Source organism: Plodia interpunctella, chromosome 4, assembly GCF_027563975.2.
Source record: "Plodia interpunctella isolate USDA-ARS_2022_Savannah chromosome 4, ilPloInte3.2, whole genome shotgun sequence".
Taxonomy (NCBI): Eukaryota; Metazoa; Arthropoda; class Insecta; order Lepidoptera; family Pyralidae; genus Plodia; species Plodia interpunctella.
The window spans coordinates 7,318,588-7,390,676 of record NC_071297.1 but is presented as its reverse complement, the minus strand read 5'-3'; the positions used below and the strand labels follow the sequence as shown (position 1 = coordinate 7,390,676).

Genomic DNA, 72,089 nt, shown 5'->3' with positions numbered 1-72,089 from the left:
TTTACTTGAACATTTATTTTTAATGGATTTTTCAACAGAGAATATAGCGACTTTACTATATATGTCTTCATTGAGCGTGGATATCAATGAGAATGCGATGCGATGAGACGCGACGCAAACATTTAAATATGACTGTGTCTTGTATAGAACATATAGAACACTGTAATAATATACACCCATAAATTTGATACTTTCACATCGCATCGCAACGCGCTGAACTATCTCAAGGAGGACGAGCCGTAACGATGACTAATAATAATAATACTGTAGCGATATTTTTATTCAATGCGTTTCAAATTGAAAATTAAAAACCATTAAAAAGTCGGCAAAGTAATAATAAAATACATTATAATAATATAAATAAAAACTTAATACATTGTAGCAGCATTTTATGAAATCTTATGCTGCAGTCAACGATAAAACATGGGAACTTCTATAGTTTTTCCATACGTCCATGAATAGTGAAATTCTAAGTACTTATATTATAAGGTTAGTTAAACGTTAAGTGTAATTGACAACTAAATAAATTATGAAAAACTTGGGCCAAGTTTTAAGATATAACAATGTGCTAATATAACTTTGTATTTCTCTCTACCTTCTAATTCTATTGGAATATTGCAATCTTCAGATAAAAATAATTTGGAGCTATAATGGAAAATAAATTTCAGATATCATATTAAAATATTGCAATCTTCAGTTAAAAATAATTTGGAGCTATAATGGAAAATCCATGAAAAGCTCCGTCAGAACATTTTTTTTCTAAAGGACCTTTTCATGTAACCAAGTATTCCCATGCTTAGCTGCAGTGTTGAGGCAATAGTTAGTTTTCCATAAAGTTAACCTTTGGCTTTGACAGTAACATGTATAAAAATAAGAATCTGCAATCGTCGTCCCGTTATACTGATTAATGTGCTGTAGATAACATGTGAAGGCGTAAATTAAAACGTAAAATTAGCGATCGACGATAGTAGCTCCTGTTTCATTAAAAAGTAATGAAATCTTTCACGGATTATTAATTGATCATGTTATGGGTTATTCTCAACCGGCTGAAATAAATTCTTCATTATCATTGTGGATATTCCATATCTCTTTTCAGTTTCGTATAGGTTGCATTGTGTATAATTTGGCTTAGCAAAGTACATCCTACTAATAGAGATGTGAGAATGTGTGTATGTAATATTTGTAACTTTTTCACCTAAAATCTAGTGGTCGGATTGTTATGATTGATACACGTGTAGAATATAACCTGAAATTATAAGTAAGGTACTTTTTATAACGAAATTCCTACAGGAGCGAAGCCCCGGTGCGCGGCTATACGAATTAAATAAAATTAAAAGCAAGTAGGTACGTATATGCATTGCTGTTGGGACATTGTAAACAAAGAAATAAATGCACATAAAGACAAGACAAATTCGTTCGGTGTTCCCAAGACAGTTTCTGTTCCGCAACCAGCAATCAGTCTCTTTATAATTCTACATAACTAGATCCGCGAACAACCAAGTCACATTTGCTCACGCCAAATAGACACGTTTAAATTTTTAATGCTGCCTCTTTCTTCAATGTAAACATAGTAGGTATGTCAATTTTATAATTAAGTTTAAACGCACTCGTAATAACATAATGGCCGGCTCAACATTATTTTTATAATTCGTATGCGGAGGCATGAGGCAGCACGGGAGAATTTTAAATGTACTTACGACATGAATATTGCCATTTTACCCTTCCTATTACTTTATACCGGTTTTGTAATATGGGTGTCAGTTCGGTTTATTTGAAATCTTTTCAGGGTTCCCAATAGCAAATAAAAAAACCAAACACTCATATAATATTTACATTCTGCTATCTATAATATAAATCTACTGGACCGATTGTTATGAAATTTGGTACACGGGTAGTATATAACCTAGAATTATACATAGGGTACTTTTTATAACGAAATTCCCACAGGGGCGAAACCCCGGTGCGCAGCTATAGTAATTAAATAAAATTAAAAGCAAGTAGGTACGTATATGCATTGATTTTTATCCCAAAATTCCCATGGGAGCGAAGCCTCGAGGCGCAGCTTGTTATGCATATATTTATAGGTGCATGATTTTATGGTAATTGGCACACCATTTCGACGATGAAATTAATCATATTATTATTAATATTCCAATAACAAAAATATACAGGTCCATGAGAGCGTAAGCAACACTCTACTCTGCCATTTTTTTGGTAATTTGTTCAACACTGAATTAACTTATTAACGTCGACGTGGCGGCGTGTGTCTAATCATATTATTATTTATGTAAATTCATGATATTGATGCCAATTTATGACTGAATTTTCTTGTGTTATTTTAATATGATAGAATGCAATTTTATTATAAAATAACATTGCATGCGATGCAACTTTAATTAATAAAAAATATTGACTCAATAACACGACGATCATTTCCAATACCGCACCAGCATAGGATCCTATTTTTTTACTTTAAAAATGATTTATTGGGACTCCCGCTATTCTTGTTTACGAAGTGTTCGCCAGCACAAAGCGAGATCCGTATCAACTCACAATGCGTTCGGCATGATGCGATACTTTTGACACCAAACACAAACGATAACATCTTAAAACATCTAATGTTTTAAACAAACTCTTTTATGTGGGCTAACTTAATTTTTAGAGAATAAAAGAGATATTTCCCGTCGTTTTGTTTGATATATCGATACTTTTTTACATCCAGCAGCATGGGCGATAAAAAATGTTGTTTTACATAATTAAAAATATCAGCCTGTCTACTTGTGTATTCACAACCACTTAAACTTAAAAAGGCTCGATCAGGAGTTAGAATTCGTCATGCATATTTTGCTATGATCTAGCGGTGTTATCTGACATGCATATGCAAATAATTTCTAAATGCAGCCAAGCCGACGTCGCTACAGGTGTATTTACCTCAGGTGGAGTGGAATGAAGTGGATTGCCAATAACATTGACTATCAACGAAAACAATAAAAAAATATTGAGTGTTGTTGAAAAAATATTGAATGTGTTATATCATTATCTAAGTACAATATAAAACGAAGTACCTATATATATTTTAAGCAACGAATATTCCAAATTTGATTAGACATTTGTTTTGGCATTGACGACGATAGACGTTTAGATAAAATGGCGCAGGTGCTGTCACCTTCTCATTGGATTTTTTTTTAATTTAAATTATTTTTCTATTTATATTGCGGATCACACAGTAGCCTAGGCAGTACGTCAGAATGTGTCCAGTAACTACAAGTGTCATTATTCATGTAATCACACCTACGCAGGATGGCCACGGATGACATAGCCTTAGGTTATGATCGCATGAATATAAAATTGTTATTACTTTTACTAGCGGTTTTCATTTTTATCTGCCTACACTTACGTAGGTATCGGGAATAATGCTATAAATATGCTGCTATATGCACTACTAGGTTTCTCCAAGGCTACGCTGAGGATTTTTTTTTGGTAAAATTTATTTCCAGAGAGTATTATAGTCTGTCAGATTTCACATTATTGACTCTCCCTGTCTATGGTTTTGTATTGTGTTTAGCACCAAAATTGTATGTGCATATTTAATTATATATTATTGTTTTCTTTTATGATACGAAACCCTAACAAGAAATTAAAAACAACAAGTAAAGAATCGTAAAATTGTATTGCTCTATCAATAAAAAGTAACATTTCAAGCAATATTTTGAAGCAAGATTGCATGATATTAAAATGCGGGCTTTCTGGCTACCTGCATGCATTAGGATTCCAAGTGGCACTTAGTTGCGCTCACCTACAGACCCGTTGCCCGTATTCCGATTTGAAGTATAAAAAATAGACGATCTATAATGTTAGGATCTATCCATGAGACTTTGGAAATGCGTAGAAACGACTCGATTATTTTCATGATTGCAAAAATGATGCAAGTACACATTTTTTTTTGCTTTAATTACATTGTCTGTTAAGAACATTAGTATTTTTTCGATAATGTACTTAACAGACACTTATTTAGATCAAATTTTAATTTTATAATATCATATAAAATTTAATATCATATAAAAGTGCCCCATATAAAATTACCTTTGAGGACAGTCATTCCACAAAGGGCCACTTTCTTTTTTGATAAATTATCAGAGTAATACCATCCGTACTAGTCCTGGTGGATTACTAATAAAATAATAACTGATAAGGAATATTTGCCGAGATAACAGCCTTAACAATGATTAAATTATATTTGTTAATACCTAAACTGAAGTACCTATTACTCATTATCATCATCTCAATAAGAAGTCAATAACGTAAATTATATTTTATAATTGTTACACTTTTTATTCCTACGAGCCAAAATTTGATACAACGTATTCATTCTGAAACCAATATGGAGAATTCTGTGCAAGAATATTGAATATCAATATTGTTGATTGTAAAAAATAATTTTATTCAGTTTATCGCAGACTATACCGTCCATTTTATGGGTTCTACGGGGCGAGCAAATGCGATTTTTATGAGCATTAAATTAATTTCGTATCCGAATTTCCAATAAAATATAATGTGATTACGATTAGCGATAGTATATTGACGATTAAGGTTGTAGTAATAAGATATTTATAGACTTACAAGAAAGCCACACGGTTACCATCTTGCTAGCTACATTCTAACATGTATGGGCAGTCAATATTAGACTTGTTAATATTATGTAGCAAGCCAATTAACATCTATTTTTAATTGAAATCAGAAAAAGTTTATAATCAGGATAGTATAGTGTTATTTGTTTGTATAATAAAATAGGCTATTATATGTACATTACATGTCCATTTGCATTGTTTCGATACTTCTATTCCTTTCCAATATTTATTTGTGCTGTATATGCTTACAACAATATATTTTTATTTTTATATAAACAACACGTCTCTACCCCCCATCATAGACTTCTATGTCAGATATTAGTGGTTATTGCGGTCTGTATGTGCGTAAACCTGATGCGTAGGCGCAGCTGACGCTTAGCCACTATTAGTCGATACACAATCTACATATAAATTGTTTCTGCTCCTGTATTAAGGTATTAGGTTTTAAAAGACAGACCGTAAGACAGGAGACTTAATTATAGTCTGTATGAAGATATCATCTAGGCCATACCAAGTTTCATTAAAGTCTAATTTACTAGTAGAACTCAAGAAACAATAAAATTGACTTTAGATCATCGTTTAACACTTATTTTATTTATTTTTGTACCACACATTATGTGTCATTAACATCTACCATAGCATAATAATAAATCATAGCAATTTTGGCTGCTTTCTTATTATACTTTCCTCTTTAACTTCTTGTCCGTAGTTAGATACAGATGTAACATTTGAAACGAAACATTGGAAATTAAAAAAATATAACAAATGATATATTAACCGATTATAAGAAGTTACATGTTCGGTCTCAATTATACGAATGCGTTCATTGTTTAGTTACAAGGCAATAACTTGAGTTTATGTTCATTATACTTGCAACACTGTTACTACATACAATACCTAGGGATGCAGGATGCTAGTAGCTACCTAATAGTAAGTAATTAGTACATCCGTCTGAGTATTCAAAGTTTTTTTCACGTCCTATCAATTTGTATCATTAAATGCTGATAACATGGTTACCATGATTTTCTTGTCCCTCCAATAATAACATGCTTAGGGACTATGAGATGTCTTTACCTAGAGAGACAATTAACTCCTCTAAGGAGATACACCTGCTAAAACTATTTAGTATCTATGGTAATTGTTAAGACTTCGCAGGAATTGATCGTATGGATAAATTCAGACTAGCAAAAACTATGCACAGAAATCGAGTTCTTGATACATATGTATGGACAGAACAAAAAATATATCTAGACTTTATCCTGTTTTGTCGCTTTGAAAGTGTTGAGGTTTAAAACAATCAGAAAAATTAAAGTTTTTAATTGGCTAATAACTTGTTGTATATTTTAAACAGCGCCTATTTGAATAGCGCTTATATGTGTATAACCAAGTGTCAGACTGCGCCAGACAGTGTGCAAACAGAGAGAGATGGCGGGAGATCGTAAAGAAAGCTGTGTCCGTCTCTAACACCAACATGGACGCCTCAATGTGACCACGACCGCTCTGCCAAGAGCGAAACGACAGAGAAGAGAAGAAGTATATTTATGAAGCTGTTAGATAAATAAGCCAAAATACCCACTTTTGTTCATGTTAAAAAGATTGAAACTATAATCGCAACAAAATAAACAACAAACTTAAGAAAGGAAAACGAGCTAGACTATTATAAGAGTGAAATAGTCACCAAGGCTTCGCCCACGAAAGGGCAATAAACAAATTAATGCATGGGTATTAGAAGCAAAAGAGATAAACAGACGTCCTTCAGAAAGGCCTGCGGCTCGCGTGTGAGTGACCGCTGAGCTGTCACCGGCGCATGCGAAGCCGCGCGCGCCGCTCGCGCCGCCTGGCCCATGTTAATTACTACCAGTAAGGCGCCCGGACAACTTCAACATACTTTTTTTTATCCAGTCGCAAACCCACTTCATTAATAACAGATCTATACGCTTTTTTCAGCCGTGACCTTGAATAAATACCAAGATTATCAACCATTTTATATCACAAGCACGAGTCCATATCCCTTTTTCGGTAAGATGTCGCGAGTTGTAAAAAGGCTCTAGGGTGGACATTAAATTCCATGACCGTATATTGCATTGGCTACATAAAATATGCACTTGCAAAAAAAGCATATTTAAAGACGGATACTGCAACGCACTTGTCGATGGTTTTGTTTGTAACAGTATTGTCCGATTAAATTGTTAACATTCTTCAACATCGATTACCATTTATTTATTTAACTAAGAGCTTCATTGTAAACTGTGATATATACTGAAAGAAAGAGCCCCTTTTTAATTATTTTCAGGCCCACCCACTATCAGGTAAATTCCCGCCTCATCAGAGTTTTTCCATTTGACCTGCTCTCTTGCCGATTGCATTCAAGTCTTGTCCATTACTTTACAAATATCATCGGCCCAGAGCATCAACGGTTTCCCTACTTTCCCCCGGCTGGTCCTGGTTTTGTACTCCACAATCTGGAGCGCACATTGAAGGTAAACATCCCATCTCCACGTCAGCCTGAAAAGAAAAGGTTTATCCCTACTTTATTGAATATTATTTGTCAAACTTAAAATATTAGATTAAGAGAAACAAAAAAGTTATCAAGATACTCATTTCCTATGCAGTAGGTGTGCTATTACTACAGTAATAATTGCCTTTATAAGGGATAACACATTCAGAACATTGCACTTGCCAGTTGATTGGTCGCAGAGCACGTCAACTGAGATCAAACGAACCGCTGCCCAGCTGATATCGGCCGACCAATCTCTGTCATTCTCGCTTGACGTGAGGCGACATCGCAACGACACAAGCGCCGCTGTTGGCAATTAATGTAAGCAAAGATCATCAATAAACATCTTTATCACCTCATCGATGCTGACATCTTGGTACTTAAACAACTAGGACTCAGTATATTACAAGTTTTCAATACAGTCACGCACATCTTTCAACGTGCTCTCAACCTTGCATTTTGTTATTTATATTCGACTACTGGACGCGCACTAAAATATAGCGTGACATTACTTATGCGTTATCAATTTATTGAAATCACAATTTGAATGTATGAATGTAAAATTTTACGCTTCTCGTAGTTAATCTCGTATCTATTTTCTGTATCATTTTTTTAAAGACATTTCATTATCATTTAAATAAAAATCATAGAGAATATTGTGTTATTCAATCAGTCTCTATCAGAAACTGATTGAATATTTAAATTAAAAAAATAATAATTAAATCAATATAAAAATCATGTAATAAGTATTTTGTTCAAAAAGCAACATAAACGTTTGATATATTCCACAGACTTATTCTATTGAAAGAATTTTCGTTTTTGTACAAATAAGAAATAATGTCTTTTACTTTATTATAGGCTCAATGGACGCGATACTTTTAATGATCAAGTAATGTATTTTAAAGCCTTTTGGACCAATTATGACCATTTAAACGAATAGTATCGACGCATATGATGAACTGCGCCTGATACAGGCTGAGCTAGCCGTCATGCCTTCTACGGCAATCCGATGTTCGATCAATGTCGGCCTTTTCATATTGTTTTTCTTGGAAATTTAGACGCAATTTGAAAATACTTGAACAGTAGCCGCCGATAACGAACGTTATCGCAATATCAAGTTTGTTTGTCTCGTGCGAAATATTTATGGGCACTGTTAACGAAGACCTAGATTGTAGATGACAATCAAAAGAATTGTTATGGCACCCTGTAGGCTAATAATGTAAAAAGAGTAGAGTAGATAGATTTGCGTGCTTCCTTCGTTTAGAAACTGGAGATTAATCATAGTTTATCGTCGGCAAACAAGATTGGAAGGGCAATGCATCGATCGCGTGGTGAGATTCGGAGGCGAGTCACAAAATAACTAGAACACAGAATAACCTTAAAAATAACGAACCTGTTACGTAATAGACATAAGAAATAGTACTGAAAATATACATTATTACAAGCAACAGTGTCATTAGGATTCCCTGTGTTGTGGTGAGCAGTGTCTACCCTTTCAATTAGGTACTCCAGTTTTTTAATTACTCATGTGTTGTACGAGTAATAATTATTATAAATCAATAATGACTTGCATCCTCATTATCTGTTCTAGAATTTTCCCTCTTTTAATTTTCCGTCATATTTCATTCTACATTACAAAGGAGTACATCAGTTATGACTATAACGTTTTTTTTTTCGATTACGATGTTTTTGATATTTCTTACTTTATTGATGCAATTTTAAGGTATAACCTGATTGGAACAAAAATCTTAGTACCTAGATAACTTAGAATTTGTTACAGAAATGTCCATGAAAAGAAAAGATAACGCTCGTACAATTACTTAAGCACCTAACTAATTTTTTTAACAACACACTCGCCCCGTCAAAAAGTACATGAACAAATTATATATAGAAAAAATACTAGTAAATTCTGTTGTTTTATTTAATTTGTAGTCAAGTTGCGCACGGGATTTGCGTGTGCGCTGATACAAAGGGATACGCGATTTAGATCATGCGCATTGATAAATTGATCACATACGTATCAGTTTCTTGGTCTGCCTGCATATCGTGGAAGTACCTACATAGAAATGACAATATATGCTCATGCTAAATAATAAATCTGTACATATCAAATTCGATGCTGACAAACTGACATATATATCAACACTAGTTGTATCATCACAAAGAGCTTCTTTATTTAGCAACTTCAGTTTGGGTAAAATTTGTGATATAAGTTTATATGAAAATCGCACGAAAATCATTTTGGCACTATGATAGATCTCTATCTATATACACGTCGTTTATGATCACAACAGCATAAAGGAATGAATTCAATTCTAATATTGTTTGACATGAACTCCAAAATATTATGAAAATTCACTAATCACTGGTGCAATTAACGAACTCGATTATTTAATATCCAGCAAGGAGTCCATATGTTATATACCACTTGGTTAAATCTGTACGATATATATGACATTTATTTCGTCTTCAAATACAAGATAGTTTAATTATGAGTCTCAGTTGTTAAACACATGGCAGTCGTTAAACTAAGGCGAAAATAGTAGTGAATTGACGAGGAAAAAGTGCCTGTGAAGGTCTAATTTCTGAATAAATGATTTGAATTTGAATTTGAATTTGTGACTCTTGTACATTCTTGTACAGGACTCTTCTTGACTTAGGCTACATTCAAGCACATGCATCAATGCCTTTACATAATTAAACATTTTCTAATTGTACAGTATTTTGGTAAGTGTTAAGCCAAAGAGAATAAAGAACAAATTAACTCGAATCGGAACCGTACAAATATCTAGCCGTGCCGCATCCGCCTGGTCCTAGCTAGCACAAAGGCAAACCCAAGAAGTCTTAGCTTAACATTATCATAAAAGATATATGTTGATTGACAACTAAGGATGCCAAAAACCGTGCGATCCAAAAACAGTAGTAGGCCCTCGGCTCCTTCACTTTGTGACTAGGGAAATAAGAAGGATATCGTCACATGAAAGAGAGTACTTGGAACGTTATCAACAGAATTGCCACGAGGCTGGTCGACCCAGATTCCTCCTTCCATTGTGTCAGACAATATGCTGTAACTTCTCGCTAACGAGACCAAATGCTTTTAAATCAGAAGCTTAAGCGATTTTGTTATTGTACTCGTACGAATAGAATTAATCAAACAAGTGACTTCATGCTTTGAGCAATATCAAACTATATATTTTCTATAACTTACAATTGGTTAAACATTTGTAATACAAGCGTTACGTAGTTTAGTGCATGCAAATATATAAAGTTGTTTTATTCGCTCCTATAGAGTTCAATTTTTATTCCAATTAAGTCCATCTTGAATATTGCATGCTTGATTAAAACAAAACCAGCAAACTCAAGACTACAATTATTTTCCGTACGCTTCATGATATGATTATTGTATTAAAATTTGTACTTTGCGTTGTATTTACCACGAGAACAGTACTATTTTTTCAAGTCGAAAGGTCTATGTCTATGACTAAGGCCTATGTCTTTTCTCGTACTTCTATGCAAATTTCAAAAAGATCGATTGAGTAGACGAAGCGATTTCTCACTTGATCTAACCATCATCTTGAAAATAAATAAATTACGGTACTTTCGACTTTTTAATATTAGTTGAGTATGTTGGGATTTGAAAATCGAACCGCTGTCACTCGTACCAACCGCCATCGCCCGCAGCGTACCCACATTTGTAAAAACCATAATAAGCGCTCGCTTTTGGCATATTGCATTGACACACGATAAATATTTGCAAGATTACTGCACGGAGTTTGCGCCGATACTGGATCGACACTGCGCGAGATTGCAGCTCCGATCGATATAGCTCCAGGTCATCTCATTGGTGCTACGGTAGGCTATGGTATATGAAAGAAGTATAATGATAATGAATAAATCAAAATGACGCAATGGCTATAGCGAAATAGTTCAACTTCATTCTTACTTGATAAGTAATTCAAATTAGAAAAATTATATTAAATACAAGTTATTAGTAGAATTTATATATTTAATTTGAATCATTTTAATGATTTGTTCAATTAAATGTAAGACAATGATAAGGAATAAGTAGGTGTAATTTATTATTTATCAAACTTTATCGTTCCAAGGAAAAACATACTTATAAATAAATGGTGAACTAATTATGGCACAAATTATTTAAATTTTATTTATGGCACATTACTGAGCATAAACAACCACAGAGTACTTACTACAACCATGATTCAAAAAAAGGATATAAATTAAATCAGAGCTCCACCTACGAATATCAACTTAAATAATAATAAAAAGAGCAATCATAAAAACTATTAATACGTGTGCGCCTTAGTAATCGATGAGTTCGTAAATTAATACTTTTCTGTTCCTTTTTTAACTTTACTTTTTAATTCGACTTGCAGCATAGGAATGCACGGGCGCCACCCTTAAAAAGCCTAATTTAATTTAACAGGTAGGCAGCTACTTTAATCATAGGCTAACTTCTAAATTATAGTGTTCGTTAATAGCTCCCGAGCAATCAGCAATTCTTCATTTTTGCCACTACTTTTTGCGTTCATAAAAACTAAGAACAAAGTCTGATCCCGGGCCCCATTCGCTACTCCTTCCGTATAACTGCAAAGTGGCTTAATTTCCGGTTAAAATTTAAACTTTTTTTTTACATTTGTGACTTCTACAAAGTACGACAAGGGTTTTTAATGCTAATATTTAAGATCGTATAGTTTCCTACAATATAATAATTATTTAATCATACATTAATGTTTATCAAAACTGAGCATAAACAAACCACAGAATACTTACTACATTGCGGGCTATGGCTGTGAAATTTTTATCAGAAACGCATAAGTATATTTGAAAATTATCATGCGCAATGTAAAGGTATAGCGTACAATGTAGAACCTTCGTTTCTGCTACATAACTATTATATTATCATAAATTCCACAAAATTACAGAGCAAGAGATTCAAAAACTTTATGATTGGGCACATCATTAAAGAAAGATGACTGTGCATTACTTGAATATTATTAAAAAACATGAAAGTCGTGATCAGGGAGTTTGTTCTGGATGGGCACGTAGCCAGTAGCCTTTACACCATCCTGGGTGTGTCAAGAAGCTCACGTCGGCGAAATTATAGGGAGACTGAAAGAAAACTTAGCACTTTAGAGGTGTCAAAATTGCCATAATTTGAAAGGGCGCAATGCACCCCGCCCCCTGATAAAGCAAGCCGACTTTTTGCTCGATCCAAAAATTCGAATCTCCAATTTTTTTAATGATTTGTGGCCGAAACCCGATATCAGAAATTGGACGATTGGAACAGAGATCGTGTGAAATTATTTTAAGTGTATCCTCGGCCTTTCTCTTGTTTGGTGGTTTTACTACGTTGTTGTTAGATCTAAACAAAAATCAAAAATATTATTTTAAAGATTTTAACGATTCTTGCGTCAAATTATATATATACTATTGTTTTCATGGCTGAACACTTGTTCTACATATAATACTTATAATACAAGTAATTAGAAATCGAAAACAGAAATCAAGGATCATTCACGATACGAGTTCTTTACGTTGATTTAAATGTTTATTGACGATACTCTCACTTATTTAAAGCATGACTGGGCCTGTTTGACTTGATACACAAACAATAAATAATACTTCAATGAGATGATCTCAGAGATTTACTTTCAATTAAGGAGTGATGACGACGCAAATTCATTCATAAACACTTCTTATTTTGTTTTTAAGGCGTTGCGTTTGTTGCATTGTATGTAATCATATAGTGTAATAATTGAAAGTTTATTCGTTTATATAACATCAGAATCCACAAAGTTTGTTTTAATAAATTACTACAGTGTATTAAACCTGATAGGGAAATATAAGATAATTTACGAATAGGAAATATCGTGATATATTTTTACAAAGTTTCTCAACTCAAAAAACTTTAGAAATAAGCTAAAATTGACTTGGTACATATGATGACACAACAAAAAAACACAAAAAAAACTGTTATAGGAAGCCGCCTATTTCACGCAAATTTTCATCTATCGTTACGCGCAAAATGCAATACTTCTTTTGCTGTGATGTGTTTTGATACACAAAATTAGTTACAAGCATTCATCGGTCAACCAGACGTGAAATTGAGTCTGTTTGAAGTGCTTCGTCTGGACAAGTGTGGCGACAACGACTCCTTAGCTTTGTTGTCGTTACGGCGAATTGTGCAAAAGGGGTCCTACCTGACCATACAGTCGACTCAAAAGTAGTTCAATAAAAAGTATAGCAGACTATAGTAGTTTGCAGGCAAACTTGTTGGGGTGACGCCGTGATGTCGTCTCGGTACATTACACAATATTCACAATGGAAACCCTTCGTTCAATCTACTTAAAGGACCTTAAGATTTTTTGCAGTTCATTTCGTTCTGCGTCGAAGTCAACAAGATGGACTTAAGGGTTTCGGTAAACTTCTAAACAATTGTTGCGTCATGGTTAATAGAACTTAGTTTTTGCGTCATTTTTTTTCTTATTAGGGTCTTAAAGAAACCGTTATTAATTCGCTAGTTACAATTTAGTGTTAAAAGAGTTGAGTTAAGAGGATTACTAAATCGGTTAAGTTGAATGTAATCCTTAAACCACAATTATATTTATAATCTGCTGGTTTATTATTGAACGTTCACGTAGATGGTGGTACACAAATATGAACGTAAACTCAATGTACTTTTAATAAACATGTGCAAGCAATGTACATAATAATATACATGTTGACACGTATTTTTACTTATTTTAGAGTAAGCATTACCAAAACTTTAGGAATGCATTGGTGGTTTTGACCTATTTTACAAAAACTGGAATACTTTGTTACGCTATTGATGATAAGTAAGATAATATTAGGTACAACTTACATTTCATACATAGGATTTCATGAGTCTATACTATATACTATGTCATACTACCATGATGCTTAAAAATGAATTAATAGATGAATAAGTTATGTATTTTAGATGGATTAAGCAGTACCTGTAGTCAATTATAATAAATAAATGAAAAAGTTTAACAATTCCTTAATTAAATTAACGTAAATAGTATTAGTTTAAAAAATGGCTTCTGTCTGGAAAACATAAATCGGCACAAAAAGTACGAAATCATTCACCCTATTGAAAACTAATTTGCTTCATTACAAAGTACAATAACCGTGAAATTGATGAATCTTTTTTGCACAACACACATTTATACTCTTTTCACGCCTATTGTGTGAAATAGATTTTTACAAAAGATAATATTCTCCGAAACACATGCTTGTTTTGAAAGAATAGGAAGGAAGTAGAGAAAAAAAAATGGTATGTCCATATGAAGCTGATCTGAACACATAATTGTAACATTTTGACAACAATCATAATTTCAGAGGAAGACATATTCTTATGGCGATGGGTACTAGAATAATAGAAACCTACTTGTGGTTGTCACGCCTAAAGTACCCCCAATAAATTTCAAAACCAAAGAATTGGTGACATACGTACACACAAAATACACAAATTTATAGGTACAATTACTAACATGACAAAGGAACGCTCGTGCTACTAGAAAGATTTATATCTTAGTACAATAACAATCGTAAATTCGTATCCTATTTTTGGTTTAACAATTTCATACAAAATGTAGATTTCGGGTGAAGGAAATAAATGGCGTCGCAATTATACCCAGCAGCCAACCGGAAGCGTTCGAGTATTTTATCGATGTATCTTTTGTATGCTGTTCTGATTTTAAACAAATATGAAATGTACGGCCGACGTCTAAGCTGGGGAGAATAGAGGATTACAGAGAAATCCTGTTTTTGTTTGTTTTCTTTACTTTAATTCTATTGTATTTGCAGGCTCGGTTTGATAGTTCACGCACGTATTCACTGAAACAAGAAAAAAAGTGTTACAAAAGTACTTTTCAATACGACTTTGCAGATTAATACAAATTTTAGTGAACATATTTTTAGCTAACTATATTAGAGTACTATCTCGCTCTTTCTCAATCTGAGCGTTTTCCCGGTTCCTTCCACAGTCGTTGAGCTCAGCCCAGGGTACTTAGTATTACAGCTAACACTTTAAATAAACAGTATAATAATTAAGATAAAATGTATTTTATATTTTCGTTAGATAGATGTAACTTTGATAAAAAAAAGTATAAAATTGTGAGCAGTCGAAACATAACGGACACCGGACCATTTTTTCTTGTTTACAAAATTTAACAACTAAATTAGTGTAACAAATGAAATCCTTCAGTGTTGACCACAAAAGATCTTATCGTCAAATATACGACGGGTCTAAACAACGGTCCACCTTCACAAAAAAATCTAATCAAATGACCCAAACTAACACCTTTTGCGCAGAAGATTTATCATGAGATTTCATTTTTCACGGAGCCTTCAATTGAATAAATTAAAATTGTAGATAAAACTAAAAGCATCGGCTTCTGTCCACAGCTAGGCGTCAAACTTATCAAAATAAATTCTATGAATGATTGCTTGCATGCTCAAATGGAGATAAAATATCACTATAGGAGACACTTAACTATATTATCTTTATTTTACATTTATTAATAGAAATAACTTTTAGTCCTCTACCTGTATTAATGCAAATTAATTCATTAATAAAGTTCCATTTAAAGTATCGATATTAGTTAACGATTTGTTGATAATGGTTTCTTCTCATGTTGCTTTGATTCAACAAGGAGCGACTGTATTATCACCAATATTTATTTCATGAGAGAAATCATCTTTATCGGCGACATGTTAAGTAACGTGGGCTGCATTTGACCCAACAACTTCTTTTAATTGGACCCTCTTCTAGGGAATCTTAAGTTCAATTAATAACACGAAAATAATTGGAGCACCAACTTCGAGGAGCCTCCATGCTGATGGATGATATCAATTTCGTACCGGTTTCTAGAGATTAGATAAACATTATAAAGTATATTCAAACGAGTAGTGGGAATTTCAAAAAGAAATAATTTAGATTGACATAAAAGTGATCCAAAATGAAGAAGCTACGCAGTTACAAATAAATCACGTACCGTTAATTTTGTGGTCAGACCAAATCCTTAAGCTACCGGATTTCCACCTGACTGAGCCTTTGCTAAATTATCCCAAAATCATTGTCCAAATGGACGTCTTTTGCAGCCACATCAAAGGACGGCCGACAATGAACCCGGATCTCGGTTTTACTGGAGCGAAGACTCGTGCCTCTAATCTCTATTGATATAACGGGCCGAAAGAAACTTTGTATGAACACCTTACATCTTTTTATCCATACACTTCAAGCGAGAAGTCCTTATAAAACGATGCACCGCTATTTATTGTTTGCCCTTTGATATTAAAGAACGGTACTGCACTGCGCCGTTATGGCAAAAAATGAAATGTTACAGTTTTTTGACATAACTGTATCACGTCCCTAAGCTTCCGAATCGATCGAATATTGCCTACATCAAGGTGTAAGGAAGCAATACATTTTACTGATCCATAAACATTATGTTATTGAATTACTTTTGAAGTTGATTCTGTTTACAGACGGCATACATCTGCTGGGGCATTGATTTTTTAGCGAAATCTCGATGAGGGTTTTAATTATGGTGCACGTTGGTAAAGATAAAGTAATATAATCCTCGTTGCAAACAATCGCGACAGAGCAAGGTGATGCGGCTGTCTTATAATTAATTCCAAAATGTGCTTGAAATGCGATCTTCTATAAACTGAAAAGGTGCCAGGTGTAATAGTTTGGCACGCTTCTGTCTGTGCATTATTTGGTGCGGCCAATACTATTTTGCCCTATATTTTGGGACAGATAGGAATAGCTACCTTCAAATTCGTAACGCAGATGCAAAAGGGTTATTGTGTAAAATATTATTTATTGTTGTAATATGAATGGATGTTACGGCAAGGTGTGTTAACATTTTCGATGATGTGCTCAAAGAATCTCGAATACGTTGATGGATTCGAATGTTTGATTTTATTTTATTAACTTTTAGTTAAAATCATAATTTATGTAGATCCAGGCAAGAAGATCTCATGACGACAACATAAGCTAGGTAGTGTAAATTACCGGTCACACTATAGAAAAGATATTTAAAAAAATCATTCACACTTCATGTGTAGGTACCCTAAAAATTTGTTTTTTTAAGATATTATGTAACCACTTTGTCGGCGTGATTAATGTGTATACTATTCTACCAAATAACATCATTCTAGTACTAATAGTTTTTGAGCTAGACCCCGGATGGATGGCCGGACGGACGGACAGACGGACATGGCGAAACTATAAGGTTTCCTTGTCAAAAAAGTAATGTTTATATAAATCTGGGTATTTGAGTATCGATGTCGATTTCACAAGAAATTCATTTATCTGCTGCATTTATCTAACTTGCGACTAGCGGCGACAAAACCGTGCGATTCCAATGCTCCTGATATTATTATGAATCAAATAGTAACGTCACAACATTCTGTGAAACCGTGCAGCTTTTGCGAGCCCTTGCGACTTGGATTGTCGGCAAATACTCAAAAGAACTCAGCGAACAGATGACGTATCATTGCACAATGCAGCAGATGAAGGGGTGGAGTGCATCGCAATGCAATTCATAGGGGTACTTCACGGTCAAATGGCGAAACTTGACACTCGGCAAACCCTTTGAAAACCCTGACACATGTACTGCAAATGCACAATATTTATCATATAGTATTATTGACGTGTCGATAGATTATGTAGGCTACATAAATGTTGACAATATCTTGAGGCGGTCAAACAGCAACACATTATAATTTCCACATTTGCCTGAAGCACTTATATAACCACCAAAGCAAGCAACTATCTATACTTGATATTATATTCCATTCTTACTTTAATTATAAATGTGTAAGTGCTTTTGTTTAGCCTACTTTCATTTCAAAGCGAAAAAATGGATTTATTTCAGTGTGGTCATAGTTGATAGGGTAGGAAGTGACATATGCTACTTTTTGGCAGGAATCCGCGTACAACAGCTAGTAAAACGTAAAAATAAAAAAAAGTTGGCACATGCCACAGGCTAAACAAAATACAATAACGTCGAGGGGACTGACTGACCTAAACAAATATTGCAGTTTGCCCATTGGCGCCTGTAATTTGAGACTTCATTTATTTGCGCCACTCGTATTTTAGTTTTTCATTTACATTACATTTGAATAGTTTATATTCTCATTGTTTATGCTTTGTGTAAGTCTATATATATGATCGGAACTTATGTCTAGTCTGGAAATACTATATGATTCTATACTATTATGACGATTTATTTGATTGAAACTATTAATGGGACTTAGCACGAACATTTTTTATTTAAAGTAAAAAAATTAAAGCTGACGTTTCAACGTTGAAAGTTCAAAGCGCGAAAGTTTAACAACACTTTTTTGATAGTGTATACTTTTTCGGCAATATGAATAAAAAACTTTAAAAAATTTCATGTATTGATCAAAAAAATATAACCGCGATGTCAAAATTGTTTTGTTTAAAAATACGTTTACGCAACTATTAATTTGAAGCAAAATATAAGATATTATTGCTATTTTTTCTAAATCACAGCAATCGTTCTTCAATACAGACATCGTAAAAAGTTCCCATGTCCCTTTAAATAAAACTAAAGTCTCAATCAGGCCGAGTAAGGGAGTAACATTAATCACGCAGCCCAAATAAATAAGCTTCCGGATGCAAACTAAGACAATCGACAGGCCACTCAAAAAATATCAATCCTTCAAGAAGTCGAATAATTTGTATTCGACATACCGAAACGTCTGGACACACGGCCGACAAAACCACCAAACAAACCCAATTTCATAACAAGATAAAATGTTATAGATTCGGTACGATGCGTCTACAACATTTTTATATTAAAATTAGTTTTTATTGACGCGTTTAATAATAATACAATTAATGCATTTACATTTTATAGGCAATATCGGCGTTAGAAAAGAATTAAACAGTGAATAGGAGAAAGTTGAAAAAAATGATGAACTGTGTGACGAATAGTTGTTTTTCATAATTAGAATATTGATCTATTATTGTATATTGTATTCAAACTTTTGTTATCTTGTATTGATTCTTTTATATTTTTCTAAATGAAACCCTAACGTTTGGCCTTTAATGTTTTATGGTATAAAGACATTATTATCCTCAAATAAAATTTTTTATACTTCTGGCTTTTATGCATAGAATTGTATTACTTTTCTGAATAAAACAAGAATCTGAGAATACACAGTGCATTTGCATCAGTTCATTGTTTTCAATGACTGTGTGTCGTCTAACATCCATGACATATAAATGGCATCGGCGGGACCCGATCAAATCTCTCTGAAATAAGGCCAGGTACAAATTACTGGGACAGGATTCGATCACTCGAGATGGTGGTCGGCGATAACGACCAGACGTATAAAGACATAATTTAGTCAGCGGCCGACGAAATGTTGCTGCACTAGACAATGCACCCCTGTATTAATTAACTAGCGGCTGCGTCCTGTGCAGAAAAAATATAGTTTTATTGCTCGCATCTCGATGTTGATAATGAATCTAGTAAAATATCCTTTATAACACAACGGGGAGCAAAGTGTGCTGCTAACTTAAAAAATATTTTTAAAAAACTCTGGATAATAAGCTTATATATTCTACAAATTGACCATGCAAAGCATTCACTTATCCATCCCTATCAAAGGTCCAACTAAATAAACTAAGCGAATCATAAAAGCGCAAGTTATGAAAAGAGATGTATTGTCGGCTTCTTTGAAAGGTTTCTTGATATGCACTTTTAGTGGCCGATAATGTATGGCTAATGAACCTTGCAACTTCCTGCAGGAACCGATTGAGATTTTATTCGCAACCCGGAAATGGCTTTGTTGGACCCCGAAAGGGTGAATCGGGATTCTATTATATGAATGTAGATATAATTTTACGCTTACATACATATCTTTGACTTTGAGACAGATATTGGACAGTGAAATTGCTTTGTAAGTTTTGATAATGCCAATTTTACATGGAACGAAAATGCAAAGATTGCATGAGAAATGAGACACCTACACCAAAATTCGGTAGATAACAAAGTTTGTTCATTAAATTCGTCAGAATTATAATAAACTCTACACTCTGTACTATTGGTTTTCTCATGGAAATGATCTAATTAATGTGGAAAGAAACATTTCCGCCTATCTAAGTCATAAATCGTATCGACAAGGTTCATGACAGCCATTTGATCATAAAGTTTTTTGATGCTGAGATGCGGCCACCTAAGGTGAAGAGTTCCCAGTGCTGAACCAACCAACTGTGTTATTTGTTTAGTCCCCCTTTGATTTCACCGCTCGAAATGCCACGAAAAAGTTAATATTTCACGTCGTTAGTAGGTGTAATCAAAATAATAATATTATATTAATCAAATCAAATTTAATTAAAAGTAATTTTATATTACTTTTAATTAAATTTGCAATTTATTACATGTAAAATTTATAAAATTTGTAATTAGACTCGTACTTATTTGCAACTATTATACCAAATAGGAATCTAAATATTTCTCTAATTAAGTGGCTGTTAATTACTGTAGTATAAAATTTGATGATCAATTTTACTAGTTTTATAATGGAATAAAACTGAAAGTATATAGTATAAAAAGTAGAGTCCAATTTGGTTAAAGGTAAGATTTAAATTTATCTGTCTTGGGAACCAAACATTAATGATGTCATTCAGTTGCTCAAATGACGATCGAAAAACATTCGATGCCTTATTTATATCCGTATATTTGTAATGAATACTTTAATGTTCAATGGCAGAGAGATAAGAAAAATCAGTCTTAAAACCTTTGGGATAATCCAAGGATTCGTTTGCTGTTTAAAAGGAACGTTCTCCCATCAAGACAACTCTTGTAAATCTATCTGCGATAGCCATCTTGATATACGCACGGATGCAAAACGGGACCCCGCGAACAGTTTGATTTAAAGTCGAGTTTGCACTGATACTAAAATTATTTTAATTTATATTTTTTTTTTAATTCTTGAGTAACATCTTCTATACCTTCTTCCTGCGTTTATATCATTTCTTCTCAGAATTGGAGTTAGAACTACATTTATTTTTAAAATTTTTATCATCGTCATTAGTCGTTTATTAAGTATCCTAATTTCCTTAGTCACTTTCTACAAGTATTCATCTGAAATAAAAAACATAAATTTGGACTTATAACACTTTTTATTGTAGAAAATGTCTACAATATTAAAAAGTTTATTTGTTGAGTCTTGACTAGTATTCTTCTGGTTAACTTTGTGTTTCTCTCTCATCTTGTTTCTAACTCATTTTATCATCTTAAGTATACCTAGTAATACGTTGCTTAAAATACAACTACTTGATGAAAACGAATGATCGACTTTATCGATTATCTTAGAACGTGAAACTTATTTGACGTAATATCAATTATTTACTGTCAACGTGGGTACTGGGTTACTATTACGTCAAATAAATATGAAATATGCAAATATAATTGTCAATTGCTTTAACTACTTTAGCCAACTTTTTTGTCCTTTTCCGTTTGTAGAAAAAAAGTGAAATTATCGTGACAATTCGTGGCAAGGCGGAGTATGGATAATATTATGTAATTATGACCGTCTTTAGAGTGATCTGCGGGCTAAATACAATATACTATCCTACTTACATAACGACCCCGTCGACACAATTTTATATAAATATTCATCAACTGTGGCACGTGTATGATATAACTAATAAAACCAGGACCCAGTATAAAATTTTGGCACGTTCGTTAACGACCAGTCCTGTCGGCAGATGTTGTTTTTGGTCATTAGCTGAAAAAAATCAATTAATAACCTCCGTTTGTATACGAAATTGATTACCAGGCTTCTGAACTCGTCCGAGCAGCCGCACCCGAGGCATCCGTGTGAACTCTGAAAATAATATCTACGTACTCCTAATCAATCCACAGCTATCCCTCTCTAACCAACCTACAAAGTTATGTGCAGGAAAGTGACACCGGTTAGGAAGTAAATGCTGCTTCCACTCCTCGAGCCTACACTTTGATTGATGAACAGAGAAAACGCCTCGAGTGAGTTAATCACGCCTAAATTTAATTTAGAATATACGAAAACACGAGGCTCATTTATAATGTTTTGTTTGTTTTTGAGCATTTTTCAATTTAGCTGAGATTTAATAACATTTTTCACTTATATGGGCTGTGGATCGGCGTCTTTGCTGCAAAAAGTTAAGATGCAAAAGGTTCTAATGTATTATCACTTAAAACAACATTAGCTTTTTCGCGATCAAAATGAGTTTACCTTTTTTATAAAATATGTATGTTCGAATACCTATTTCTATTTTATGGAGTTTTAATTTAACGATTATAGCTTTTTTGTCAACAGCAGTCAACTCGGGAACGTTTATAGGGTCGCGTCAAACGTTTTGTGGAAGACCAAAATTAAGATAAACGTTTCCCATTAGATCCATTTAATGCTGGAGCAATTCACCGCTATAAACATAATGCTTTTAATCATAGGACGATAGTAAGCACGTATAATATTTGTTCGCTAGGAACATAAAATGCATGGATTCACTTTTTGTTTTAGGAAAAATTAAAAAATATTGAGCTTAAATTGTGAATTCCTGGTAAATTTATAAAAATATATCAAAATGCATGTTTAAAATAAAAAAACATTCCAGCGTGGTTTTTTAATTGCCATATAGATAGGTATATTGCAAATTTCGGATTTAAAATATAATTTTTAAAAGAATATAAAGAGAACAAGAAAGCTCATTTGCACATTTTACAAACACTATACGGGTACATTTTTCTAATATTTCTTTCTAATCAGGTGTGTTATTACTAACACTGGTATTAGATTTTATTCAAGTCGCCTTAAGGCATCTGACATGAGTTTTACGGCTAAATGCCAACATTTGGTGGCAAGTAGTAGCATACATACTAGTGAATTTAAACTGTCTACCAGTGTGCAGGTTTCCTTTCGATTCCTTCCAATTTGAATAAGTACATCTAATACTTATGTCCATGAATAAAGATCTTATAAATAAAGCTCTTGAATTGCTGACAAAATAAGGCTCTGCGTAATTTCGTTGGCGTCCAAAGATAGACATCGTGTTTACTAGCAATTTGTTTGAATAATGAATATTGTTAACCAGCTTTATTGTTTACAACCAAACAGCTCATTTCCAATAACAGCTCAAAGTGCATGAAAGATATATCGTCCACCGTCGAAGCCTTCCCAATTATGCGGCCGCCTATTTTTTATAAATTCATGAGATGTAAATACTCGTGTTATGAATCAGTAAGCACAGGTTATGACAAAAATATTAATGTATTGTGGAGCAATATCGATAAATGTAACCATTATTGATATTGTAGTCGTATTGTGGTTTTTATTTGGCATAAGATCAATTTATTGTACTATTGTATTCAGTGTATCTGTTACAATTATAACAAACAGATAAATCTTTTAATAAGTACAACATTTTTCTGTTGAGAAGTCACAAATAAGATTCTTTAGCTGAAATGCCGTAAGAATCTCGACCTCATTTTGGGCAAAAAATATGTTTATATAACATATTTTTTTATTTAATTTGACTATTCTAAAGATTTTCTATTCGTTTCCACCAGCGACGCTCATCATTCAAAGATTACGCATAAATAAATAGATAATAAAGTAAATTGAAATCCTCCAATAAATTCTTTGGCTCGGTCATTGGCCGTAATTGCTCCTCTAAGTTGCATAGTATTATATAATCTGTGTCTGTAATGACACCGGACCCTTTGAATTAGAGTCCACTTTAAAAATATCTTGAACAAATAGATCATCATTGGGAGAACTCCAAATTTAAATCACTTGACCTATTTTTTACCTAGTTTGTGGGTGAGCCCGGATGAAAAATTACTAAGAATCAAATTTTGTTTCCAGATCTACACTTATTGTATAATCATCTCACTTTCGCTGTCCTTTACTTTCCTTCCTGTCATTTCTGTGAATCTCAGTCCTTTAGAGGGACAAGAAAGCCTAAAACAATGGGCAGAAAAGGAATTCTTACATAATTTACTATTTTTGATTGAATGGATACATTCGGTTTCTGAGTCAAATTCCACAAGTTGAAATTGTAAACCACTACTTTTATACGCAACTAGACAATACAAGAAAAAACAAATTTGAGCATTGGTCTCGCTGGATAGACAATTTATTTTTTTTATTGCAGATATGATGTGTATGTAGGAGATGGAAGCTTACAACGATTGTGCGCGAGTTTTCGTAATTCATGTATTTACCTAGAACATACTCGATGATGCTAGTCCCAAAAATTTAAATTTTTGCACAAACTTATTACAGTCCGAATGTACATATGACCTATTATCAACTGGCAGATGTATCACTTGTTGTTTGCATTGCGTGGGTGGACGTGTGCCAAATGATGTCGGCCAGGAGATCTCAATGCTCGTCATTGTTGGCAACCCCTGCTGAACTGCCGCCATGATAGTTGCTAAGCACTTCCTTGTTTGCCTATAGCATGTACCACAGAAATGTACAGTCAAATGCGACGTGGCAATCACTATTGCATTGTAGTCTACATTTTCTATTAAATCACTCGTAATGTTTTTTAATAAACCAATTTAAATGTAAGACTTGGCTAATTCAGTACTTACTTTTCTGGATGAAAACTTAGGGTGATTTTAACTGACACGCCGCTGACGTTTAGACAAAATGGCGTACCAACCTACTTGCGTTTTTCTGCACACATTGAAGTCAACTCCATGGAATTAGTAAGTACTCCGGTTGTACGAAGTACCTACTAATTCCATGGTGAACTCACCCTTAAAACTCTTCGATTGTTAACATTTCAAATTGACTTTTTTTTCCAAATTACCTACTGGTCAAAAATATTAAAAGTCTGTTTGTTACCTCTTGATTTTTATTTCAATGATATGCGTTTTACCCGTTTAACCTAACGTTTAACCTAAAGAATATAAATGCCTGTCAAAACTTTCAACCCATTTATTTATGAGCCTATTCACAAATCAGTACAAAGTTAATCTGCGTTCAATCAGAGGGTTGTGGATGAATCACAGACTGCCCCCTTTCATTACATAATAGCAAATGCAGTTTGTCTCCCTTCTTCAACATCCCTTCAATTTAATATAATATACAAAATTTATTAACAAATTCTCTGGCTATCCACACTAGGTACAATATACAATTGAATCTGCGTTACAGAAAATGTAACAACAGATTTTATGAAATTAAAAAAAACGTCTGTATTTCTAGCTTTATCTCTCTGTCATCTTTACGTGTTACGGATTTCATTTCTGGCTTTAATACCCCGAAAGCCAAGGCCCGTCATACAAAATATTTCTAAATTTTGAAGAATCGATTATGATTTTACGAACGTCCGCCTACCTTCGTGAACAGTCTTTGGAAATACTGTTGTTGTTAGCAGTTTAAAACTTAGTCGCTTCGTACGACATCGATGGCAGGAATTACAATTATGGCTGAGACCACATCGTAATGCCGTTTAATCAACTATAGCGTGTAGTTAAATTCCATAAGCAACCAAATTTCTTTATTAATTACCGCATAATAATTATAAGGAGTGATACTTAATGACTGGAGGAGATTTGATTAATGCTACAACAGTATCCAAAGTCCTAATAGCACAGCCCTTGCAGGTAAGGAGGGTTGTGGACCGCCGGCCGCGAGCCACCCTTCACGACTAACGAAATTACACACTCATTAGTTCTAACCCCTTTTTATTTGTTTTTTGCTTATTTTTCCCGCAATAATCACTGGCGCCGCTGTCTTTGAAAAAATCGATCACAGTTTATGACACACTTTACATTTAAATATTAATTTAAACCTTATTCCAATTTATTTAAGGCCAATTTACATAATTCGGATGACTTTAAATATTTAAATTTTATTAAGAGTGTTACCCGTGACTTTCTTAAAGTTTGTTAATTTATGAGAGATCTACATCATGATGCATATAAGGATTAACATCAAAGAACGAAAAAATATGCTGAAGAAATTCTACCATTCATGATTTTCTCACGAGTTGTCTTCTTTTCTCTATTTCACTGAAATGTAGGTATAATTTTTGTTCAATTTACACCAAATATAAGAATACATCAAATTTTAATGGAATTTGTTGGATCAATTTACACGTCAGTCTTCTTTTGGAAAACGCGAGAACATCGAGTATGAAGACGAGTAAATTGAGTCGATTGAATAAAAAATTCAGTGCATATATCGATATCAATATAACTTAAAAGGCGATGTTATAAACATGTTACATGTCTTACTTGCATAAGCAAAGTTGAAAGGATGCCTTGAGGTCCTGTTGACAGCCACCTACCGCAAAATTAGTTCGTTTGTATAGTCAACCGCATATCAAGTTACCCTGAGTGGATCTTTATGCCGCGGTAATAGGGGTTAATTTTCAGTGAATTTGGCTATCTTGGTCTGCTGTTGACTGTACACGTAAATGTCCATTCCGTCGGAACTTTTTGCATTCAAATGAACCGCAATGCAATAAAATGTTATATATTGTCACATTTACATTTTAACGCCGTATAAAGTATAAAAAAATTGCCACGCACTTCGGAAGCAGCATTATTTTTATAATTTTGCCATAGAACAAAACCACAAAAAATTTAACATTAATAAAAAGATCTAGATAAATAAGTAATAAATCCTTTTCATATATCTATTTATTGTGTACCTAACATATATTGAATTATTATAATTACTTTTAAGTCTATACGGGGTTAGAAATTATACTAATCTAAATCACATTATCATTTTCAATTCACATATAATCTAAAATTTTCACAAATCAGAGAAAATATGCAACATGGTAAACACATAAAAATAAACGCATAATCGCATAATTTATCCATTACACATCGAAGAGGGAAAAGCAAGTAATAACAGCTATATAAACTTAGAAACTTGTTTCGCCGCTTACTAATAAAGACAGACAATCAAATACACACTGCTATTTACCTTCATTGGTATTGAAGTGGGGTTCTTACCCCGGTATTAAACCTACTTAGATTATAAACGGCTCGTTAGAAAGGCTTTAGAGGCCTCGAACGAACGAGCGTAAAAAAAACTCTCGACATTGTCGCATTTTTATCGTTTTCGACCTAACGACATTTAATATTTAACAGGCCGTCCAGGCTCACGCACAGGGCTCAAAATGCGATAAAAAGACTCGTGTTATAGAGTTAAGCAGTGCAAACAGATCTACGAAAACACAAAAGACATCGGTTTTATAGCATATTTTAGGATTTTTATCGCATTTCAAGCGCATAGGTTGAAAGACTAGTCTCAATATTTACGTGTTTCAAAAGTGCCGCAATGTCGGATGCCTTAGAACTCTCGTGCGAATAAGGCCTTAATCCTCATATTGGCAGAGTACGAAGTCCGGAATCACTTATGTTGTAAATTTATGATATCCGAGCCTTGAGCGAATGTGATCTGTATTTAATTTCGTCTTTCCGATCTGAATCGAGACCTTTACCTTGAACCTTTATTTTACCGTATTTATAGTCAACTACAATACTTAGTTTTACTACAACACTTTATATCTTCTATCCACCTTAATTTGAAAAGAAGCGAAATCAGAATTTTAATAAGTATGTGGGTAAAAATAGGTGTACCTATATGTTTATATATGAAAAATGGAATAATAATAATTTAATATACCTACTATTTTAGCACGTCAACATTTCATTTTCAAATTACTTTTAAGTATATGACAGAGAAGAATAATAGAAAAAACATTATATTTCTGTAATGTCAATTACAAAAATAAATCTAACTAGCAAAACATCAAGCAATGAACATGAAATGTAACTAGATAAAACAAATACGATATTTTTCAGAATTAGTATGATTCTCTTTAACAATAATAAATGCAATACTATAAATAAGTCTGGTATACATCCTTAACGCATGTAACGCGTTCGTCCGATAACAATTAATAAGCGATCTCGCTCGTGACCACCGAAGGGTGTCGTGATGGCGGCCTCTCTGACCCCAGATTGAGATATCAAAATTCGCGGTCCCACGTTTGTTTTGTTTTATTACTTTTGTTTCAGCCTCCGGGCTCGGGCTTAGTAAGACTGTTAATTAGTCCAGTTGTTATACTGTTTTTTTACAAGCTTTTATTTAACCTGCAATGTATGTATGTTCAGGGGGAATCTGTAACTAAATTTTGATGCAGATATTTTCAACCGATTGAGCTGAAATTTGCTGCGTCTCCTGACAAGCTCCTCAATGGTTTACATAGTTTACTGTTTTTTTTTAACACGTAATGAATGCAATAATATCTCTGATAAAAGTTTGTGTCAAAGATGACATTTTTTTTGTCACACGTTGAATGCAACCATGCAATTAATACTAATTCCTTCAATGCAACAAGATCTCGTTGAAGACAATATGATGCTAATGCTTGTTTTCTTTTTAAAAAACTTAAATTTGTTATGTTGTCAAAAAAGATAATCTAATCAAAATTAAACAATATCCTAAATTTAAGACAACATTGTATATGCTATTACCACTTGTTTTCTCAAAATATCATAATAGTATTAAACCCGGGTGCCAATTCAGAATTTGAAATGGTTACTTTCAGAACTAAAATAATTGCAATACAACATTCGGTTAGTGTCTTCATTCCTTTCTTTAATGTCTTCATGCGCAAACACAGGGCGTCAGAAAGCCCTGCAGCAACAAAACGCAAAATAATCGACAGACAAACAAACACATAAGGCACGGCAATAGGCGGCGGTTCGCGAGTTATCTAGATCACGTTATAAAATTAAATGGCTCAATCCCGGCTCCGGGCTAAGCAAACACTGGATACTATCACTAGCACTACCGATTTGATCTGAACCAATCGCTTGTTACTGAGCTAATAATTTTGTTTGCAGTACGCAGCAATTTGGTACCTAGGAGGTAATAGTTCGACCGTCGATTGACAATTCGATATTATCGATTCTGTATGAATTGTCCCAATATATTTCTTTATATTTTTTGATGAAACATTTACTTAATATGTTACACAAACAAGGCTCCTCAGAAACAGAATAAGTAATTCAGTTTAAAATATAATAAATTCATTGCTACTTCGCTCCATTATTTTCCTCTTAAACTCTTTTGTTTTTCTAGATATAACTATTATTTACTTAATTTACTGATCCATCATTCCCACAATGCTAAAATAAGAATTGCGAGCTAGTTTTCCAACGATGAAGAATGTCCTTTGGCGATTATTTATTTTCATCCGCGACGTGTCATCATTTATTATTCTAGATAATTTTGTCATTACGCAAGCCTCATTTTTGTGGAATACTGTGACATGCATACATCACCCCGGGGCAACCAGCAATTTTATGCTCATGTTAGACTCTTTAATGCCATGTATGGAATTGTACCAAGCCCGATGTTGTAAAGACACTAAAATAACTGGCCAAGTGCGTGTCGGGCCACGCACAGTTTAGAGTTCCATAGTTTACTACAACAACCAAACATAATTATTTTTATTTGTTAATATAAGTATAATTTAAACTTGATTAAGCCATGGATAATAAGAAGTAGGTCTAAATATTTTCCATGAAGTTGTTGTAATCCAAAAACGGTCTTCCCACACCTCTTAATATTTTTAAAAGACTTTTCCAACAACACTGACTGAAAGATAAAAAAAAAATATTCCCAGTTGACGTGTAGAAGAGGTATCCTTAAAATTGATCACTTTGTTGACGTTATTAAACCCTTAGCAAATTACACACTTCTAATACTAGTTTTTGAGCTAAACCGCGGTCGGACGGACGGACAGACACGGCGAAACTATAAGGGTTTCTTGTCTGTAGGACTACTCTGAAAATGATGCATATCGATGTCTTATTTACGTTGGAATTTTTTCTTGAATTATTTATTTAATATAATGATAAAAGTATAGTATAAATATTAATACAATATAAATAATCATGATTTAAGCAGAAAGTTTTCCATTGTGTTATTTTTCCCCAAAATATAGGTCACAATTAAACAATAATCGAAAGAGCTGTTGATAACCCTACATTACAATACTTATTACCAAATACACAAACGCTGTAGGACGTGATAAATCTGTACGCGCAATGAAATATAAATCGGAGCTGAGCCGCCTCCTGCGAGCTTCATGCAGCGAATGATAAAGGGGCTGTTCCACTACACAGTTTTCGAAGTCTACTTTAAGTCTACTTTATTTCATCATTCTTGGCTACAGCCTCTAAGCCATATAGTCGAAATAGCAACGATATAAAAGGCACCCACTCGAACAAATCTCAGCTTTGGGCGTTACTCGCAAAAAGGGGCAAAGCGTTTCAATATCCTGAATGGCCTAGGACGGTATATCGACTAAATGCTGAATAGGTCTACTACAACGAGTCGAGTCGAGTGATGTTTCTACTATTTTAATTGTCCTGAGCCTAGTGTCTGTCTGTTGTAGGAAGTACTATTACAAGTTAGCTAGGCTATCGTATGGCGAAATCGAATATTTCCTCACTGTAGAACCCTACACAACTGAAAATATGAATGAATTAGAAAATAGTGCAGATTTTACGATCTTTAGCAACGTAGCATGGCTCAAGTGGAATGGCAGTCTAAGGTGTCAGTTGCGAATAAAACAATTAACGGTTTAGGTGCCCTAGTACAATAGTCTTGCAGTAACCATTAGGTAGATGCAGATAAGGGACTCTGCCATGTCGGTAAGGCACTTGAATTTAAGGGCTCGTAATTGTTATGTGCGTTTAAGAATAGGATTCGTATTGGTCAGCTGAAATAAAACCTTTGTTCTAATTTAAATATATGTTTGATAAGATTAAGTGATAAGGTGTACTATTTTATCAGATGAATTATGATATTTAATTGCAATGCTCTGCTATAGTTTTAGGTATAGATATATAGAGAAAATAGATTCTTCGTCTATACCAAGATGTGAGATTTTTCAAATAATAATGAGATGAAAAAAACTGGAATCAAGCGGCCATTAGTTAAATAATAGCATTAGTGACATGAATAACAAAACCATTCAAATGATGTAAGGTAAGAAAGGTATTTTGGTGTTCCTTATATACCGTTGATAACCTATAAAAGTTTTCTTGTTATCTTGAAAACAAAGATGTCAACGGAGGATTGGCACTTACCCAGTTTACGTAATTTTTTTATGTTTTATCCTGTTCTGCACGCACGTATGCATGTAAAATATGTCGTAAAATATGTATCAATCAATCAAATTGGCACTTCACAGAGAAACCTTGAAAGGCAGCTGCCTGTTTCCATTATTGGTCGACTAACACAATTTTAACATTCAGAAGCATGCCATATTAAGAATACTACGTGAATGAATATCAGGTTATAATTTGGCTTGCAATAGAAATAATAATATCAGTGATTTATTTATACAACATCTCCACTGACTTTCAAAATCTTTAATTTACCTACCATTATGTAAAATAAATATTTCAAGGTCCAACATTACCTAATGAGGGCATTAAATGAGTTGTGTATTACATATTCAGAAAGGTCGAATGAGCTAAGTACGTTTTGCGTTTGTCAAATCTTGATATTTTGGCACCACGTCAATGAAATAATTCATAAATATTTTTATTTTTATTTTATGTCTTAAGATACACATAACAAATTGTCACCAAAAAGATACAATGTATACTAAACTAAATATTATAGCTAGGCAACAACTCAACACATGCGTATACAACAAGTTTAAATATAAGAACAAATATAACTTAGAGAGCTAAAAAAGCTATGTATCCGAACAAAATCTATGTATGTAACAAAGCAAAGCAATTTAATAATAGCTGCCAAACAAGTTAAAACAAGAGAGTAATACATAAAAATACAATAATTTCTAAGTAAGTATTAATGGAAAGGATCTTGACTAAAAATATAACAATATAAAAATTAAGTATGTGACGTATTTTGATGTAAATATTAACTCTCTATATCAAACAATAAAATATTGTCTTATATTGCGAGTGAATTGTATCTATATTTGTACATCTCCATATGAATGGTCAAGATGTTCAAATCAAAAACAATTGTCCCCATCATCAAGCCATCAATCCAGTACCGTATAAACTTACACAAATATTATACTTACGAGTAGCCAACGGCGCCGGCACAAAACAAGTGAAGCCAGTTCAGAGAATTTTCGCTACCAAAACGATTGCATTGCATATGAAAAACTAGTCTATACATGAAGATAAATCGAAATTCTTACAAGGTAAAATATATATTTTTATAAATTATGTAACTTAAAATATGCGATTAGTATGAAAAGTGTACACAAATAGGTTATGGCCTATCCACCGGTTACTTCCTATCCCAGAAAAATGTAAGGATCCATGGGACACTTTCCCCGGCGAAGTCGCGTGCAAAAGCTGGTGGGTACTAAAAATTCAAGCGAGCACTGAGTGGACCGTTGTCTCCGCCCCATCAGCAGCTGTCCAGAAGTCACTAAGCCTCTATTAAGGACCTCAGCATAAACACGTGTCGACCCATAAAAGTACCCAATTGCCAGGCGTCAATTTATTCTTGAAATTAACCTGTCGCATACACTCACAGCGCCCGCGCAGCAGAGTGCTTTTAACGAATCGTTGCAATTTAAAAACGTCCGAACTAATTAGACTTTTCGAGTAAATTAAGTTATATATTTCAGTCTTGTACAATTTTGACGTTTTTCGATATCATCAAAGTAAAGTTTGAAATTTGAGTTAAAAATATACGTGTTTGCAAATTTAATTCAAAAATAAAAATTTTGGACGGTACGGTAATGGAAATTTTATTAATTTAATGTTTTTTTTATTTTTTTTTATAGCCTGTATTTTGTTTCCCACTGCCTCCCCTTCTGTCTTCCAAAGGACTCTATACTGAGCAATATGTTGCCTACCACGCCGAAACCTGTCCAAATCATCCCGCCTTCTAGTTCCTGGTCTATCTCGATGCCTGCGCGCTTCTTCTAATTAATGTAGTCGTCAAAATGTTATATGAAGATAGTTTTTATCTTTGCCGTAAGATTAAAACATGAATTTAGCTTTACGTACCTACTTGCTTATTTTTCATTAAGATATTGTATAGAAGGAAAAATAACATTGTTATTATTTAATTTTGCCTTTTATATGAAGAAATAAGTAAATATATAAATAAATATATCAGAAAAATATCATTTTCCATCCTGATTCGACCGGGGATTGAACCCGGAACCGTACCACAGGTGAGGTATAATATATAATATTTGTTTTGATAAAAGTATATAACTAATATTATTATAAACTACTCAAGCAATAATCTTAAGATGTTTCACATATATGTAAGAGTACGGACATACTACTCATCCCAAAACTGTTCTGAATGTCCGAGCAATAGCTAGTATCATATTAAACATAATTTTTCTACAATCATTTATTTATGTATTGAATTAAGACTGCAGCTCGTCTCATCCTGTCTTCCATGTCGCAGGTAATGATTTATGTTCAGTGCACATGACCTCATGAATATCAATAAGGCCGATATGCTTTAATGTCAGCGCTGTCATATTTAATACAAACTAGCGACCCGTCCTGGCTTTGCTCGGGTAAAAACACAATAAATTATATACCTCCTTACATTCCTCAGGAATCTATCTATCTCATCTAAGCCGCATGAAGATCCATGCAAAATAGATTTTGAGTTTATCATAAACTGACAGACGCGGCAGATAACTTTGTTTATACTTTATATATAACGCATTGACACTATAATATTTCTTGTTGGCTCTGTCCACCCAGTAAATAATAATTACATAATTGTCATTAGATTGTTTTAAGGGACAGGTATTAAACCATTGACACTGTTACACGCATGCCTATGCTGACATTTCATATTTCTTTTATTACTAGAAATATGGGGAGAGAGGGGGGGCAGGGTATCTGGTCAGCGCCCGCGCAGATGCGCCATGACACCTGCCCTTGTACATTTTACACCCCCCTACTTACTTACTAGCTTAGTGATTTCTAATCGGCTACTTAAATCGATATTTGCTCAAGACAACTCTCTTGACAAAAAATATTTCCACGAACTGATGTTATCGAAGGAATTTTTATGTTATTTATTGAAATTAATTTTTGAAGTTCCTGTGATTTCCTTGCTTCATCTTCGTGTTCAGATATTTTAGTAGGTATTTATTACATGACTATTAGCTGCCTGGTAATCCGGAAATGGACACGGCTCCGACACTTCTTGGTTGAGGATAAAAGCTGAAAATAAAATAAAAATTTGGAAAAATATATGTAATTTTAAATACATATGTAGTATACATTTAACATGACAAAGTGTCTAGAAATGCCTTGATTAAATAAAAGTCTTATAAACGTGGCATATGTATTGTTCATAATCTAAACTTGATATCCGTTGACTGTAAGTACAATCGGCGGTACATCAACATAACCGAATTAATCGCAAATTCCAATTTGCCGCAACGTTTTGGGCGAAAGCAACATGTCGAATGGAGTCTGTACCTACTGTGTTGTGACCACAAACATTGTATGAGTCCCATTTAGGAACACGAAAGTTCGCTCCTGATTGTATATTATTAAGTTAAATGTCCGTCCACACCTTGGGTTGACAAAACTAATTGACAACACTATAACAGAACTAAATTACATATTATGATATTTCAGAAGCATTTAAAAATTTCCTTCATATTCTCCGAATTAATTAAGAAATTCAGTTTCTATTCTTTTAAATGTTTCTATGAAGTTGTTCTGATTATATTTTAAATTGTCAATTTATTTAAATATATTGTCCAATGTATTTAATGTTTCCACAAATATTATATCTAATAATCTATGACTCAACTACTGTTATTGGTTAAAGTTTATTTATGAGCCATAAATATGTATAAAATTATTACGTCATTAAAACTGATTACGAAAGAAGACATAAAAAATTAAACCAAAAAAGCAGGTGCTACTATTTTAATTACTCCCTAATAACACATAAATTTCCAAGATTTCAATGAACACTTTAACAACTGTACAGCTAAATACAAATATTTAAAAATTTACGCACACTCACACAAACATACGATTAACGAAGAATTCATAACGAATTCCTGTTCCGACGTTGCATGATGTTCATAGAAGTATTTACAAACAAAATGCGAGTTTATTTTCATGATATTAAAGATCCTTTCATTAAAACGACTTCATCATATCACGTCACGAATACTCAGAAATCCAAGGAGTTGCACTTATTTTTATTTTTAATTAGAGCAATTCGCGTCAATATGCTAATCTTATATGCCTGATTAGGCATACAAGATTATAACCATATTGATATCTACAAATTTAGGTTTTAAATATAACCGCTAATTGCTCTAATTAAAAAAAAAAGTGCAACTCCTTGGATTTCTGAGTATTCGTGCATAGATTTATGCATAAAATATTTGAGAATATGATCAAAATTACAATAAAACATATTTTCAGTAAATACAAGATGTGGTTATTATATTAACATAAAAGTATCATGAACAATATAGAAAAATTGTGAAAAAAAGAGAAAAAAAGAGTTTAATTTAAATTAAAATAAAAAAAATAATTCAAAAATGAGGAAAACCTCATCAACATAAAAAAAGCACACAATTCGTCTCCACGGAGTTCTGTATCGTAGTTTCAGTAAGTCGTCGACTGGGCAGGTGCTGCGCAGGCGCACACTTCTTTCATTAAAATTAATACCAATGTCGCGTGTGCACATTCTTACTCGATAACGCCTTACTGTAATTAAGGTATGGTTTTAAAACGGGCGAACCCGTCCACCGATCTGCGCGCGCGCCTGCCACGCGCCTCAACCACTGACCGTAGAGAGAAAGTTTACTGCATTATGGAAATATAAATTTCTTAATACAGGGCACTGAGTGTGGAAGATAATAATGTTATTGTTCTTGGATAGTATTTTGTTGTCTTTTATTTAGTGGTTTACATTTTATTTTTCACCTAAACCACTGGTATAAGAACTCATTTGAAATAAGTACCTGTGTATTTACTTTCCTATTTACTGTCTGTCTCTTTCTTATATACCTAATCTATATACATAAACTACTACGTAAATAAAGAAACTCAATGCCTTCATTTATACCTCTTAATTCTTTGTGATTCTAATTTAGTGTATTCATCAACATTTAGTACCTTGTCAAGATCTACGTGATTGTCTTCTAAAAGAAACATTTTTAGCAAATTTTCCTGAAATCTTATCTATATATTATCAGTATCCATCCATATAAAAAAGCGTACAGAAACATCATAGTTTCATAACTTAAACTTCGCACTTTCACCATTCTGTGCGTCAACGGTACTCCACAACATTTTATGAAAGAGGATTTTTGCCTGATCGAATCAAATTAACCGATACATAATACCAACTTTGTTTATTGACAATTAAAGCCTTATTTATGTTGGCAATTCAGTTGTCACATGCCATAAACTGATTGCGCAGTGTATATAAAACTATCAACAAAAAACACAATAGGGAGTAAACTAGGAAACAATACTAATTATCTATTTAGTCGTATCTTATCGCCGCAGCTAACGAGGTGTCGTAAACCTATAAACGAATTCTACCACACTTGTTTGTCGGCAATCGACATCAGCCGAATTTCTTAGCTTTATTTATACGCTCGCATAGTTTAGAGTAACATTATGATATATAGAGCGAGCCATATGCTTTATCTTAAACTGAAAATAATATTCCAGCGTTTGATTTGAAATGGTAGGTAAGCGATAGAACGAAATATTAGGTAGTGAGTATTTCGTTCTATCAGTAAATTGGATGATCATAATCTTTATATATTATGATGCCATGTAGACGAAACCAATGCGAAAGTTGTAAAAAGAAGAGGGAAACTTACAAATAAGAAAATGATATGTCATTTTCTTTATATATAGCAAAAATATGTTATTGCTCAATTTTTTAACCACAATTAAATTTTAACGGATTCTATTTTTCCATAAAATAATTCTATAGAGTTTGGTACCTTCGTAAAATATATGGCACTCTAAATGGGACAACATTTCTCGTTAGAACAAATTCTGCGTGCTATTAAAATGTTGTTATTTATTTATAAGTACATGTAGTATTTACATAAAAATAACATGATTCACGTTTTAATTGATTAATTAGACTACGATTTAAATTGAATTAAATGATTTTTGTAAGTTATAGTTACAAAGAATGTTTTCATATCAAGACAAATTTCAGAAGGAAATTTAGAATTCTTATTACATTTTTGAATTTTTGTTTGAATGTACAGGATCCATATGCCATAGCAATATGAATATATCCTTTTGATTGGTTCTCATTAATGTTTTTTTCTTATTTTAAGATATTTATAACAATTTTTCATGGCCACGAAATCTTTATCTGCAAATTTGAATGTCGATCGGCGGCAATTCAATCGATTACAATGCGAAATCGAATCGCAGATATCTCAAACACAATCGGAGCCGAGTGTCGTGTCGAGAAGTCGGATACATCTCGCCGGACATCGACGTTTGATGTCGGACATTCGGCAGACAACGGTGGCGACAACTTATGTAAGATAAGGTATGCTGATATCGATAACTTTTATTATTTTTATATGGATGATATTGTATATACTTACAAGTTTACTACTCGTTTGTAAATTTTGAGACCGAATCTAATTTGGAATGTTGAAACGATGCGTTGGCCAGGTTTCCACTTATGTTATCAATGTTGTTACTTACGTAATAAATAATTCAAGATCTTTTGCCACAAAATATAGAAAGGCTTATAGGAAAAACACATTATCCTGATTTAGAAATAAGGATGTATGACAATAAGGACTGAGAATACGGGTAACGAATGTCAAGTTATGAATTTACAACTTACTAAATCGTTACCATAAGACTATCATAGTCTACAGTATCAAATTCGTCAATAACATAACAAATTTAACACAACAATAGGAATCGGCGAATCATTGGTCATGTCCAGACCTAGTTGCCGGAATGCTTTATGGTTTTTTCTTTTATGATGTCAAACCCGACCACGCTTGAGGTGAAATGTAAAACATCCCTTTATTAATACTTTGTATCATCACCCTTTGATTGCAATGAATAGCAGTCACTCAACAAGTCGTTAATCAAGCTATATTGGATACGAATCAGGTAGTTTTATTGTGTCGGCAAGCTTTACTAGTATGATTTATAGACTAGTATAATTTTGAAGGAATTAATAGTTGTTTCGTCAATGAATGTGAACTGAATGTGGGAGCCTACCGTAACACGGGTTAGTTAGCCTACTGCCGTGACTAAACAGAATATCCAGATCTGAATTAAACCAACATAGATTGAATTCTGTTATGAAGTAGTTAAGTAAATATTCGTTGTAAATCCAGCAAAATATAAATGCTTAAGATCAACTATAATAAGTGATCTGCTGTTATTCATATTCTGATCTTGCCTATATCTATGAGTTTAAGTATTAAAGGTATAGAAGGGGATAAGAAAATTAAATGAATGATGAAATTTTCCCAACAAATTCATTCTATCTTTCTGAAAAAATTTTCATTTAAAAATTATTTATTTCTGAATTTAAAAACTTAAAACATTTCTTTATATGACAGATGTCTAGAATATAGGTCAAAGAAATCAATCAAAACAACAATTTCTTCTTTACAAGTGTGTTATCGCTAACACTATGGTATCAGATGTTATTTATTTATTTTTTTATTTGAAATAACTACAACTTGATAGAACAAAAACATGGAGAGTTTTTCAGTTCGTTGGCAAGCGCTAGGTCATTATAATATTTTTACGTATCAATCATATGACATAACATCTCTTAATGTTATTTCTACTTAATGGGGCAAATAATTTGTGACATTCAAATTCATCAATTTTACTTGAGCATCGTCCCACGTCGTTGAACCGTGTCAACAGATGATGCGGTTCTCACAAAACGATCACTACCCCAGTCATCTCATTTGTGCCTAATTGTTTTACAGGCCGAGTAATCGTCGGACATAAATGTCACTCAATTTCCGCTAGTAAAACATGGCGTGCTTGTAATTGCGAACATGATGTTTATTTTCGTGAGAGCTTTGTTTTAACTATAAAAATAATACGTGATAAAACATATTCGTTGTGAACTTTAGCTGCACGTCATGGAATAAAAACAATAATTTACACAAGATAATTTACCATACAATACTCTTTTAGGGCGCCCTCTACTCTTTAGGACATAATAAATAAATAATAATTAAAATGTAAAACGTTTTACCCACTTAGAACCGCGGACAAATATCTGAGATCTGGAGTACAAATATTTTCCGCTCTGGAAATCCGACCTTGGTATAACGGACGGGCGTGACTTTACTACGTCACAGTCGTCGTTGCACTTATGTGTTCGTATTACACAAATTTGAATGCAATTTTTTTTTTTAAATGTTATGAGAGCCCGTAGTTTCTAGATTTAGATCTATTTTAATTTTCCTGATACAGATACATTTAATATATTTATGAAAAACTTATCAACACTAAATTTAGAAAAGCCTTTATTTGATACCATTCGGTCATTATTGTCCAACTAATGCCCACAAACCCTGCAATGCTACAAATAAACAAGGACGGCTCACACTCGTGGGTGGTACCTTTTATCCCAACAACTTATCTTATTGGAATCACACACTAATTTTATAAATTGACTCATAACAAGATACTTTAGCTCATTGTAGTACACGTTAACATATTAACGTCATTTGTGCCTATTGAAGGATATTGTATCAATTTAACCCTTCATTGTTATTTATCCTTTGAACTTTTATAACTATTTTTTTTTTACTTTTTCTGAGTTATATTACAAGTATGTATGGATCAAAATTAGGTTTTAATAACACGTAACTTAGTAAAAGAATTTATGTTTATTTTCTTTTAAATTCTCTGCTATCAGAGCGTTTTTTCGGCTTTTTCCTCAAACGTTAAGCAATGGAGCCCGTGATTTTTAGTTCCTTTTACACATGTTATTACGACAATATTTTAGAAATATTAATCATACACGCTATAAAGTTCGTACCATTAATTATTATTTTGAATGTAACATACATTCGCTGCAACCCTAAAGTCATTTAACTTTACTCCCCTCGACCGATCAACCCTAACGGAACTTGCCTTAGTCCATCGATTACGTAATAATCGAGAGAAAAAAAAATGTTATTTACGGAACCCATTAGCACCTCCCCGCAGGTCATATCCGGTACAAAATCACGGGGTTCGAACCTCGGCCCTCCAGATGACTGGCCGAACATACCTCGTTACTGTAACCAATTTAAATCTAATACATGATAAGTGATTCTAACTATTGTAAAAAAAAGTCAATACTCCCCTCTAGCTATGAAATGTTTTTCCTATCTTCGTTCTACTTTTGGATTTATTGTAACTCTTGATGAAAAATTATAATATAAATATTATATTATAAATTTGAGATTCCCATATTTTGTTGAAGTAAAAATATACATTAATAGGAAAATAAAAAGGTGTCATGTTGCTTAAAAATTACTTTAGCTAGTTTATTCACGCGTAAAAATACCGTTTTTTAATTTCGGGAATTCCTGTGACGGGCGTGACTACTACGTCATAGTGGTCGTCGCACTTTTTCACCTTTCACCCCCTGCAATTTCTTAGGAAACTTACCTACATAATACATTTCTTGCCATTGAAGAGTTTCAAATATGTTCCTTATTATTTTTTCTCCTTATAATCATTGACCGTAATATCAATTTATTTAAAATAATTAGTCTTTGTGAATAGTTAGCTAACGGTAAAGACATAAAAGGTAGAAAGTTTTTCTTCAAGTATTTCTCGTTTAGTTAGAATCGTCTATAAAACAAAGGTTAATTATGTTGATGAGGATAATAATTAAGTAGGCAGTGGATTTTTATGGATCCCGTAAAGTAAGCGAACTGCCATTTACCGGAGACAAGATGAGGCGAATCCTTTTGTAGTCAACTGGGAGCTCGCTTGTTGGATGTATTTGGTATTATTGTCATTACATTACTAGAACAATGCTTTATTTACACGAGCCAATTATGTTTTTTTGCTTAGTCGAGTAAAGAGTGAACACTTTACTTAACCAAATAGCTTTTTGTAGACTTGACATAAAGTGAAAAATCACAAGTTTGTGATAGTTCTATTTTTGTATCGTTTTTACTATGTTAGTTTTCCTGTTGTGTTTTAATTTTATTTTTATGAATACAAATCTGAAAGTTTGTATGTATGTTTTTTACCAAATCATGTCTGCACAAGGGTTTGTGTATTTTTTTAGTAAATTAAAACTTGGTACTAGTACTTAGAAGCTAATATATTTATTTTTGTTCTTTAAATTACGAAATTTATTTTTCTCCATTTTACTCGTAGCTTTTTTGTTTACTTTAATTATTAGTACTTCTGTTTTACTTACTGTGTGTACATTAATTTCATTTTTTAATTAAAATAATAACGACGTCCAGTCAGCCTAAGTGTTAACTAATGAAAATAAATGCTCGAGACACCACATTGGATTCAAATGGTGCGGTAAAATGAGTAGAATGATCGTTATTCGATTAACGCAACGTTGTCTTTGATCGGGCACCGACAGATAAATAAATTAGTGTTGCCGATTGATTGTACAATATCGATATATGGTCTATCGACGGACAGACTATCTGTAGTTGAAGCAAAAATAAAATATCGTTACTAATATTAAAAGTATCGATAATTTTACACTGTCAATAATTAGCACATACTTCATTGAAAATCAGAATTATTAAATAGTATCGATAATATAGATAGATAATCTTCGCGAGCAAAAATACTATCAGTCAGTAGATCGATAGCACTATCAATATACTTTTCTCTTTCAGAAAAAAAATTTCGATGGTAAAACTATCGATAGTTCGCCGACACTAAACCGAAGAAGCAAGAAGTGCAATTCGAGGCGCGTTCGGCTGGACAGAGTTGGGCCCTAATTGATGATTAGCCCTCTGTCCACGGAGAAGACGACTCAAACGAGTAATTTTATCATTATGTTTGCGACGTTTACTTATATATCTCTTATTTTTGTACAGTCCACTTCATGACAAGTAACCAGCTTTGAACCTTTATGAGGCGCTAATAGCGGCGATTTTACAATGAACTTAAATGGATGTGTTGTCTGTACACGAAATAAGCAACACAAAAATTATACCAAAGATTACGCAAAAGCTACTAGAGACTATTTTCTCGTCTCTCACTTTACTTGTCATGTGTGATCGCAGGAATTATGGAAAGATTTATTGAATGCTGTGTAATAAAGAAGTAAATTATTTGCAAGGTAGAATATATAAATAATGACAATGCTGAATAGCATAATCCATATCATAAGAATATCATAAAATCGTATTTGATTGTCGCACACTGCATGTGGTCACATATGTTACACCGATTAACAATGAAAAAAATATTTAAACCTAATTGTCATTTTTAATCACAATTTACCCACCTTCACATTGAGCCTTCACACCATTGTTAATATAGGTAGGGAAAATTAATACGTTCATCCAAAAATTATAACATAAATTAACGAAAACATAAAAAGACTACTCAATTGTAAATATTTATTTTAATGTTTTTATTCATAAAGACATTATTATCTAACTACACAAAACCAATATATATTTTTAAATTAATTGAACCCTAAAATTTGAAATAGTCATGTAGAATGCCGAGTTCTGTCAGAGTGGCGGCAACACCGACGCGTTTTACTGTTGGCATACCTTCCCCAAAACTAGTCGTTATATTTAGAAAGTATAATAAATTTATGTCAATGCTATATATTTTTCTTTGGTATGTCGGTACCTACTTAAAATTACAAAGTAAATTTTAATAAGCCATAAAAATTACCGAATGTAATTTTAGTGCCACATTCCGCTAATGAATTGTATAAATTATATTTCATAAATAAAATTACAGACATTTTCTTTTAGAAGTCTTTCAACAATAAACTATTTAAACTATATAATATATAACCAACAATATTGTACCAACAGAGCTACAGATAATAAATTTCAATAAATACTTACAAACTTATACCGTAATCGTATATAAAAGTAATCTCGAACAGAAGTTGAGTTATGACAATAATATTGCCTGTTTTATTTTTATATAAAGATAATATATCTGCATGTAAATACTTTACAGATAAACATAAAATCAACTATTTATTAACTTACTATCACACAGTTAATATTCATAAAATTGATATTGCGCATAAAACCGATAGCTGAACTAATTTGAAAGCTAATGAAAATAAACTTCACCTAAATTTAAAAATTTCGGGTCACATTAGTGTTAATGTCAGCGTTCTTCACTGATAAAATGTCGATAACTGTGGTGCGACTTTTATCCGCCGGGTTTGACTGCCTTTATGAGAAATTCCCGGTCAGACACTTAATAAGATACCCTGGAAAAGATAACACTGATGTGGATTCTTAATACGATTGATTTATTCAAAGTGTTCCGAAATCGATAGGGCGATTATAACGTGCCATCGCTGGTGCCCTTTGAAAAACCCGTTACAGTAACTTAACTCATTATTAACTTGATTAAGATACGCGCATTAACATCTGACTGAGCAAAACGGAATGTTTGAACTGCTGATAACGCGACTTCAGCAAATATTGAATTTATTTTTGTATTCAGTGGTCAGTAGAAAAAACTGGGCACGCGTTGGTCCCTGCCTATGCCGCGCTCCCCCAGCCCTGCCAGGTACGAGCCCGCACGTAGCCAGGGAAGGGATGATCGAAAATAATAGGGGAAGAGAGAAGAATTTTAAAATTTATATTTTTTTGCAGCCGGCGCAGGTGATATAACGAGTGCGCGTGCGCCGCCGACTCACTTGTGAGCGAAGCTCCGTAGCCGCCGCTCGTGTTCGCCCCATCGAAAGCTCCCACGAAGCCTGCTACGTAACAGCAGAGCTTTTCCGATCGCTGCGCGAACCGGTCGTGTGCCCTTATCTCGCGAATATAAACAAAATGCTCCAAGAAATACAACTCGTTCAAGGCCAGACGAACTACGTGGTCGTCTCCTCTGGATACCCCACTGCAACTGTCACCAAAACCTCCGTTGAGAAGAGAAATATACCCATCGCTCCGGCTCCTGAAAAAAATTATGTCACGCACGACACTCCGCCAAATCTTCAGTATAGGAAAAAGGTGCACTTTAGAACGAACCCTTACACTGGTCCTCAGGCTGCTTCGATAGCTCGCCGAAATGCAAGGGAACGCAATCGAGTAAAACAAGTGAATGATGGATTTAACGCGCTGCGCCGTCATCTGCCCGCTTCTGTAGTGGCCGCCCTGTCAGGTGGCGCCAGGCGCGGCTCCGGCAAGAAACTCAGCAAAGTTGACACATTGAGGATGGTAGTCGAATATATTAGATATCTTCAGCAGTTACTGGAAGAAAGTGATGCAGCTCTAGGCATTACCCGTGACCAAGAAAATAGAGAAAACATTCCGAATAGTAATACTCAGGCTATGACTTCGATGGACTTAGATGATGGTTTCTTCTATGGCAGCGGATCGCCTTGCTCTGAGAAGGCTCCGTCGCCGGCCCCATCAGAATGCTCCTCCGGGGTGTCTTCAGCCTACTCCAACGTTGACCGATATGAAGTTTCAACGCAACAGAACCTTGGGCCGATGGATGAAGAAGAACTCCTAGACGTAATATCGTGGTGGCAACAGAAATAGCATTTAATTTATGTAAGTATTCTTGTCAATGATGAAACACTGTGTATATAAAATGTTTATCTAATAATATATGTCTAATTGGATTTTAGCTCCCATTTATTTGTGTCATTCTTTTCACACATTCGTATTAGTAAATGTCTTAAATTCCTTGTCCAAAATTGTTTCCACATATATTTTAACTAATTTATCGTATATTCTTTGTTCACAGGTAAATATACAGAAAATTGGACGAATCCCTCCGACAATGTGCATTTATTTATTGCGTGAATAATTACGAAAAGACTTTTTGTATTTCTAGTCAATACGGTAGTGCCTTATTTTAGGATCTAATCATTTGATACTAATAAAAGTAATTTTTATGGACGGAAAAGTGAACTTTGTCGATTGTACATGGGGCCGCAAATCAACTGTGGAGAATATTTTAGGCAGATTGTTAGCCTAGTGTACATTGTTACCTGTTACTTAATGCTGTCGAGGCTTCTAAAGGATGTAATTAGTGGTATTTATAAAGTTGGAAGCCTGTTATTATTGTAAATATTAGCATAAGTGTTAAGGTAAAATATATAAATACATTATTTATTGAAAAGGTTTAATACTTTTTTCATTCACCCCATACAAGTATAGTTTTCAAATTCAGATATCCACATTTTTATGAGACAAAGATTTAAATATTATTTTGTTCAGTTTTTTAATGTACAACCTGAAAAATATCTATACATTAATATTAAAGAACAAAGCATGCACTACTTCTATATGGTAATAATTTTTTGAAAAGTACAAAGCGAGCTGATAGAATTAAAAACCTATTGTTTTCATTATTCAAAATATTATTGTTTTCTTTTCATGTCATGATTTTTCTGATGATAGTACGAGTTATTATTCAATCTTCGCTACTTTTTACTTTTAGGAAACTTTTATCTTTTAAACGAATCTAGAAGACAATTTTCCCCAGTTTTACATTTGTAAATAGGTACTTGATAATGTGTAGCGAAAGAGTTCAAAAACTATTTGTAAATTATTAGTTTTTTTTTTATTAACTTCCTGTTATCTTGCCTATTGAAGAAAAATGTTACTAAAATATTGAAAATTATATTATTATACATCAATTATAATCGTTAGTTGTGTTTTATTTTTACTTAGTTACTATTCTTTTAATCTTTATTATAAAGATTCGTTCGCCGGAGTTTAAGATTTTAAATCGATGGGCGATATGTGATATCACATCAAATACATTGGTGACTTGGAAAATCTGAAACACTTTTTTCCAACGTGCATACTCTAGAAAAGTTGACAAATGAAAGAGACAAAAGTTATTTCTTGAGAGAGAAAAAAATGCAAGATTAGGTGCACTAGTGCATCGTAATTGTGGAAGCTGTTTTGAATTGTGCAAATTCAGAATCGAGTTCAGTTTTATTACGAATACTCTGTCCGCCTTAAGTACATGTGATCGAATTTCGAGCGGACATTCATGCAATTTTTTCATTAATAATTGCATTATATTAATTAGTATACATTACAAGCATTTTACAAGTTTTTTTTTTTTAGATTTTGGATTGTAGAGTAAGAAAGCATATAAACGTCTCATTTTAAAACAGGAAAATAGAAATTATTTTGCACACAGGTACATCATTTTACTCATTTTTCTTAGTAAAATAAAAAACATTGCCCTATAATGACGACACACTCGCCGTCAAAGAAATGTCTACTAAGTAGCCATTACAAGTGCGAAAAAAAATAGTTTTAACCACAGTGCCTTGTGTGTAACTAGCGTGAAAAGACAGAAAATTGGTTGTTGCGGTCTTAAAAATCCCAGTTAAATATATAACACCATGTTTAAAACTATTTTTCTTCGCACTTACAATAGTAGATATTTGTTTGTCGGTCAGTACAAATATTAACACACGCAACTGGCCATCAATCGTCCATTTTTATTCGCGATAATTGGGACGTAAATGTAAAATACTAATAATTCCTCAGTATGGGAGCCAGTTTTTAATAACTACTCGATCGGCTCTGGCGTTCATTAACCTTCTGTTTGAACCTTTTTTGTCCCTTTCATTGACGGACTACCTTTGTACAGGGTTCCATTGATAACTGAGAAACCTCTTTTATTTAAAGGTTGTTGTGGCTCATGCTAATTTTTTTGCAAAGATAACAAAAACACAATAAAACAAATTTCTATTTATCGCAACTATAAAAAATATATCTCTTCCTAATTAATACCTACAAATTTGGCAATGCATCTATATTCATATTACCATATGTGCAGAGTAATCATTTATAAAGACTCCTTATCAATACATCTCTTTCTAAACCACGTGGAATTCAAACTCCTAAAGAATACAAAATGTATTTTTTGTATTTACTTTTCATCAAACAACTTGATGTCAACCCTGTTATTACCCTTTACTTTATAAATCATCATTTCCCAGATGTACCGATGTGCCTACGAAGAAACATTTCCTAAAAATAATAAAAAAATACCTCACACGAGCCTGATCTACCATTATTATACGACACAATGATGAGGGCAGATTCTATTAATTTACAACCAATGTGGGTGGATATGCCAGCATTATTTTTTTAAGTCGCAGATCATGCCCAATAAAATAACTGTAATCATATTTTTTATTAAGATGTCCGATAACTAAATTATTGCAAGGGTTGTGGGAACGTTGGGATTTGGAACGACATATAAAAGCATAAAAATATATTAAATGTAGTCTTTATTAAAATAATAGTGTGCCAGTAAACAAGTGTGCCAGTTCTGTTCTGACTGGTAATGTAAGGTAAGTAGAAATACGGAAGTAAGAAAGGAACTTCATAAAAATAACAATACCTACATAAACTTCACTATAGATCTTTTAATTCTGAGAAACCAACCACTCTCTAATTTATATGTCCACGTAAATTATATTTAATGCATTTGTTTGGCTTTTGACAAATTTTCTCGTTATTAGATGCTACGCGTGAGAGCGGCCGTTTTCAATAAAAAATGTTATTGTTTTGATAAAAAATGACATACCGTGTATGCATCTGATAATGGGTGTAGGCGGGGTGCAACAAAAGAGAATTGGTTAGCACCACAACAACACAATGCGGGTTGAAGTTTTGATTCGGGTGTAAAATTAAGTTCTAACATCGGTCTTCTTTTGTTTGTTGTTTTTTTATGTCACTATTTTTCGACAATAGTATTTTATACGACTGTTTGTTTTACAAACGATCGCTCCAAATTACTGTTTTCTTTCACTAATAGATAGGCCATTAAAGTGTAATTTGCCAAAACTGTTTAAAAATAACATTTTTCTGTATCGATTAATTTCGTATCGTTAGACGTTGATGAAAAAGGTGCGTATCTCGGGAACTTCCTGCGCTCGGTAACATAAAGGCTGCTTTTAGGGTTTTTATCTTGCTAATGATGTTTTACGATGTAGCTCCATACGCGTTATCACAAAACGTCGCCTACGGTAGCTGATGCACAAACTTTTTGACGCCCAAATTTTTGGTAATTTCTCCCTTATTTTGTTGTTACTAAGGTCGGATGAGATATTCAAATGACTGGTTCGGATGAAAGTAGTAGCATCTTCCCAGAGTCTGTGGCGCTGCCGCCTTTCATATCTTTTAGACAGTTAATTAATTGACGGATTGCAGTAGCCACACGATTAGTGCCCTTTTTGTGCGACATTCGAACTCTTTTGTCAATCAAACTTATCTAACAGATAACACGTCTGGGAGACAGCCGTTAAAATGAGATACGTTTCGATAATGAGTTGAATAATTAATAAGTAAGTGTCGTAATGTGGAAGAAGAAACTGGAAGCGTCCACAGCACACACTAATTAACATATCAAAATGTTTGTTTTACTATTGACATGCATTGCTGCAAAAGTTATATTAGTAATTACACAATAAAGTAGTTTACGAAATATTACATAAAAGAATACAAGTTCTTTATTACATTTTGTAAATTTTGTTATTAAATCTCTCAATTTTATTAATCAATATCTAAATATCCTATCACATACCCAATGGGATATTTGATTGCAAAAAAAAAATATTCTGTCAATTTTGACGTTAACCTTCGCACAACAACATAAAGTTCGCCATTTTGTTTTATCGACGGCGGCGCGTAGGTTAAAGTTAACGTCAAAGTTTACTGGTGCAGCCGAGCCTATTCTTAATTCAATTGAATTCGGGCAGAAACAAAAGCGGTATCACGGCTGTCGGACGCATTAACGCCCTCCTAATAAATCGGAGGTCCGTCGCCAAAGGCCTAATTACTCTGAATATATGATATACTGTATATAGCTTGATATACTGTCTACTTAGCGGCCGTGATGTATGGCCGGAGTCAAAGGATCAGACGCCGCGCGCCTGTGCCTGCAGCGATGCAGCGATTATAAATAAGCATGTTTAGGGTAACGATTGCCTACACTATCTGGCTATATGGGCTTAGATTCCTTTGCCTTTCCATTTGGATAAACTAATAAAAAAAATTATGACGCTATCAATAGGAATTTCTTCTTCTTGTTTCTTACTGAATTGATAAGAGTTTGGAATTACGAAAACATCTTCACACGAAGAAACGTTTCAATGTGAGTTTACAATGAAATATATGCTAATATTTATCGAACTAAACAATTGCTAATGTATAGAAAATATATAATGGCGTATGATTTGTTAAAATGAAATTTAATCTAAAATGAAAATAGTATGTCTAGTCGTTCGTAGACATTGATTTGTCGTACTAAAATTCTAAGAGCTACGAATGATAGAATTTTACGTCTATGCAAGTTGATAGTGTTTCTCTGTCTATATAGTTAATTCGGTATTCAACGATTTCTATGTAAACAATAGTATGTAGTAAATAATTAACAGTGTCTATGACTATGATATTATATCAAGCTATTGTATTGTTGTTTCTCACGAAAAGCATTGTCATGTCTCCGGTATCCATGATCGACATATTCCATCAATAAATTTACCTGACAGTACAGTAATTTCTTTCAAATCGACATCGAGTGAGATATCCAGAGACGCGGTATTGTCTGGTACAACACACAAAGCAATGATCTAGATTAGTGCCGCATTGTGTCGCCAAAGGGTTACGCTTTGTGCGCAGACGCAGCGGCGCATAATGCGCGCCCGCAAACATCTCGATACGGGATTCGCACGATTCTGTGAATTTCTAAAGAAAATAAATATAACTTTTGACAGCGGTCCAATAGTCATTTGTCTAGTATCGACCTGTTTGAAATTGGAACGAGTACCTATCTATGTGAAAACATATTCTATTTTAGAACAATAATTCCCATAGCTAATGAAACTATATTTTAACAATGAAAAAAGAAGCAAATATAATTCGTATAATTTTTTTATCATCAAATTACCTAGTTGATTTGCAATGAAATTGATTTATTTACATATTTTACTATAACTATACCTACTTACTACAGTCCCTGAGCCCAGTAGTATAGTTTAGTTATTGTAAAATATGTAAAAATAAAAATACTGAATATATAGCTTCCTATACACAATAAATAATATAATAATAATGTATATGCATTCAGAAGCATGAAAACGAAAACAACAATTGCATTTAAAAAGAAAGGTGTCGGTGCGTAGATGTAATCTGTGAAACCCAACCACAACCACAATACCACAGATAAGATCAAATCTGCAGCTTCAGTAGACAAATTGTACTCATTCCGTATCTTTAATCTATGGGTGTTTGCAAAACATGTCATTTTTGCGAAAAATGCATTGTAATGTGAAATTGATTCTTGAAATGTAACAAGCCAGAGATGCATGGTGGTCAATTTTTTTCTATTCACACTTTTTAAGGTAAAAATATAAAATATGTTTTCACATTATTTTAAGGGAATTGTATGTGTCTAGAAAATTAATGGGTTAAATTAGTTTTAAAAATATCTTTTTGTGTACCTACATGTCTCTGTCATTTCAGTGAAAAATATATTTAAATACTTCAATTACATATTCACAAAATTATTTTATTAAATAGCAAGCTGGAAACAAGAAAATAATAGTTAATTTAAATATTGTTTCACATATTTCTTGCTTGTTTCTCGGTTAATTTAATCATAATTGAATCATGAATATTTACTTGAAACTAGTTAACTTAACAACCAGTCACTTGCCTATTTTGGTTGAATATAATCAATCTATAACTGTATATAAGCTATCGTTGATCTTTTCAATAAATTGCTATGTTTTCCTATATTCAAATCTTATTTTTATGTTATAATATATAGAGCTTCTAGGTGATACTATCTTTAGATATCGATGTTTAAGACCTTAATACATACAATATGTTTTTGTAAGAATAAGAGTTTATATAAAAAACGAAGTATGAAATATGTCGTTGACCAATTCAATTTACAAAATTAGTTGCCAATTACAATATTTTTATCACCATTGCATCTCGCAACATCTTGATCAAGGGTTCCAAAGCCGATGTTCACATAAATAAAATTCCAAACTTATTAATCGGCGTACAGTTAGCTACATTTTATCTGAACATCTTAATCATGTCGATGCCGCAGGATTCTGGTCACAAAGTGGACGTTACGGGCAGATGTTTGGACTGGCAGCAAGGTGTCCCACCGGCCTCTCAGGTGGCGTCTTTGACTGGCACAAGCCACAGAACTGTCAGCGAGTACACTCATATCCATATATCACTTAGGTACGCCAATTGAAAATGTTTTATATTAAACCTTTGGTCAAGTTATAATTAGGATTTAGTTTTAGATAGAACTGTCAGAGAGCACATTTTTGACGTCAAATGAATTTATATTGATTTGAAATATTCATAATGGTTACCTAATATGACATACATATCAATTTATAAATTATTTTATTACATGTGAGATTATACTAGCGAATAAATAACATTATTTCAGACATCCATTTGTACTGTACAAAACGAATTATGGATAATGCAATGAAATTTATGTCAAAGGTATAAAACTAAAAGCAAATGTGTATTACATTGAAATAATACATTCTTGTTACATTTGTTTAATTACGTATCTCTTTTAGAACATATTTTCATAATGTGATATATTATATCGATACTAATTTTGAACATGACTGTACTGGGAGACTTCACAAGAACTTTTTTTACATCCGGCTCGATGTACAGAGAATGAGTGCAAAAGTAGCACGAGACAATTAAACTTATCATATTTTGTTTTACTGCCCATCAAAACTGAGTTTTCGCAATAAACATTATTTTGATCCTTTTCGGCAATTGCAAACAAACATGACCGATTCAATAAAAAAGAAATAAATAATCTTAATATATACTGAAGTCATAACTATAATTGATAAGAGCTTTCGTATGAATGCAATTAATTCTACTTTGTATCGATATAATTAATACGGAATTTATTTTCAAAGCTCCAGTGAAAAGTTCAATATTTACGCCAATAAATCTATACTTCTTCTAAAAGATTTCTTCAGGGTCGGCAAAGCGCACGTGTTGCCCTTGGTGTTGCAGGCGTTCATAGGGTACGGTGACCGCTTTCCATCTGGTAGGCTGAATGCCTGTTTGCCTTCTTTATACAGTAGTATAAAAAAAACTTTTATACTATAGTTTGTGAGTTTGTATGTTTGAAGCGGGTAATCTCTGAAACTACAGAACCGATTTCAAAAATTCTTTCATCGTTAGAAAGGTACATTATCTAAGATTGCTATAGGCCATATTTTATCTTAAAATTCTCACGGGAACGAAGCCCTATCTAGTAGTATATAAATTGCATATAATTAGAAAAGTCTTGATCTCGACAAATTCACTAACTAAACACATATACCTGCCTAAATAGTTACACACCTCAAATTTTACATTGATTACCCGGCGCGTCGATGACGTTTAGACAAAATGGCGTACTTTGCGTTTTTCTGCGCACGTTAAAGTTACATTAGTTTTCATTTATTCTCATATAATCACTGGAAATAAAAAAATACTTACATAAAAATTGTGCAATGATAAAGAAACGCAACTAATGAGGTTCTTTTTAACAACAAACAATAAAAAAATATTCAACTACACTCGTGCCAATACACGCAATCATAATCAAGGTGCATCTTCACATATGGCCCTAGACAACTGTCAACTGGCCAAATAGAGAGTTTGCGCAAAAACTTTCTGTTACCCTTTCCTTTTGTGCAACTCGACACCTGAAAGTTGCACAATATCGGCGCTTGCGCATCCAGGTGTAGGAAGGATTGATTGTTGCGATTTAAGGTGATGATATATTTAGAGTTCTGTACTTTCTTTCATTCATAATTTCTTTGACTGGCATAAGCTGGCTTAATTGTTACATATAGATATTTCTAATTTCTATTGTCAATATCAAATAGTAATTAGTTTTGTCAATTTAACATGCTGAAAAGTTATTTCAGTCCTCGGGAGGATTCGCGTCCCGTTCATTTTAGTTTTATATAAAATTTGTTAAGTTGTAGTTTTTAAGAGATATACTTATTTTACCAAAAAAAAAAAAACAATTTCGGCATTTAAGTGCTCAAATCAAATAATTCTATGTTTATTCCCATTTTAATATTTATTGTCTGAATAAATTTCAGCCCAGCACTTACCAAAACATTTGATAATAAAATTCCAGCCGCCTTGTAGACTTGCCTATTAATTCGTCACAATTTGAATGACAATGAAGCGAACGTAAAGTAAACAAACTGGTCGTTCTGAATATTTATATATTTTATAAGGCGACGTTTACACTGGTGTTAACGAGCCATCCCTCCATAAAAGATTTTGTATCCACACATAAATCTTGTACTAGAATCGGGAGACACGTCAATGCGAACGTATAAATATTGTGTATTAACGAAATATCTTTATTACACTGTAAAATGTAATAGGCATTGGAAACTCTCGATAGTATTTCTGGAGGGATTAACAGTGATTTATTGTTTTATTCCATTAAAAAAACGTTTCAAAGTGCAAACATAGAGGTACTTTAATTAATCTTTTTTCTTTTTCAATCTAGATACCTTATAGAAATAAACTATAAATGCACTTACTTGACTTTAATTTGTTCATGAAAAAATAACATTAACATAAGTTTCATTGAGAATAATGAATATAGCGAGCGAATTAAATCGCTAAATTTATGAGCTAATGTTATCACGAGCTTAAAACATATAATAATATCTAGATTTAGTTAGCACGATCCATTTTTAGAAATAACTAAAATAACAAATTTATAAAAAAGGTTACAAAGTGAAGACCTGTTGAAGTATATATTTTTATCAAAACATCGTTGCAACAATTATCTACGAAGACCACCATTACACTATCAGCTTATCAGTTCAAACAGGGCTTTTTGATAAAATTGCACTCATTGAGACATCACACCCTCTTCATTTCCCAGCATTTCTCAACCTTTTGCCGCGGTCTGCCCAAGAATTCGCTTGTTACTTATCTCCGCTTATCGCTTGTGGTAAGCGATCTAATGAATTTCTCGTGTTGCTATTGATTACAACTTCATTCCACATTCTAGGGTACTCCTTCATTTGTGAATGTAAATACGATCATCTCAATGAAGTTGAATCCAAAATTATAATACCTAAACTAAGCTGTTGAGAAATCTATATTTCTGTTATTTTTTTAATTATGTAAAAAAACATTTTACCATAAAAAGATTAATAAATTTCAGACGTGGCCGCTCCAAAATGATATCATCAAATATTAAACAAATCTCATCGGTTTAATTTAACGCTCTTAAAGTGTAAAAACTGTGATAAAATATAGGTCGTTCAGTTAAGTGGCTGATAAGGCGTATAAGGTTGAGAAGTTATTTTTTTAATTAACACATTAAGGGCAGATATCTTAATCTGTGTGGCGCCAAATCTAAAAAGAGCTCTTACCCTTTGATAACAGCCCCGACGCAGTTATCGGCGCAGGCGCGGCCTGAGGACACGTCTAATAATGTGCAAAAAATCTATCGTTTTCTTTTAATTAATGGTTTCTAGAAATATATTATTTCTCGACCAGACCACCCACTCAATTTCATGACCTTTTTTAGACAATCAATTGGGCATAAATCTTTTTAGTTAATTGTAGTAGTTGCTGGCGATTTATGTGACGTTAATAAATTATTTAGCGAAAATGACATTGTAAGAGCGAGGCACGCGATCCTTAAAGATGATTAATGAGATCATTTCTACCTTTGTGTTATATTTTTATTATGCCTACTTAAACTATCCGTCCTTATATAGTATTGCAATGAGTAATAAATCTCAAACAACGTTCTATTTGTTCATAACCATCGTTATTTTCATAAAAATATTTTTTATTGTGTGTATTCTTATTGCTGAATTTTCTTCTACTTCGAAATACGGAATAGAACATAGAATACTTTCACCCTGGAAGTACTGAGTCATGTGGGAAATTCACGCGGGCGAAATCCCGGGTTTCAGCCAATACAATAATGATTTGACATTATCATCCGCTAAAACAAAAGTGGTAACTGATACTTACTAGCGTGGGAATACCGGCTAGTGTGAAGGCACGATAGTAAATCACTTCATAGTGTTCAGATGTAGTCGTCTCGAACTGGCAATTATGTCTGAATAATGTTGCTTTTGTATTTATTTCAAAAAAGTGGTTCCGATAATAATGTTCTTTTTTTAATATTTTGTAGTCTCTAATTAGGAAATTAATAATAATAATGCAACGAATCAATCAATAGCAAGGTTTTAACGGCCATGGAAAAAGAATTCAATTATACGATAAAACTGTAAGTACCTATAATAATAGTAGCAACCCTATCCAATTTTGTGCGCAGAGACTTACCAAATACTTATTTGTTATAGAACTAACACCGATATGTCGAATAACTAGATGATTACACATTTTTTACAAGTTTCACATTACCTACCTTAAAATATTTCGAAAAAATATTTATACTTCTATTTTTTTTACAAGAATCATACAAAACATAAAAAATATTACAATATTAGCTGAAATCCTTTCTTACATATTTGAAATGTCGAACACATCCCTAAATTAAATCGGTATTGTTCCAACTCGAACATATATCACGGCGGGCAATAACTTTTGATATATTAGGGTAATTATAGAAAGGCAAAAGAAGAAAATTAATACGTATAAACACCGGAAGCCTGAGGGCATGAGGAGGGCCACTGTTTTGTCCGGCAGTTAGATTATTTTTAGGTAATATTAAGCCTCATTCATATTTGTGGCAAACAAATATGCGAAAAAAATACTTCACAAATATATCTTGCCGCGACATTTGATTTATTTTTCTGTTCTTTTTTTAAATATCTGTTATACAAATGTTAGGGTAAGTTGCACCGTCAAATTTGACGTTGATTTTAACCAGCGCGCGTCACGCCGCTGATGTTTAGACGAAATAGCGTACTTTGCGTTTTTCTGCGTTACAATTAACGTGACAGTTAATGTTACGGTTTACGTCAGAATTGACGTTGCAACTCACCCTTAGTGGCCAATATTTGTATCAACCTGATATGATAACGACTTTTGACGTGATACCTACTTGATTTATTTTTTTACAATGATGTTAAACCTGTCAACATACATCTGTGATTATAGTGTGTGTCTTTGTAATCTATAACAGTTTGTAAAACGCCTGTTGTTAATAACCAAGGTAACGTTATAATTTTAATTACCGGTCAAAAATGTTGCAAAACCTTGTTATTTTTTGCTTAACTTCATGTAATGATGACTACACCCTAAGAGCGCCTAAGATGGTATCTCAGTGATCCTATCTTTTATTATGATTTATATCCGAAACATTCAGATTCTAAGCAGCGCTTGTTAGTGTTCACATCAGATTTGCATCTAATTAGAAGTTTTTTTAGATTACGTTAGATGTTTTTTGACGTGCTTTACTGGTGCTTGTAAACTTTTTATTGTGTAGACCGCCAAAGAGGCGAATATATTATGAATCAATCATTGACTCACGTATTTTGCGTCTTTTAAAAAAAAATTCCCGACTACGGCGAGGGTAATGATTGATTTTATAACTGAAAATGAATTCTCAACATTTCTTTACAATCATTTAATACCTGATTTATTTTTAAGAACGAAACTACACCATTTTCTGTTTGGCTAACAGAGAAAACTTCAAACCATTTTGTCCATTACATTCAATCGCTTGTTTGATGGTAAGCAAACATCGCAGTCCAAGGACACCAGCAATCCTATAACTAAATGTTGCTTGACTCTTCTTGAAGGAGCCAAAGTCACGTTTTTTTTTTAATTGGTGCAATAAAATCAAATTGACATTAAAATACTATGTGATAGTGATGATGAAAATACTGTATGATGATAGCGTTAAGCGATTTAGTCTATTTTATATATATATGATCTTCTTTGTTTACTCTCTTCTTTTTTTATTTCTTCTCAGCAGTGGTCGATCGGAAATGTCATGTATCATTTAATTTAGTATATGACGTGAAAATGTGCCTGTAAGGCCATAATTTAGTGCATGTAAATTTCTAAATAAAAGATTAGATTTTGATTTTGACTAAATTCCCTAGTATTTCATCGGAAGGTTCAAAGATATGGTTGCGTCCTGCGTATGCGATTCAACCCATTATGTAGTGTAAAACCTTGGGGCAAATGTGGCATAAATCCATTCAAGGCGAATGAAACTCCCACGGCCGAACTGCGTCCATCAATGATTGACCTATAGTTGTTTTTATAGATCTGAATCAACCTTATGCTAAATAAATTTATTGATCTGAAATTTGAATTCATTTTAATTTAACAACAAATATCCGTCGCAAATGTTTCCCATCTCTTCCTATATTTAGCCATTGTTTTGACCTCTTGCCTTCACCATAATTTAATGCATGTAAATTTTTTTTTACTAATTTAGAGCTATCGGTGATCTTGGAGATCTCTGTACAATATACAAAAGCAAAAATTTCCGAAAAGTATTTTTTTCGACTGAAGTTTCAATATAAGTTTTAAAAATAATATAGTTAATTGTGAAACAAAACATGGTGAATTTACACAGTTAATAAGACAAATGAAACAGGTGAGAAAATTGGCACACATTATATCAAACCAATCATTGCGATATAAACCGTATAAATCAGAAAACATATACGATTTATCCTTGGCGCTGCGCGGGCGCACCGAAGCGCGGAATTCACGGCAATCCGCGGATTAACGAATGCCCCTTGCTGCCAACAATGAGGTACACACAGACATGAAGACTGATTATCAGACTTGATATTTTAAATTTAGGACTTTTTATGTAAAATCTATTTAATTTTATGAAAAAAAATACAGATTGCACATTGTACTTTAAAACATTTAAATTATTATCTATTTTCTTTAAATTTAGTTTAAAACATGTGTGACGTCTAGAACTTTGTAACCAATTTTGAGAAAGTTATAGTTCAATTTACTGGCCCTGCATGTATACATGCATTACTTTATCAAATATACATGTATGTGTATTAGTTGTGTATTTATATACAATAAAAATAGTACATATTTTCAAGAAAGAGGAAATAAACCTATTTTTCCCAGAAATCCCGTACATAACGGACTAGTTTAGCCTGATTAGATTTAGCCAGATTCGCTCGACACTGGAGATCAAACCGGTCCGAATTTTGGAATACAGTACATTCGATTCACATAAGGATCACGACTCTAAACAATGGGGATATGATGCAAGGATGAGGAAATTTAACCTGGATCTAATTTGGTAATGATTCATGTTCTAACAGAACATTAACAAATAAGTATTTATTTATGGGATGTTTTTATTCCGAAATTTCGGGATTAAAAGTACCCTTTGTATTATTTCTGGTTATTTTCTACCCATGTACCAAATTTCATAACAATCAGTCCAGTAGATAATGCGTGAAGTGACAAACAAACTTACTTTCGCATTTAAAATATTAGTTGGGATAAAGAAATATTAACAAAAAAAACAATAATCTTCTTAGCGAGTCGAATCGGCAAAATGTATATGAAACAATTACGACGCCACTAATATAACAATACTGAACAATAATACAATCTAGGTACATTCTCTAGTACGCTATGTCTCGCCACCGCCAGCGGCCACCACCAACCGCCCAGGAAGAGCAACTCAACGCGCGAATAAGAAATAAATTCGCTGGCAAGCGTAACAAAGATGAAGTAAAAAGGAAGCGTTGCAGCCCCAGGGCATTCGCAGATTTACTTGTGCTTTATGCCCCGTGTGAAACGAGAAAAAATTGCATTGTACTAGCGCCACATCGCCTGTGAAGCTGATTATTTTTTTATAAATTATACATTCTACTCATATACATACATATATAATCATATTTATTTGTTTACTTACGGAGCAAACAATATACTTCTAGACTAGCATTAGCCCGCGCCTTCGCCTTCGCATCTCGGGTTCCAAGCAATATATCGCGAACAACCATCTATTATACAACTGAGAAAACCACATCAAATGCCATCCAGTAGTTTTTACCTTTGACGCATATAAACATAGCCCACTTATAGTTTTATTTTATGTATATATATATATATATATACATACAACGTTTATATATATACACATAAAACGTGAGAAAGTAATATATATCTATTACTTTTACCGGTTTCTTTGAGAAATTTGTGACGAATACTGTCTCTCACATTTTCTCAATGTTTGCGTTTAGGGCTGTGACGCCTCGAAGTCCGGGTAATAATAACCTTAATTTTTTGAAGATTCAGCTGTGATTTTATAATCGTCCATCCTGCGTCCTGTCCAAATATCCGTCCAAATATATAATCTTGCGTTACAACGCGACATGAATAACGCGATCTTGATCATAAGTTAACAGCTATAAAGATATGACCGGGCCGCCATGATGTATGCATATGAAAGTGTATTAAAAACCAATATATTCTGTTGAGTTCCTCGAGAACGCAATTAAGAGAGACATCTTAAAAATAAATCAGTAGACAGACAGACGACCATGTCCTAACTAGTCAAGTTGGAAGCAATTTGTCTCATGGCCGAGATAAACATCAGTTTGATAATTTTAACACACGGTGGACCAAAATTTAAAAATACATGACCACAACAGGACCCTGTGATTATGCATTTTTGTCTAATTCAAGATTTAACTGCCCACAAAAGTTTAATTACATTGCAAAAATAAATATGTTAATTAACTTAAAATTGCCATTTACCACGTGATGAGTTGAGTCTATAAGAAAATTATTTCGTAAACTGAATTTTATTAATCACAATTTAAGCTCACTTGATTGTTTGGTACCGTATTCTATAGAAAAAGTAGAAGATTATTAAAATCGAATTTCTCTAAATTCCAACTTAAGCGGAGAGCAAGCAAGACGGTATACATTTAACGACTACCCAAGAATCCATAAATAAACCTGACACAAATAAAATAATTGTAAAGAAAAAGCTGTCAAAACACTTGAGTTACAGGGAGTGAGTCCAAATGTTTGTACAAACAATTGTAGATCAGTGATAAGGAGTAATCTAAACACGATCTCGGATTGTTCGACTGTGCGCATGCGCAGCCATTCAATCCTTTATACGCGAGGTGTTAAACCTCGCTTACAATGAAAGTTTTTCTTACCGCATGAATGATGCATGATACGATCGCTCGATCGAACCAAGAGTCCTTGCAATAAAAGACATCAACGCGCACTGATGACTGAAATAAATATGTAAGTAGCAATTTTAATGTCCTCTTTCTCACGCCTAATGACGGCATTGAAAAGAGATAAAATATATTATGTAATAAGAATTGAAAAACATTATTAAAATTTCAAATTTCAAAAAAATTTGTTGTAAACCATATTGTTGTTATTTTATATTCTAAATGCTCTGAGACGACAAATTCAGATTATAAACGACCACAAATGAAGGTTCACAGCAATCACTCGCAGTTTACAAAATGCGACACGAACACGTATATATCAAAACATAGGAAGTAAAATGATTTCATAAACTGCTCCATCATTTATTGCAATTTACTGTTATAAAAGCCAGTAGTTACGAGTACGATTTTAAATTATTCCCGCCAATTAAGTGGTGGGTCGGGATCTTGGTGGCCGACGAAGTATGACACCCAAAGATGTCCCTTGGGCACACGCCGACAAGACCAGCAAATTGGTACAAGCCTTGGACACGAATATTTTATCGTTCAAAACAAAACGACCCCAAAATTACATTTTGCAATTATACAACGACTGTAAAAATATTTTAATCGATTCCTTGTAGGTTACTACCCTATAAAATCCTACAATCAAAATTATTGCCAACGAATTACTAGATGTTTGTTTTATTCTTGTATGTTATTCGAAAGTGTATCAGACGACGACATTATGGAATTTAATGGGATGCCGAAAGATGTATAATTATATTTTCGATGATTAAATTATTATCTGACATTTGATAAATAATAATAAGAAAAGTTACAATACACGGTTTTTTATATTTGCAGGTTAAAATCCAGTGAGTCGATTGTCCGCTCAACCAAATTTATCGCACCGTTAGTCCAAGCCTGCAGACACATAGTAATAAGCAGTTAAACATACACGAGGCGCTTCAATACTTGTACAAAATTTGAACAAAATTATTGCATACGGGCTAATGATTGAGTGAGCCACCCTAACTACTGAGCTTTTTCCACGATGCTACCTTATAAGATGTCATTAAAATTCGGTGAAAGCAACAAGATAAAAAATTCGGGAGCCGTTTTTCGAAATTTTATGATACAAACGCTGTAAAGTCCTTTCCTTTCCACACAAAGTGGCAAATGGGAAGCGGCGAAATAATATTTTTCATTTCCTGTTTGTGAAGCAAGTAAAATGTTTGAGTGCGTAGTTTTTGTATTGTTCGTGTATCTACGCCCGTGGGAGCCGCTACCTGGCCCCCGCGGCGCGGTAATTTCTTATAAATTGACATCGAGTGAGATATCCAGATTCGCAGCTCTTTCCCAAGTCCGGGACGCGCGCGGGGTGCGGGGAGGGGGAACAATAGTATACAATAGCTCATATGATCTAGATTAGTGCCGCATTGTGTCGCCAAAGGGTTGCGCTTTGTGCGCAGACGCATCGGCGCATAATGCGCGCCCGCAAACATCTCGATACGGGATTCGCACGATTCTGTGAATTCCAAAAGAAAATAAATATAACTTTTGCCAGCCATCTATTCACCAATACCATTGATATTCTTAGGACATTCCGTTTTAATAAACTGATGAATCTTCAAAATTGATTTGTATTCAAAATCAACAAAATTTAGTGAATGTCCGTTTTTGTAATTAAATATAGAGAGGTAAGTGTGGAACTAGCAATCATCATTTTAACGAAATTAGTGGTTGCTACGTGTCAAAGAAAGGGATGAAGCAGGAATCTACAATCCTTAGGTTTGAAATATTCTAATAGTTTTTAATAACCCTTTCATAACACAACTTGTAATTAACCCACTTAAGGGTTAAAAGTTTTGTTTTTAATGTTCTTGTTTTAGGTTTGGTTGGTAATACTCTACTCATAATAATAAAAAATACAATTAAGGCAAACAAAAATTCTTGAAATTTCAGTTCACTTTGTTTTTTAGGAATAAATGAAAAGATTCCTTATGAATCTACTAGTTCTTTATACGTAAATATCGTTTTATGCCTACGACTAAAAAGTTAACTATAAAAGTCAGTATAGACATTATTTAATTATGACACTAAAAAATCACCTGTCCTCTAACGGCTACTAAAAGAGAAGTCAAAATATTTTATGGCTGTATATGTTAACACTGTTGTCAATTGGGATCACCCACATGAAACACAAAGGGCACCGATGTAAACCTTGACTCCTTAACGTTTCGAGCACCGCTCATAAAATATAGATATGAACAAAATACAAACGCAATAAAACCCCGAACTGGACCATTCACATCGGATTAAAAAAAGGTCTAAATTTCGTAAAAATTCTTGTAACTTTTTACACGCAACCTGACCGCTGTCATTGTTAATTGTATGACTTGGGCTAAAAAATGGATGAATGAGAGCGGGTGATGTCTTTGAGCACCCAAGGGTTGACAAAGTTGAGAGCGATTTGTCTTACATGTAAAGATTCGATCTTAATATCGACGTTTTTTCGCACCTCCGTTCAATCAGCTCCCGTATCTCACGATCAGTTTTTTGCCTGTCTTGTAACGAACAGAGAGTGTGCTGGTATAAATTGTTTATTCCAGCACACTCTCTGTTCGTTACAGTTCTAGATGAGAGCATGCTCGCTTTACTTTTGTAGTTTTATTACGGCCAACAAGATACACAATATCTGGTTTTTCATTCAAATCCTACCCTCTTAAATCAACGCCTACCCATTCATCACTAGCGCGACACTTCTTATATCGAACAAATACAACAAAATGATCTTTACAACAATTTAAAATAAACTTTATTTCATAGGCTTTAAACTTTATTTAGCTATCTGAAATAGGAGCAGTTTCTATAATGGAATAAATTTAGATGCAAGCATTATTGTGTATGCTGTATCTAATTAGATAATATAATTAAATAAAATTCCATTCTCGCCTTTGGGTGGTACAACATTCTGATACGCTTATCCAGCTATTCTCAGTCACACTAAAATGTATCTACAGAAAATAGAATGTATAAAATTAGATAACACTATGTTAATGTTACGATTTCTGGTATATTCGTCGTTTTCCTTATTTGATTTAATTAGGGTGGGTTCCAGCGTTAACTTTAACGTTAATTTTAAGAAAAACGCAAATAATGCTATTTTGTCTACACGTCAGCGGCACATGCCGGTTAAAATTAACGGCAAATTTGATGGTACAACTCACCTTTAAACATGTACTCTAAGTCTGATTAGTGCATATATAATGAATGAAAAATAAAAGTTATTTAGTACTGGAATATTATTTCAGGGAAAGGACAGTACATTGATTCATTAAGACAGTTTCATACCTCTGTTTTCTGACGTCTGTATTAGTAAGTAATGTTCTAATATTATCTCATTAACTTTTCTTAAACCCTATTATAACTCGCTTTTTTATTAAAATACAAAAACAATGAAGTCAAAATTAAATAAAGCACTAAAAGCATTTCAATTAAAGGCACTTTTTTCCGAAATGCAATGACGGGCAAAAAACTAACGGAAGAGGATGGGACCTTCCAATATTAGTTTTATATATGGCAGAAAAAAGGCCGAGACTCAAGAGGGATTGTCAATCAGAATAACAATAATAATGGGAGCCTTTGAGATATTTATGAACCCTTTCGGACACCTGATGCGGAAGTTTCGCACTCCGTGGGAATCTTACTTTACACAGTTTTTAATGCATAGTGCATACGTGACAATGCAGAATTGCAATAAAATATTTGTCATTATGTATTAAAATACGGTATGAAAGGAAGATCCAAAATCAAATGTGAGACAGGCTTAATACAAAAATGTCAAGACAGGTGCCTAAAGTAATTATTTACGTGCAGTATCGAGACGAACTACCAACAAACAATCGTTTGATTGGCGTATTTGTACATCGGTTCTTAAGGTAGAAACGTTAAGTACTATCATAATATTTCTATACCTGTAAATTATTTTCTTTCTCAACCATTAGCTCATGCCAGAACATTCCCATTTTAGTCGGTATTCAGTCACGTTCTAAATACCATCAACATCAACATAAGTTTGCAATAATAAGCTGCACTTTAATATCTCTACTTTGAATTTGCAATCTTAATATTACACGAATAAGGTTTCATTTGGAATGTGCATGGTCTACCCGCATATTCGAATGTACAGACACGCGTGGCCGCGTCGTCAGTGCTTCGCAGATAGCCTATCTTCTGCACTTGACTCTTAAGATATGCGTTATTTACAATTATTTACCATATCTGTACCAAGTGAGGTAGCAAGCATTTCACCGATAGTGATGCATTATCAATAAAATTTTTGATTAAAATGCTTTTTTAGGTAATTTGATCACGAGCCGACCTTTTATTGGTTCACGTAGTCTATAAATACAAGACATATTTTTCATATGACGAATTACTATATAGACGAATTACGTATGAGACACGTACAACTTTGTTTTTGACATACTTGATTCAAATGAAAAGAGCAAATTACGTGACCCTTTCCAAATTATAATGTGACTACAAATGTTTGACGTTAAATTACCCAAATTAAATTTACCTTCTCATAAACGGCCATTACAGGTAGTTGTCATCCACCGTCGTCGGAAGCCAATCTGACAGGCTCCTGTCACAACAGGATATTCCCCAATTAAGCTTATTCCCCCTAATTGAATCCTAGAGCATTAACCAGCCTAACCTATAATCCTCTTTATGAGCTTCACGCCGACAGTTTTTAGGGATCACTCCTTTAATCTGTCGTGATATTAATTTTTTGTGATCAAGTGACGGAGAAAGGTGCATTTTAATGTGAAACTCTTTGTGACATTGTGACATAGTGACATTTTGACTGTAAAAAATATCATTGAAAATCTCAAACTGTCATGGAGTAAATTCAGGCAAACAATATTCTAATTGAAATTAGTAAATATTTACGTACAAAACCAGTAAAATGTGTAAAAAAAATAAGCTTTCTATATAAGAGCTGAATCAAAATGATCATTTTACTATCCAAATGTTTTCATAAACGTATAAGTAAATTTTACTTTAAACTCTTTAGATAAAATCTTAAATAAAATATATAGTTACGTGATAAATTCCGTTTGAACAACATCATTGCGCATAAATAGAGAGCTCAAACATTACAGAACAAACGACTAGTACGTTTTATTACCCGGTACATCGATTGAATGTCAAACTTACATAGTAATCTATAGATTTCTATTGTAAGTTATCGACTTGATCACGCTGCGCTCAGCGGTGTTCTAACTAAATCACATTTGTACTAAACTACCAGTGTAACATACGATTAATATGCCACTGTCTTGATTTTATTTGCTCGAAAATTATTTTAAGCATAAACACCCCAACATATGTTTTACTTGAGGAACTTGACAAGAATTTGCGTTCAGTGTTGGTTTAATATCATAATAATAACAAATATTACTTTGGATTAAGGTTTAGTAAAATTAAAAAACTTGTAAACCACATGAATAATTAGGAAAAAACATAGTCGCATCCGCTATCTATATGTTCCTATGTATGCTTCGATCTTAAAAACTACGCAACGGATTATGATGCGGTTGTTTTTAAAAGATAGAGTGATTCAAGACGAAGGTTAAAGACTATAATTCATTATGGTTTTACCCGAGCGAAGCCGGAATCGACCGCTAGTAAATAATAAAAAATAAAATTAATTAAAGTATTTCGCAAAAATTGGCCTAATAATAATAACTTACATAAGAATTTATAATAAAACCACATGCAGGTAAAGCATTGCTTACAACTTTTGAGTATCTACATGAATGAAAATTCATAAGAGCAATGGTGAAAAAAGTTAAGTAACCCCCAAACTTGATACAAAATAACCGCAATAAAGAAACGAAAGAAGCAGAGGAAATATGAAAAAAAACTTACAATTTTGGGACGAACAATTCCATACATTTCAAGCGGAAATCATTCTCAAATTGCACATGGCAGAAGTACCTTCCGATCGCAAAATTTGAAGTGTGCTTTAACATTTTTTTATCTTATAACGATAATAAATATTACTTCATAGGCAAGAAGTAATTACACTCAAAAATTGCCCAGCAAATGTTTCGAGCATATCAAATATCATAAACGATTGATGATTTTCTGAAACTCGATATTTTCAAATCACGCGGTCAAGTGCATTCTTTCAAACGATGAAACTAATTATAACTTTTGAATGCTACTGGTCGCCAGATGTTTTGCACAAATATTTAATTTCATTGATGATTCTGACTTCTAATTCTGTGTATCTGTAGATTCTGTAGACGCAACATTAATCTGTTGAGCGAAACTTTCTTCTTCTTCTTTCCATAATCTTCTGTCTAATGCGACATTTCCTCTCAATAATTTGAAACTCTTATTTAACGTAACATGGAACGAAGCATGCTCAATATAAAATTACGGGACAAATGGACTACTACAAAAATAAGAAAAAGAACAAAAGTAAACGACGTTATACAGAAAATAAGGAAACTCAAATGGAACTGGATTGATCAATATATGACCAACCTATTTGAGTTTCCTCCGAGAACAAATAGAGAAAAATGGACTAAAGACATAATCGAATGGTATCCGAGAAATGGAAAAAGGAAAAAGGACGTCAAATTAAAAGATGGTCGGACGATTTACCAAACGGATGGAGAAGATTAGCTCGAAATAAAGACGAGTGGAAGAAAATGGGCTCCCCCATTGGCCTATGTTAAAGGACAACCTGACTGTCAATGCTAATGAAAATATCTACTGAAAAGAAGAAAAAAAAGAGAGAAAGAAAATGTATACATATATATATATATATAACTTCAAGTTTTTTCTCGCATTATCTGTGTAAATATTGTGGTCAGTGAATAAAGGCTTTTATTATTATTAAATAATAAATAAATAAATAAATAAATAAATAGGGACAAATGACACAGATTGAGTTAGCCCCAAAGTAAGTTCGAAACTTGTGTTATGAGATACTAACTCAACGATACTATATTCTATAACATATACATATATAGATAAACATCCAAGACCCAGGTCAATCTGAAAAAGATCATTTTTCATGTTGACCTGACCGGGATTCGAACCCGGGAGCTCCACTGTAGCAGTCCGGCATGATGACCATTAAGCCACGGAGGTCGTCAAACTATTATTTAGTCCCTTTCTAGACCTACACGGTTCTCATCCGCTCTATGGTTCAACTATAACTTTACACCAATGGAAGATAAACTTAATTCTTATTGATATTTGCCCAATTGCATCTTATTCAATAAGTTAATCATATCTCGTTTTTTATGTGTTTAAAAATAGAAATATCTATTCTTCAAAATGACTTGCTCACGTCGTATTATATTGATCGTGTTAGCATTCTCTTAAATAATAACATACTATTTCATTACTTATTTTCGTTGTATTATTTTATTTAATAGTTACAAGCCATTGATCGAGCCGGGACACGTTGGCCACACATCTATTACAGTACAGCTTTGCAGTACAGGTTCCCAGCTCAAAGAGGAAGCCCATATCCGACAATTATTTATGTCTGTCTGGTCCAAGAGCCGACTGAACGAAGACAAATGTGGTGTGAACAATATTTTGTCTCGGGAAAAATATATTGTTTGTTCAATTGTGGATTAAGTCGAAGGTTATTGCGGCGGTTTGGGAAGACGTTAAAAACATGGGAAGTTCAAAATATAATAGAAGGAAAAGTTTATATAAGAAAACTGATCAAAAAATTGTCGAAAACAGTTGCATTTCTAAACAATAACCTCAGATCTCGGAACAACAAAATTCATAAATCAATTATAATCACGATCTTCAAAACGAACCCAACAAAGTGAAAGTGGGAGATTAATTGAAACATTACAAATGGATACCTCTATTGAAAGGAGTAAAATGGATGATTGAGAATTAACATTAACTATTGTATTGTACTTTTTTTAAGCGGCAAGTTGAGCGAAATCGGCAAACAATGGCCGCCACAGTGCTACGGATTAAAGTTACGATACGATCGCGAACAAGTGAGATTTGAAGATAAGTATTTAAATACATAAAACCGGTGTTTGTCTCTGGTAATACAATAAATAAATATAAACAAGTGCGCTGGCTTTGATCCGGGGCTTTCGAAATAAATTGGAATTCCAGAGTTGCTGGCCGAATATTTATTTATCTGCTGCGTTAAATATTCTACAGCTCTGTAAAGTTTTTTCGTGTAATTACATTAATTTATCTAATACAAAATTAAACGTGAAATTAGGTATATTTTATTATTTTGAAATAATACGTGTATATAACCTTTGCTTAATTTTCGTTAAAGATTTTGGTTTAAGTTTTCTTTTGAGAACGCGACATCAAATTTTATATGAAATCGTAAATATCTTTGTTATACTCCCACAATAATAGAATTCATTCTCCTCTGAGTTATCGCTCGACTTTGCCAAAAATCACGAACGCAATGAGCCTCACGTGCCCCGTGCAATAAGATTACCTGGATTATCAAAAAAATGATCGAATCATTCGATTTCTATGGTTTCCGGTATACAACGAATTCACTTTAATGTAACTTTTTGCGGCAACCAACAAAACGGAAGCAAATAAATGCAAAAATAATGGTTTTTACTAATCTTTATACATGAGCGGAGAAGCACGCTGTATGCAGAATTATAAAATAGGAATAGTATAAACGTTAAACTTCATTCTTTGTTTACACTATTAAAGGTGGGTTGCACCAGTGAACTTTGATGTTAACTTTAAGATACGCATAAAAATGCAAAGTACGCTATTTTATCCAAACGACAACAGAGGCGCACAAGTTAAAGGAAACACTAAAGTTATAAGTTATAGCAAGTTCGATGTATTTTAGTTCGTTTAATGACTAAAATAGTCCAGTAGACTTATAAGAATTTTAACTAAAAATCCAGTGAAATCCTTGTAAATATTGGTTATTTTAAACTTCAATTTTAAGACGACTTACACAATTAACAATCGAAGTACAGCCACAGGGTTTTACTTCTACACCATCACTATTCCAGAACGCAGTGTTCATTTAGTCGCTATCAATTTTCTCACGTGGTTATCGCCGCGCTTACTCATGATAAAAATATAGTTGTATCGGCGCACGTAAATCTGTAACCGATTGCTAACGTTAGGTTAATTGCAATCAGTAAGGCTCCTTTTCTATCTGCGTTTTCCATAATCGTAAAGTTCAATCTGCAATTCCGTATAAATCCGCTGATTGGACACACGAGCTGAAAGGATGACGAAATTATACAATGTTCTTGTAAAGTGAAGAGTAATAAAGATGTTTTCCAATTATAATATGCTGTATTATTTATTATTATTATTATTTAATTTACGTAAAACTATTACAATATTTAGCGATATATAAATATAGGTATATTTGAAATGTTGAAAATGTTATAAGCCCTTTACATTCATTATATTGTATGGTATTGATTGTATTGTATTATATCACACGAGTCGTTTTAGATATTTTTCTAGACAATTACATAATTAATTACTAATGCGCGCTTTTGCTTCTATTTTGTTTAAATATTTAACTGATTTCCCAAAATAACTAAAAGTTGAATTTATTTCTTTATTTACCAAAAATATATAAACTCCTAGAGTTTCTAGCAGTTATTTGAAACCAGAACTTAGAAGTTTTATGAAATGTAAGATATTTTTCTACTCAGATATATTGCTGACAAGATCGAGTCAAAACATTAAGCACGCTCATGATTTTTAAGATCTGTGTCTCGTGATACCGTTTTTATTCATCGCGAAATTCTTTGTCCCTTTATCAGTCTTTTTATTCGCACATGTAAATGCATTTAGCTCCCACCTTCTTATCTGGGTGAACACCATTAATCTTGTATAACAATGTACTGGAGTTGCGCCTGCGCATCGATGGCTTAATCAAGCGACTGAACTCAATATCACTGCGATTCTCTTTTTGTTATCATATTTTTAATCTGTATCGTAGGCGAGTCTATATGACATAATTTAGTCCTTAGAAACTTGTACATACTACAGCAATTTAAATCATGTTCATGAATATCTTTTGTAGTAGAATCGTAAGTTCGTGAAAGTTCTTTCTATGACTACTGCTTCATAAAATTTAAAAATAAAGTATTGCATTATGTGTCAAATTGTTACTTGCTGCTTGCAAAATGTATTTTCTGTGTTTTTAATTCAGAGTATCTTAGTTATTATTGCATTATTTGAAAGTGTTGCATATTCATAGTATTGTGTATTCTCCGCTTTTGAGGGAGATTATAAAATAAGGAAAAAATACACATTATTATTTTTTTTAAATATTTATTTCATTAGCTTAACTCATCTAACAATTTTGTATCTCAACAATGTTGTATACTTGTCTACATAATTGTCATAAACGTAACATCATAATAACCTACTTAATTTCTAACCGCAAAAAATACAGTCTTCTAAATTACAATATGCACAGCCGTAATAAATAAATATATTAATTTGATATACACAATATTTACAAGAACTGACTAGAATCACCTACTTGCAAGATCAAATATTACGGCTACTACTTGTGTTGCCACCACGAAATTGCATCCAGTAGGTCTTCCTCGCCCATATGCGTTGTGGGTTGATGCACTTGATATTGTTGAGGATAATAGTTGGTGACTTGAGAAAATCCAGACGACACTCCCGAGGAACATTCTGAGCTGACTGGAGACGGCACTGATTCCGAGTAAGGAGAGCCACCACTGAAAACGCCTTCATCCTCGTACGCGAATGATGTCTCCATTCCAGTCATCCTTCCCTCAAGTGGTTCTTCTTTCCTGATTCCAAGAGTACGGTCACTTTCATCAATTAAAGTTTCCAAGTGTCTGATGTACTCGACGACCATTCGGAGCGTGTCCACTTTGCTAAGTTTCTTCCCGGACCCTCTGCGCGCGCCTCCAGACAATGCTGCGACGACACTGGCTGGCAATCTTTTTCTTAATGCGTTGAATCCGTCGTTCACTTGTTTCACACGATTTCTTTCGCGCGCATTTCTTCTTGCAATCGAAGCCGCTTGGGCACCGTACGGGTTACTTTTGTAGGTGTACTTCGGCTTTTCTTCCATTTCGTACTTTTCTGGTACTGGTGCGATCGGTACCATTTTTGGATAATTGGTCTTAGCGTAAGACGAAACGTGTTGTATGCCTTGAAGCATCGTCGTAATGTTTTGTGGGTCTACGAGTTTAGAAGCTACGTTCCCGACAGCGGAGTAATGAATGAGCGCTCCGGGCACCTACGCGGCATTTTATGGACGCACCTTTCTCAAAAAAATTGGATAGGGAACCCTTACTCCCTTTTTTTGGTTGTTACCTGAGGTACTGGGGCTAGATCGGACGAGATGTGAGCCTTCGTACGCGTGCCATTGAATTTATTGACCAACACCGCGTTATTGTTCTCCTATCGCCCCAGTCGTG

General features: G+C 33.4%; 2 protein-coding genes across 2 annotated transcripts; one reads left to right on the top strand and one right to left on the bottom strand.

Annotated features, from left to right (window-relative positions):
- Positions 1-44,126: 44,126 nt before the first annotated feature.
- On the top strand, positions 44,127-45,558 carry LOC128669313 (achaete-scute complex protein T3-like). Its single transcript, XM_053744065.2, has 2 exons — positions 44,127-44,980; positions 45,177-45,558. Exon 1 carries the CDS (start codon positions 44,255-44,257, stop codon positions 44,966-44,968), a length of 714 nt encoding a protein of 237 aa, XP_053600040.1. The 5' UTR covers positions 44,127-44,254; the 3' UTR covers positions 44,969-44,980; positions 45,177-45,558.
- A 25,445-nt stretch (positions 45,559-71,003) lies between these two features.
- On the bottom strand, positions 71,004-71,870 carry LOC128669358 (achaete-scute complex protein T3-like). The gene has a single exon (XM_053744126.1). It carries the CDS (start codon positions 71,828-71,830, stop codon positions 71,195-71,197), a length of 636 nt encoding a protein of 211 aa, XP_053600101.1. The 5' UTR covers positions 71,831-71,870; the 3' UTR covers positions 71,004-71,194.
- Between the last annotated feature and the right edge of the window lie 219 nt (positions 71,871-72,089).

What these genes read in the sequence shown, in the direction of transcription:
- LOC128669313 (XM_053744065.2), top strand. Translation starts at nt 44,255, where the DNA reads ATGCTCCAAGAAATACAACTCGTTCAAGGCCAGACGAACTACGTGGTC.
- LOC128669358 (XM_053744126.1), bottom strand. Translation starts at nt 71,830, where the DNA reads ATGCTTCAAGGCATACAACACGTTTCGTCTTACGCTAAGACCAATTAT.